General features: G+C 37.7%; 1 protein-coding gene and 2 non-coding genes across 6 annotated transcripts; 1 reads left to right on the forward strand and 2 right to left on the reverse strand.

Moving 5' to 3' along the window:
• Window positions 1-1,482: 1,482 nt before the first annotated feature.
• Window positions 1,483-18,226, reverse strand: LOC141702860 (E3 ubiquitin-protein ligase PRT6). Of its 4 annotated transcripts, none has more exons than XM_074506472.1 (20): window positions 17,875-18,226; window positions 15,993-17,096; window positions 13,915-14,596; window positions 13,395-13,824; window positions 13,147-13,287; window positions 11,925-12,168; window positions 11,087-11,809; window positions 9,588-9,788; window positions 8,768-9,444; window positions 8,192-8,243; window positions 7,450-8,089; window positions 6,404-6,612; window positions 5,762-6,303; window positions 5,580-5,684; window positions 5,399-5,465; window positions 5,202-5,279; window positions 4,415-4,483; window positions 2,879-2,987; window positions 2,646-2,780; window positions 1,483-1,749 (listed from the first exon to the last, which is right to left on the reverse strand). In XM_074506472.1, the coding sequence occupies exons 1-18, from the start codon at window positions 17,938-17,940 to the stop codon at window positions 2,913-2,915; spliced, it is 6,105 nt and encodes a 2,034-aa protein (XP_074362573.1). In that variant the 5' UTR covers window positions 17,941-18,226; the 3' UTR covers window positions 1,483-1,749; window positions 2,646-2,780; window positions 2,879-2,912. The 4 variants fall into 4 exon arrangements, with proteins under 4 accessions (XP_074362573.1, XP_074362572.1, XP_074362571.1 ...); XM_074506471.1 differs by having other exon boundaries at window positions 13,395-13,833; XM_074506470.1 differs by adding an exon at window positions 2,427-2,571 and having other exon boundaries at window positions 13,395-14,596.
• Window positions 18,227-38,018: 19,792 nt separating this feature from the next.
• Window positions 38,019-38,125, reverse strand: LOC141702861 (small nucleolar RNA R71). Its single transcript, XR_012567278.1, has one exon. It is a non-coding gene; the product is annotated as a small nucleolar RNA R71 (small nucleolar RNA).
• A 29,422-nt stretch (window positions 38,126-67,547) lies between these two features.
• On the forward strand, window positions 67,548-67,654 carry LOC141702862 (small nucleolar RNA R71). Its single transcript, XR_012567279.1, has one exon. It is a non-coding gene; the product is annotated as a small nucleolar RNA R71 (small nucleolar RNA).
• The last annotated feature ends 4,435 nt before the right edge of the window (window positions 67,655-72,089 follow it).

Genomic DNA, 72,089 nt, shown 5'->3' on the forward strand with positions numbered 1-72,089 from the left:
TATTCAATATACTAATTTCAAAACAATACAAAAGGATGATAAATAAATAGAAATAGAAATTAAGATTGAGTTTTTACATGATTTTGTATCTCATGAAGTATATCCTAAGATTAATCACATACTCCCTTCGTCACTTGGGGTTCTATACGCTTACTATTTACACATATTTTGAGACTTCTAGTTTAAACATAAAATTTTTATTCATAAAAAAAATTAATAAAATATTATGGACTTATGTTTTAAAGGAGCATTAAAAAACGTGTCAAAAAGTAATGTATAGAATTTAATAGCACAGAGGGGGTAATTTTATTCTCTTATTTCATTGTAACGACTATTAATAATTATGAATATGAATTTTGGTGCATAACACAGGTAAAAAATTAGTTAGTTATTCTGTGTGTGTATATATGTGTTGAATAATATATTTATATAAAATTTGTATAATTGTACAAATACATTATATATCTATATAAATATAATTTGATTTAATCATAAAAAAATATTTTGAAATTATTATCAATACGGTAAGTTCATCAAAAATTCCAAAATATTCATATCCGTCCAAATTATCAGTATTCGTATCCAAGAAAAAATAAATATTATCTGTATTTGAAATAAGCAGATATTATCCGTATTTTAATCCAACAATTACGGATGCAGATTTAGAGATCCGTATCTAAATTATCCGTTTGATATCTTGGCTTATACACACATAAAATAAATTCATTAACGTAAGAGCAAAGTCAAAACAACCCAAGCAAGCGTAAACCAGATTGTCTTAAGATTTTACTACTGAAGAAACATAAATGTCATAGGCATTCACGTTTGACAACATCCAATTCACATTTGACAGTATCCAACTGCATAATTTGTTTTTATAAATTCAGTCGGCACAAAATATTTTTAAAAAAATCAGTACTACATAATATATATTATATTATAATATAATATTCAGAATGGGGTAAATTTGATTCAACAATTATTCCTTAATTTTGGTTATTAAAAAATAAATAAATAGTATTATATATCCGTTAAATTACTAAGTTGTTAAACTACTTCACACGATCTACTTATTCTACTAAACTACGACCACAACTTTATCGCCAAACTACTAAATTATCAAACTACAAAACAGTTACTTATCCTACTAAATTACGACCACACCACAAGTTATCCTATTATTTTTATTATAAATATAAATATTTCAAAATTATAATATCACGGGATAAATAAAAAATTTAAATATTAACATATGCACCGTATTTAAGCTGGTATACATAATATGAAAAATGGCAGAACAATATGCAGACTGCACAATGTTCAGATAACACTGGGGTACTGGTGGCTGTAACAGAGGCTTCTGTGTAAACGCTCTTATATTTTGGTCACAGGCAAGAAAGGTAAATTTAATATAATATATCTTTTCCTACATGTTACTCCTCTTTTTGAATATTTGCCTGACACTAAACTGATAGTTGGAGCTGAACATACATGCATGTATTTGAAGTAAACAAAAGTATATACTTCAAAGCTGCACAACAAGCAATTAGACCTTAATATACATTTACTATTTGCAACAAGTAGAAGCGAGCCACTAAACTTTTTCTACACGAATAGAAGGATACTGTACATTCACATATATTCTCATTTCTCATATTCTGTAGCTAAATCATGGGAAAAAACTTCTTGTGCTAATGAACTTCCCTCTAAGATAGCAACATCTGGATCACCTCCGAAACATGTCTCAAACTATAAGAAAAAATATGAAAACAAAAAACAAAATCAGAATAATATGCACTGGACAAAAATGGCCCCAGCAAACACAACACATAGACAAATCAGTTTCTCTTGAAGACATAAGACTGTGCTGCAGAGTTTTTAATGGAGGAAAAGAAGAGAAAAGAATCTTAAAATGATCTGCAATGAAAATTTTCCCTTTTCTTCTTCCCTCTCATTGAAAAACTTGTGACCACAGCTTGAAAAGATTTTTTTTTCCATAGATTCTATCCCTTTGTCTTCTCTTTACTCACTTAAAAATAATCGCAAGCGCACACACAGCATTCATACTTAATTACTTTTACTAACAAATTTTAGGAATCCCCCCACCAGGGTCTCAAGACTTCAATTCCATTCATAATTTCATATTATTGATTCTTAAACATTACCTTGTTCGACAATAAGTGTCATACTTTCGGGTACTTGATATTTTTAAAGACTTCAACTGGAGAGTTAGAATAGCACTCTAAACATCCTATCATCTAGTACTCTTAAGGCAGCTTTGCCATCTTTCTCACGATTTTATCATCAGTTACGTGTGAAGTCTATAAATAAACTCTTTTACTTTCTAGGGAAAATATAGCTCTTTTAGTTTGTGTTCATTTTGTCAGAGACCAATTCACTCTTTACTATCAGACACACCAACTCACTTTTCAATCGGTACACTGCCCTGAAAACTCGCAAGGTTAACATTTTTCATGCTGTCCTGTAAACTAGCAACTTGTACGTGATTACTGTTCCCGGAAAACAAAAGTTACTTGTAAGAAAATGGAGCATTATTCAACATAGCAGAACCTACAAAAATTAGCCAATATTAAAAGCAAACGCAAGCAGGCACAGATGGAACTAGATTTTATTACAAAACTAACCTGAATGAACTGTAGTACTGTACATCGAAGAAATGAAATCCATGCTTGAAGCTAAAACACCGAAAATTCAATCAAGCAGACAATTAATTTTTTCCTTAGTGCTCTGACATTGACTGTATTACAATGTAGCCCAGCCTGTAAAATTGTCACATGAAAACCAGTAAATTGCATTTAAGCTCATTAAAACATATACTAAAAACACAAAATATAAAAAAAAAAAATTGTCTTAATACCAGAGTTCCACTACATCTTTTACATGTCTTCGAGTTAAAGCATGAAAAATCCACCTACAGTTGTTTGACGTAGAACCTTAGAACTTCGATCAAGGCCATGCGTTGCAACCTAGCACAAATTACAAAGGAAAGGAAAAAAGGATAAAAAAACGTGAAGAAAAATGTAAGAAGATTCTTGTGTGAGGAGAGTGAGAGAGGGAGCGGGAGATTGTTATATCTACTAAAGAGTTAAAATTAATATGCCTTAGAGAGTACATTGGAAGAAAGATGGGTTCCTGGTTTTGATCACCATTAGCTACCAAAGGAAAAGGAAAACGTCCCACAAGTTGATGAAAATATAGGTTTAACAAATTTATATAGTGTGAACATGGCATATCACAAGACTTTTAAAAAACATTCGTTATTATAACATCCAACTGATAAGACTTAAGAAGTAAAAAAGTCAAATATTAATGCTAATTGTTATGGAAGACCAGTCACCTACTCTCTCCCCCTTGTAATAAAAATGTTTCTTACAAAATTTTGCTAGCAAACTGAAAAATCCCCAATAGGGAAAACAAACAAGGAGGGAAAACAATACAGTCGAAAATTATAACCCGAACACAAGCATAAAGGACCGTGTTTTGCTTACACGTTCAGATTGATTACATTGAATCGATTACTTTAAACTTTAAAAAAAGGATAAATCACGCTGGTTTCCCACACAATGCAACGGAATCTCACATGAAAAAGAAAATGCTCAAGCCATGAATATAGTGGGTACGCAGAAATAGCAACGCATGTGCTTAAAACTAGCCATACAAGTAGATATGGAAAATTCAAGTACTGTATTTAGCAACAAAAAAAAAATCAACTACTAAAATCCATAATACTGACCATATATTATTATTATTTTGCATAGAAACAAATGCTCAAACTGTTAAGTTCTATGCTCCATTGTTATCACGAAGACGACTAGTCGAAGACTAGTCAGCGACTAGTCGCTGACTAGTCGTCGACTAGTCAGCGACTAGTCGACACGAAGGTACTCAGGCGCCAAGAGTCTCCAAGCCTGACTTGTCGTCGACTAGTTGACATAAAGGTCACCCAAGAGTCTCGTAGCCCGACTTGGGGGCTTCATAACCATAATTGTGATGTACCATGCTTATTTTGAACTAATTATTCTATTACTTTTGATCTAAATTATAAAATTAACGTGTTCAAATATATTATATATTAAATCTAGTAACTATACGTATAATGAACACTTTGTCGACTTTTTACGACTAGTCGGATGACTTGTCGACTAGTCTTCACGAAGGTACTCAGGCTTCGAGGGTCGACTTGGCGCCGTGATAACCTTGCTATGCTCTAGCTTAAACTCTTCTGTTCAGTGCTACCTTGTAAAAAATTAATCTTCAAGATTTGCAACTCTCAGAATTTAATGTGAAGTTTGATCATACACGACCACGATAATGACTGCTTCATATTTAGTATATATATCCTATTCCGATAGCAAACTGAGAAACCAGATAAACATAAGAAAATGTTTCATACCATATAAGTAAGAGCCGCATAGCGTTCCAGATTTAAAAACAGTGGCTTCCCCCTATGCATTTCAATATCCTGCAAATTTTGAATCGCATCAGATACGGTTAAATTGTGAAACTGCAAATCATATAACCAACTTATCATAAACTGGTAATATACTTGTTTGTACGTGTGTGTTTCGATTTATCTAAAATAACTGTACAAACAACAAAGCATTCAGAAAACACACACGCTAGGACATTCCATCTGAGCTGATTGGGAAAATAATTAATGCACAGCTCTGGATGTGGCAATGCTTCATAATTTTTAGTTATGACTTATGTATGTGATAAATAATAGTAATAATTATATTAATTTGCCAGCAAAGATTTAGCAAACCAACCAGATTAAGTTTGAGTTGAAGTTTATATCTTTTTATGTAAGTTTACTATACATTCTGATTGCTCTACTGAACTAGCATCTAAAAAAGCTAAAAAAATACAGCTGTTCATGTTACCACTCTAGGCACAAGTAGGAACAAAATAGATTTACCATAAAATAACATACTAGTAGCGTGACCTTTTTCTAGAATTTGCAAGAATTCCATGAGACATGGCTTAATTTAAAACACATTCAATATGCTGCCTGCATTATTTTTTATGTTCGAGTAATGCAACACCCATTATCAGGATGATATGCCTTGACCATTCTTCAAGTAAAAAATGTAATTAATCTCACTCCACGTAGATTAAATTGTAACAAGTATTATACAAGATTTATGTAATGAATAAAGAGCAATCAAATGCAAACATACCTCTTCGCCGTACATGTCCAAATAAGGAGATGGCCATGGTGCCTGACGTGCGGATCTTTGTAGCACAATTGTGGTTTTCTAAGTGAGTAATAAGAATTAGAATCGCAGCATATATTATGTGAAAATTGAAAGGAAAAAAAACCGAGATTTTGAAAAAGATTTGTAAACTGGGAATGCAACGAACTACAGTAACATACTCTGATCAATAAGAACACTCCAGTCCCCGCACCACATATCATGGCATGAGCTTGACATCCACTTTTTCTTCAATTAAAGTGATTAGTGTCAGAGTGCATTATAAATAAGTAGCGGAGTAAAATAAGGTCAGCTTTTTTTAGAGATGCATGAAACATTATAGTAAATATTAGAGGTACTAACTTGCAGCATGGTTTCCAGTTAGGTGAGCACAAGTCTCCACAAAGCAGGCACAAAGCAGGATCATCTGGAACTTTTCCACAGAGATGACAGTTCTGCTTAATGTACCTAATGAACATTTCTCTATGAATACTGTTATATAGATAAATGTAAGTAAAGTGCTTTCGATAGGCAAAGATGCTTACCTTTGTAGTAGATCTTGGTAAAGATGCGGCAAAACCATCAACTTGTATGGAACTGCAGGGCTTAATTTCGTTGTACATTGGAGAGAGCGTACATCACGCTCTTGAGTAAAATGATGTAGCCATTTAGAAGCCAATGAACGCAGCATTTTGTCTCTAAGAACCACGTGCACGGGTGGAATTTTAAACATTTTTTCTAGCTCCTCAACCTCAGTAAATTCCTCCAATGTGCAATCAGTTTCATAACCCATAGTAACATCCGTAGCATTGGATGAACTTTCCAACACATGAGCTCCGTGACTAAATGGCACTGGCATTGAAGAATTTATTACTTTCCACAACAATGCACATCTTCGCAGATAGGGAAAGCTTATGCTACGGATAACATTCTTAATATCCGAATAAGTGTCTGTATAGTTGGGAATGAAGGACAGCGGAGGGACTCCAGATTCCCCCATATGTTTGTAGACATCGGAAATCAGACAATCATGATATCCCAGTTCAGTTATATTGCACTGCCTTTTTCCATGATGTGTAAGAATAGCCTTCATATATAGAATGAGAAAGATAATAAAAAATCAGGAAAAAAAAAAACATTTATACATGTGATCGAATGAAAATGAGGTTTGAGGAGTCTTTAACAACCTGAGTGATAGTTACAGCATAGAAGATATGAACTAGAGACAAGAATGATTCTTCGCAGACTAAGGTTGGCCACGGAAGACAAAATAGTATCCACATCAGCGATGAAAAAGCATCACGTGCAAGGATAGGATCAGACGCCCGTGCCCAGAACTGAATGTCAGGATATCTTATTTCTGTTTCCGCATTCTCCAATATGCATAGCATATTACCTAATTAAACATAATATAAAAAATTTATCTTCAGCAAATACTTTTTGCCTGTAGGGAAAGTAGCCCAAATCCTTCTTAAACTGTAATTATACTAAACCAAATACTACTACTCAGCTGTTCAGAAAGCAGAACCAGTCTGTAACAGATATAATAGTTGCCCCGTAGGGAAAGAAGGTCAAATCCTTCTTAAAACTGTAAATGTACTAAACCAAATACTACTATCAGCCGTTCAGAAAGCAGAACCAGTCTATAACATATATAATACTTTTTGCCCGTAGGGAAAGAAGCCGAAATCCTTCTTAAAACTGTAAATATACTAAACCACATACTAGTATCAGCTGTTCAGAAAACTGAACCAGTCTGTAACAGACATAATCACTGAAACACTACAAAAGCTTAACAGACTAGGTCCATTACTAATCAATGAATAATAAGCAAAGTTTTCCTAACAAAGATTTTTTATTTTAGCAATGCTGCTATTTAGACAAAGTCAGACTCACAAAAAGACAGTGAACCATAAATTAGTGGACTCCAAAGAACTAAACTTAAAAAGCTTATCTTCCTCGTTGCTTTATTCACTTCTATCTTCAAGACTCTATCCATCTGAATTCATATTTCGTTGTAAGAACATTATATTAGAAGTACTAGTCTACGTTATAGTGTTACCTAGACTCTTAATTTCACCTCAATTATCCATTTCAGACACTCACGCCACTTCCTACACCGGGTTGAAGGCAAGGATTTGTTTCGGGCCAAAATATGCAAAAATTTCATAATGTTGCCGAGCAGCGGTACAAATAATAAAATAGATCTCAATAAACATACAAGATGCTATACCTCCTTGTCTACATGGGTGACTAGAAAACTTCTCAACAGAAGACCCTGAGCATAAAGATTCAGCAAAGAGCTTAATGCCTTTTAACCTTAAAAGGAAACTTAAGGCGTCCTTTGTCCTCGTTTTCTGTACATTTTTAAGCAATAAGGATAATATAAACCCACTAGAAGATTTAAGTTCCTTCAGTAAAGCAGTTTGGCTATACTCCGGGGACAATGAAGTTCGGTGAGAGCGGGCTGCAATTTCAGTTGACATAATGGAGTACTTAAGTGTGTCCCACATAATCATCGATTGGCTTACTCGACCTGATCCGATAATCTTATCCTTCCCAGGGAAATACATTCCACAGAGTACGCGAAAAACACTTTCAGGGTTTGGTCGTATCTTTCCATTATGCTGCATCGGGGTGGCCTTGATGATTTCATCCCTCCCAGATATTTCAGCCGCACTTAGCACAAGAGCTGAGGCTTGCTGAAGATAAAGGGAATGAACCCCTGCACTACATAAAGTGATATCGTCCGCCGAATCTGGTCGACCAAGAGTTGTTGCCATTGGAAGCCGGCAAAGCTTTTCTGAATCTCTTGGTAATGCTGGCAAGACGGAATTTGCAAGTCCACGGCATACTGGGCACAAAAATTCCCCCTGCAGTTGAAGTTCAGACATTACCAAATAAATTTATTAATACTACACTATAGTTAAAAATAATTAGTCAACCCCGGATCACAAAAAATGAATAATCAATACCTGATCAGGATCCACGATATGCCCTCCTTCAAACACAATTCTTCGGATATATCTGTACAACAAAGTTTGGGATCATTTAGGTATTTCGGCTGGTACTTCAAAAATTTACAATAAAAACATATGCTTTTGCCATAAAGGCAGTTCAAGGTAAAGCCATGTTACTACTGAGGCATGCTTGATAATCACTTAAAAAGTCAACTAGTTCGATGAAAGATATAATGCAGCCCAAATCTCCATACAGTAAAGTCGTATGAATGATAAAATGCAGATGTAATCCTTTGAATATTTAAAAATTATATTAAAAAAAGGAGATAAAGGATTAAATATGAAATTTGTGGGGCCACTTTTCAAAAAATATGTATATTTATATATATACTAGTTTTTTGTTTAACAATCATATACTATTTGGAATTTTTTTAATAAACTTTTCTTCAAAAAATAACAAATAAGACTGGATCTTTATAGGGGACTCAATTCTTCTGACTTCTGAGACTGCACTGTTTCTAAAAAAAGCTACTTAGTATAACTAGCAAAAAAAAGAGAGAGAATGTTATAGCACAACACTAAAGAGCTAACCTATCCTTCAGTGAAGACAAGTATCGATCTAGACATGCTTGATGTACAGCATGTCCACAGGAAGAAAGATATATTCCGTCACAATCTGAGGGGCCAAATCCATCATATGCTTGGGGAGCCATTGTCGATTTTGACTGTGGCTTCTCATTATGTGAAGTTGCACTACTTGAGGGAGAAGGATTATCTAGTGATTCTTTTGAAAATGCAGCAATATATTTCCCAAGCAGAAGAGTTTTTGCTTCTTCATTTCTTGTCATAACATCATCCCTTGCAGCACTACTCTCTGTGTTATCTACAATATCTAGATGCAACAAATTCTCATGCTTTGCAGCCCTAATTAAAACATACATATGTTCCTCCAATGACTCAAGAGAAGGTAAATCCCCTTCCCTCCTAACATCCAGTGAATCAGGAAGCTGAATATTCGTTGCTGGAAACCGCGCCCTGACAAAGTCTAGGAAAGCATCGACTTCCCTAGGCTGCGCGTGAGAAGCAAATTCGTTCACTGCATTCTGAATTAAATGCATCAACTGAGAAGAGGAAAGTTCTGAAATGGTAGAGACATTGCTCCTCGAAGATGCAGCACCCGTTGCATGCATGCTGGTAGTGACATATTTTTTCTCTAACTGATCCCATAAAGGGGGGCCTCTATCCACTAAACCAAGAAGTCTGGATTTCTTGTTACAAGAATAAAAAAAAAAATCAGATATTTTTGAATTTTTATAATTTATATTTATGCAAACATTTTAGTTCATTAAATTAAATGGGTTAAATTATTGAAAAAAACTTTTTACTTTAAGCACAAATGCTAGGAACCAACCTGGAGAAGGATTAAAAAAGATAGAGGGCTTTTAGATTTAGTATCATGGCAAAGAGAGCAAATGATTTGTTCAGAGTCTTCTGGCTCGGGTCCAGCATCAGAAGAAGATACTTCCGGAACTGCCTTATTAGCATCCAAACATTCATCTGCAGAAGATTTAACACTTGCCATAAATTTGGATTGTTGGGCTCTCATTTTTTCCTGCAAATCAAAGCCATCGAGAATGAGACCCAGTTCGTGAATATCCATATTAGTGAATGTGCACTATCGCGGGAAGGATGTCAGTTATGGGACATATGAAACAGGTTTTAGATTACCTTTAATATGAAATACTTAGTTTTAAGTTGGAACTAGAATCATTTAACAACGGCCGCAATCTTCATTCTTGTACTAAAACCTTACATAATATATGGATAAAGAGACAAAACCTAAAACTCAGACCCCCAGCTATACAGCTATATAGTAATGAACTGTTAACATAAACAGAAATCCATTCATTTTGTAAAAGTAGATGTCCTTTCTAAAGTCCCAACAGAAGGCCAACATCACCACAAGCCAAAACAGTACACTCCAATATCCACATATCATGTATGTGGAAGAGAAATCATGGAACTTGCATATTGTTTTTGTAAAACAGATTTTTAATGTGTGCGAGCACATAAGTCATTTACGAATTCTACAGCTCCAGAACAAGCCACCATACGTACACACACACACATACATATTTACATATATATATATATGGCTCAACAAAGTAAATGCAAATTTTTTAACTGGTTTCCATCCCATCATGGACAGTTTTACAACTTGAAGCTCAAACTACGAAATAATTTCAATGTATATATATCAGTAAAAACATATATGCAATACACAAGCAGCAAACAAACGCTAAAAATTTAAATTGCAGAATAATCTAAATCAGTCAAAATAAAGAAACGAAATTCAATATAAATGGAGATGCAAAATAGAGGTAGGGGCTGGAGAGAGAGTAACTTATGCCTGTGTAGTGAATAGATCAGGCCACAAGTTACTAATTTAAATAGGCTGGCCTGCCTACATAGTGAATGGATCATGCCACAAGTTCTTCACTGAAATGGGCAGGCCTATATAACTGGTCTGGTCATATGAGATAATGTTTTCTCCATCACAAAAAGGCTGGCTCAAATATCTTAGGCAGATTGACAAACTTTGCGTAAGATTGAAATTTCTATTCTTATAAGTTTGAAAATTAACTTCTGCAAAATATTATTTTTGAACAAATATTGTCAAATTTGACCTGTTAAAGTCTATTGAACTATCCGATTAATTCGGGATTAGAGAGTCCACTACTAAACAGCTTCAATCTGTTAACCCACTGCAACCATAACCAATCCAACGGGTTCATAATCAAGCTGCAAGATTACTATTCTTGTTTTTCCTTGTTAAACATGTAACATCGTGCCAGTATGACAAAGTTATTGTATGTACAACATATACAATGTTGGTACAGATCAACTCACCAATATCGCAGCTTGCCTCTCTCGAGCTTTTGCCTTGCGCCTATCGCTCTCACTGTCTGAAGCCGTGATACTTTTGTCACTATTTGACTTAGCTTGCAATAGTTGATTAACTACTTCAGGTGCAAACCTTTGCAGTCTGGTCATGCATCCATGATCGAGTTCAGCAAACTTTTTCAGCAAGTTATCAATTAAAGAGGATAGGTTGAGACTGCCAGATTCCACTAAATTTTCTGGATTTTCCAATCTATGAATTCTCATCAATGAAACCAGAAGCGATAAAAGGCTATGACCATTATAACCGGTGCTAGTTCCTGTTCTTATTTCTTCACCAGCCAAGGCTAGAATGGGGACTGAATCAACACTAGTATTTGACCATTCACCAGATTCTTTCCACGCATAACAAATGTCTATTGCCAGTGAAAGTAAGTGCAATGCAATCACGAGGACACCGTCAGGTGCACGTGATGCAACTGACTTATCGGTGAATACTGCATAATACAGTGTTGCACGGATAAGCTCAAGAACCGGCTTACTAGTAGCTATTTGAGCTAGTCCATGAAGGGGTTGATAGATTTTTGTCCATTTGGGAAGCTGAGTTGCCAAAGCAGACACATTACAAAAGCGCAAGTATCTTTCTTCTGCAACTTGCAGGTCCCTTGAGGTCCAACGTGGATGATACAAGTCTAATTCCTTCCAGTATGCCAACCGCAATTTATACATACCCTGTGAAGGTAAAAATCATTATAACAAGAGATATAAAATCATGTCGATCTGGCATATACGTTAAGAATTGCGATCAAATAGGTCTAACGATAAATTGGTACATGGTCACACAGACCTGATTGATTCCAGAAGGATTTGAGTAGACTGCTACTTTATCCAGTATCTCCTGAAGAGTGCCAACTTTGGAAAGATCACGTGGTAGAGATTTCACCAGCTGACTATGTGTTGAATCTCCGGTGGATAATTTATATATTAACTCACGTTGCAAACATTCGGCAGGGGTTAATCCACAAAAACGTCTTTCCTTAACTATTTGTATGATCAGGGAGAGCATTTCTTGCATTAAAATTGGTTCGTACCTAAAAAATAGGTGAATGTTTATTTGTTCAGCTAAGGCTACAGTTTCAGGTATATATCTACTTAATTGATATGCATATAAAAAGTGGTGTCAGGTTGCAAACAAAAACTTTTGAGTGAATAACTCCTGTTTATCATGTCAAAAAGGTCCTGCATTGTAAAGGCTACAAGAACCAGCATCCTTCTTTAAAACCATCTGAACTCTAAGATAAGATGTGAGGTACCTATAGGCGGCACATCAAGTATACTTCACGGACTCTTGGTGTCATCCATTAATATTCTGCTCTAAAATATTACTATGACACTCAGAAGAAATATCATGGCAATTTCATAGAGGCATACTAATCGAAGTACTGATGTGGACTGATGCTTAATTGTGTCCCAGAAGGTTGATACAAGATAAACAGATACAGATCAAGTGTTCAACATATAAATGTTGAAATGGTGAATTTGTATTCAGTATAGAAGCAAGTAGTTCCAGAAATGGGGGAAAATGCAGGCATGTGCACAGTCTAGCACATGAAAAATAGCATCTGCCCACCAACAGCTTACCGATAGCAAGAGTGCTTTACCAGAAGGCTCATATCAATGTTTTTCTAGACATATCTTATAGCTAGTAACAATGAAATGCCAACAGACCTATTGGAGTTTAATCCACAAAAGCTTTGAGTAAATTCATAACTTAGAGGATGAAATTGCAAAGAAAACATCAAACTAGACCAATTGGTCTAAAGCACAGGCCCAAACATATCTTATAACTAGTAACAATGAAATGCTAACAGACATACTGGAGTTCAAGACACAAAAGCTTTGAGTTAATTCATAACTTAGAAGATGAAATTGCAAAGAAAACATCAAACTAGACCTATTGATCTAAAGCACAGGCCCAAATTAACATTTTAAAAAATTAGAGTCATGTCAACACATAAAGAGGTATGCATAAAGTATTTGTAAATAAGCTTCAAGATCGTAACACATACTCGCTAGAACGTTCAAGATCCAAAGATAGATAACTTGATAGCCCAAATCGGTCAATAATTCTATTGACATACAGATCTGACGGAGCTAGTGCGGCACAGCACTGAAGAAGAAATAGATCCAGCTCCAGACCTTGCTCAGACCTGCATCAAGGAACCAAAATAAAAAGCCATTTTAAAAGATGTACTATCAGTAAATTGATTCTTCAGTTGCACCAAGTTTGTAAATATTAACTTCATTTTTGTCGTACCAGCGAACAGAACGATACCACTCACAAGATAAAATGGCAGCATCCCCATTCTTTCGCCACATACCAGCATGAACCTCCGCACAGAATACCCTAATTCGTAATGGATGCTCCATGACAAACGCAGAAAACCCGTGAGGATGGCACCCTCCTAAAACATGACCAAAGAAATCTCGACGGATAACTGCTAATTGATCAGTACCAGCAGTGATCGTAGGAGGGGATTTATCTCCGTAACATCTTCTAAAAGCTATCTGTAAAATTAACGACAGCAATCTGTGTAATGGAATATGAAGAGATATGTCCTGTGAGCTAACATCATACGATATATCAGGCCAATCTGACAAACTCAGAGCACGCAAAGCTTCATTCATATGCTCCCAGTCTATTGCTTTATCACCAACACTTGTAGACCCAGTTTCTTGTTCCATGCCTAGCGCACCTTCCAAGTTAAGACCATTCAGAAAATCACTTTGTAAAGAATTTTGTTTACTTCGAACTTTACCAGTACTTGTTTCATTACCTGTAAGAAAATGAGTATGGTTTGGCCTAAGCTTGCCCTTCTTAATATCAGATAACGTTCTCTTTAATGCAAAGAATTTCTTGCCCGAGTTACTGGTGATCTTGGGAGACAAGATATTAAGAAAAGGAATCGATGTATTATCAACTACCAACCAGTTCTCAATAGCTCGAAGACATTCAAATAATAACAACGAAGCTGATGTTGGAACTGGAAATATATTCGACGTAATCTCGGCAGTCTTGCGTGCATAGTCCACTGTACTGCTCCTGCCGGATACACTACTAACATTGCTTTCATGTGACAGCCTTCCTACTTTAGCATGTCTTTGGCTATCTTGATCATCAAAATCTTGTGAATATGTATCACTAGAAAGTTCACAATCCGCATCCTCAATGCTACTGTCAGAAAAAGCCCCAGCAACTAACAAAGAATGAATATTGGCAATAGAGTGGCCTAAGACAAATGGCAAGTGCATACTATCGTTTTCTTCTTCTATATGAATACCAGTCTCTCTCTTTTCAGGGCTCATTCCTTGTACAAAAGCCAAGAGTTTCATCCAAGTTCTAGAGATATCATGTCGATCACGGGCCACGTACTTTGGTACCACAGAGTGACTCATGATAAATCTAATATCTTCCACTACACGAAGTGTCATTTCATACAAGTTTGCCCACGTAGAAACCTGCAAATAAACCATATTGAATAGATCTAGGATGCATATGGACCAACATACTAAAAATATTGGTTTATTGAACTAAAGCAACTGTTGATGACACTGAAATGAAAATTCATGGAGAACACCAACCAAAACTTTTACCAGTTCTAATGGAAGATACACTTTTCCTATCAAAAGTGTTCATTTTAAAAGGAAAATAAATTGAGATCATTAGTCTGGCGACTAAAACATTAATGAGAAGACGCCTCTGTCATTTTATAAAAGAAAGCTAGTAAAAGACAAACAATCATCTACCATAAAACTGTTGCTTTACATTAACCAAATTTAGTAATGTCCAGGTTATTCATAAATTTATTTGATTTTCAATAAAAGTTAAGGATTATCTATATTAATATGAAGTTATATCAAGCAGCGACATAAATGCAGTACCATAAATAAAGGAGATAACACGAACAATTGGATGATAAGTCGATTACATAGCAACATGTTCCATACACTCACACAAGTTAGCACTACTTCAAATTCAAATGATTTTCCTAAAATGCGAATATAGAGACCTATAATTATAATAAAAAGGCATGCCACTTCTTAGTCACAATAATACGAGTATATACCAAAATAATTAAAGGTTTACTGCGACTATCCATATTTATGCGAGTCTATGAAGTATTTTTGCTCTTTCTAATAAATTCGCCATATGCTCCCAAAAAGATCCCTTAAATTATTAAAATTGAGCCCTTGGGTATAAACCCCAATGATTTGCTTTCTTACTTTATCACAAAGTCCAATGAAAGAAAAACTTTCGTGTACAAGGAAGTAAAGTGATTTTGTGAGAAAGGAAAAAGGGGAAGACCTCATGAAATATATAACTCGAATTCATTTATTTTTTGTAGTAGGCTTCAATAATTATAGTAATTACCCAATTCATTTATTTTCTAGAACAGTTGGGGGCATCCAACATAGGATGAACACAAAGCAGATGACAATAAAGATATAGCATCCCACCCGTAAGGGCAACATTGATAAATGCAACAAATTTGATTGTAAAATGACAAAAATTTAAGGTTGCAAACGAAAATTCAATTTTAGATGGGGAAATGAATATTCCGAAACATAAGTAGGGAAAAAATCAAAATTATACAATAAAAAAGTTCAAAATTAAACGTGACAGAAAACTTCATTAAGATTAAAAAAGTATCACCTCTGTACAGAAACAAAAAAGTATATAAGGTTGATTGTTTTCCTGCAATTACAACCTTCTACAATCATGTAATCATGCCATATACATATTCAAACAGAACAAAAATTAAATGTGGACAAACAAGTAACAGAGTATACTTTATTTAGAAAGTCAACACAAAATGACTATAAAGGAGGGACAGTTAAAATAGTAATAATTTACCTGCAGGCGAAAATCATCTCCTTCACAAGAACGAAAAATTTCACCTAGGCATTCCAGTAATATGGACAAGAGATTCACTTCCTTTACGAGCCGAGGGGTTAAAGTAGGCACTGTAAAAATTTGAACAGAGAATGTGGACAACAGTGGATACTTTTTTAAAATTTTATCATCACACTCTTTCACTACTTCATTCACGACAGTAGGATAATAACTTAAAAAAACTTTTGCAAACTCATATTTAAACAATGGTTCACCCAGCAGTTTCAGAAGTAAATTGTGAAGTTTTTTGGTAGCAGCATCACCCAAGAACCGCTCGGCCCTAACCAATATATCCAACAAACCATCCAAAGAATACACTCTACCAGAAACAAAACAAAGCAAGCTTTCACTATACTGGCAAAAACTCAAAAGCATATCCACTATGGCGCATGTCAACTCATTAGTAATGTTTGAAAACCCTTTAGCAATAGAACTTTGTAAAGACATATTTTCTGTAAACTGTAGCTTCTTTTTCCAACAAAGAAGTAAAGATTCCAAAACAGGCCCCACAGAATCTGCAAACTCCTGCGGAAGAGGTTGTATCTTTTCTGCACCTTTGTGCTTGGAACAAAACCCATCACGCTTCCATGCAGTCACATCTCCACAATCACAACAACCACCACCAGTATATATAATTGAATAGTCGTGATCCTGGTGGTCACCATTCTGAAAGCAGGGAACACAAATTGCACATGTTGGGTCATGCTCACATGTTCTGCAGCGATAAGCTATATCATTGTCCCCCCAGACAGCTCCACAAACACCTCGCTGACCAACATTTAAATTGGCCAAGTAATTTAGCGCAATCCCAGGTTCGCGCTCAAACATCAACCACTGCAACCAAATCATGCTTTCACTAAATTGATCTTGAAGGTTTGGACCCACCCAAGTTTCCGCAGAATCTTGTCGCGCCTCCGCAGCAGCAGTCTCCAATGCCTCATCATCAGTTGGCAATATTGCTGAAACTAATTCTGGAACACGAAATTTATTTTCCTTAACATATGCAACCAAGCCAGGTTGAAGCAGCTCAAAATTTTCTTCAGGAACTCCTTGCAAAGCAAGCCTCTGACATAAAACAAGGTGAAACATAAGCAGCTACAATAAAAGAATTAAATAGAGGACATAAGAGATATGTGCTTAGAATAATCTCGACAAAGTTTAACTTAACTCATAATACTTGCTATTGTTTCAGATATGCAGCAAGAGCTGAAAGTACAATAAGAAAATAAAAACAGAAAAGCGTAATCATTTGCTGCTACTGCTATTTGATGAAAAAGGTAAAACAGAGAACTATATACAACTATAGAACATACTTTTACAAGCGGAATTTTAGTAAGACGAACTACAGGCAAAAATGAAAAATAAGTTGCATCACAGTCACATAACTGAACATAGACTGAGAATACTTGCTACAATTTAATCTGGATAGAAAGAACATTCAGAATAAACTGAGAGTACAAGTATAACTAAAATCAAATAAACAAGTAATTACACAAGGAGCTCAACTATATGATCTCATATAGTTATACAGCAAAAAAATCAAAAGTAAAGGGTCAAATCATAATTCAAATCCATAGAAAAGTTTAGCATCAATTAGCACATAAGTAAACACACAGTGTATGTGGGGAGATAGAGAAATAGAGACAGAGGGGAGGGAGAGAGACCGAGAGAGAGACAAAGGACTGAAATTCCTTGCGTCAGTGGGGAGAGAGGGAGAGGGAGAGCGAGAGGGAGGGAGGGAGAGAGAGAGAGAGAGAGAGAGAGAGAGAGAGAGAGCGAGAGAGAGAGAGAGAGAGAGAGAGAGAGAGAGAGAGAGAGAGATGAGAGAGAGAGAGAGATGTACCCTGACAACACGAAATTGAGGAGAAAGAGAATTAGGTTCAGGAGGAGGAGGCGAGTCAATATCCATTTTGAAAAACTCAAAAAGCCAATCGGCGCAACCGCAGTGCCCTATTTCACTCCCCAGCGCTACCACTACGATGATGACACTCCTTTTCTAATCATACAAGACAATTAATCACAGACGTGTATTATACTATATTATTGTAACTGAATCACGATTGTCTGTGCGTATGTATATATAATTAGGGCATTTAATTGATCTTGGATGTTGAGTACTCGCTGCTCATCTTCAATCGGTTGTGGCTTGGTCTTACTGGATAATTTATTAACAGACTTATTGCGTGCGTATAGGTACTATATATGCTTTGTATGTATATCTCGCATTTAATTCATTAAATGATTTTTTTTATTTTCATCTTCCCAGTTTTATACGGTGAGTTGGTCTCAGCTTTAAGTTACAAGCATGGACCAGCCTGTATTAGATTTAGCCGACTCTTCTAGTTACAGGCCCATCTCTTTACACTTAAACTTTAAAAGCCCAATATCGCAATTATCACATATCTTTCGTTTATCTTTCGTTTAACACGAAAGTGTATTATGTATTCTCAGTTTGGATGTCATGTGCGTCTTACGACAATAAATCAATGAACGAAATTTTTTGTGGTATAGGTAAATCCCGTGTAAAGAAAACCATTGAGTTATTATATCATTTATTATCGTTGCCTCGCTTACTGTTATTTTTATGTATCATTGTTTACCTAGGACACACATATTTGTGCACACACAAACCGGTGGTCTTCTGAGGAAACAACTTCTTCATTCATTGGAATGAGGGTAAGGCTGTGTACTTTATACCCTCCTCAGACAGTGCCCTGGGCGGTATTATTGGGTATGATTAATTGATTGATTGATTGCAGTTTGTGTGTCATGTGATCACGTGGGATACAACTTCGAAAACTATCATCGATAATATTGTCCTTTACTTTTTGTTACGAACCACCTCTTTCTGTTGACTGAGTAACACGTTATCTATTTAGACAGGGGTATAATGGTCTTTTTGATCCTCTAACGGTTATATTGTGTATATATACACAGAATAACCCATTTTCTCGTTACATCTCTACCTTGTAACCTAATTTGCAAATTACATCCCTTCATATAAAAATGGTTGCTGAAGAAAATATCTTAGACCTTATTTGTGATTGTGAGCAAATCAGCGTGGTTAAAACTCGTTGATGGAGCAAAAATACATGTCGGAGGTTTCAAGAATGCATGCAGGACTCGTGTGGCTACTTGAAATGAATTGATCTACCACTTGAAACTTGTGTCGTTGAGGCTATTGAGGAGTTACAACAACAAATTGCTCAAACAGCTCATAAGTACAGGCGCATGATGGATATGTTAAGTACATAAAACTGAGACTACTAATTGAAGAGAAAACAAGCTTTTACGATAGTTGCAATTTTCATTGTCTTATTTGTGATGATGAGTACTGATCTTACTTTTGTGACGCCTGACAATATTACTAAGAAATATGAATCTGATGAATATGTTGAAGATGATTAGGTTGTAGGTGTTATTGCGTATTATATTTTATGGATGAACTAGTTAAGTGTAATGACAATAAGTTGTTGAGTTTAGTTCTTTCTTTGTACCGATGTATATTTGAAATTTTTAATTCCAACTTGTCTGTTATTTCTAATCGAATTAAGAAATGAGGATTACAAAGATAAGATAAGAAATAAAGAGAAGAAAAGGTCCCCACTTTAAACATAAGTTCTTAAAACATCACAAATGGTTCATATTGTACATGTATTCATAACAAATGGACTACTGTATCACAAGTCTACATAATAGATTGTCAGGTCTTCCGCACAATTAACAAAAGGTCCACAACATACATAAGTCTCATAAATAGTTCATTACACAGTTTTTATATTTTCAAACTGAATTTTGCCTTAATTTAGCCAGCATTTTCCTATATTTGCATCGATGTTTTTCCTGTTTGTAGTTATCCCGTATGCTGAAAAGTTTTATGGTTAAATCCTACGTGATGTGTTATGTACCTTTGCATGATCAATTTCTTCATCAAGATCCCATATTGGGTGCCTTCATTTGGGTTATGAAGTTTGGTAGAGTTGATTACCTTTAGTAATGTTATGACATATTCCAACTCTTGCCATGGTTTGTCTCTCATTTGCTCTTGAGAAATCTTCAACCTTTTCCCCGACTTAAAAAAAATACAGTTGTATCATACAAATAAAGAACTATTTGAACTGAAAGAATCTTCTATAAGTCTTCAAGCTTCACATTTTCTCCTACTTCTGTCAGATTTCCTGGCTCTATGAGAATTAAGGCATTATCAATGAAGTTATCAACATTTGGAAGTCCCAAGCCACTTCTTCTGTCAGCCATTCTAGCTTGTGAATTACCACTGTAGAGCATATTAATGGTCTCAGAAGAATCTCTCTTTGATGCAGGTATCTTACTTCCCCATAGTAGCTTCTTCATCTCTTCCAAAGTTAATTCTGGTTTTTCAGAGTTTGAGCCTTTTGAATCAAAGTTTAAGTCTCTTTCAAAAATAGGATGATCAGATTTTGTTTCTTGAGTTATTCTATCAACAACATAATTAGTATTATTGGTTGTGACTGGATGAACTTCAGTATTTAATTCTCCAACTTGAGTAATGTCAGTGGTTGGAATGATTTGTAGTTTTTTCCAGGCCCAATTAAATCTAGGATTCACCTTTCTTCTCTTGTAAACCTGATTGGCTTCTTCTTCGAGTACCTTCCCTCCATCAGCATCATCATGAGCTTGGCTTATTGAATAGACCGGATCTATCAGTGTTTGAGTTTTAGTAGATGTTATTTTTGTCTTTGACTTTGCCTTGGACTTTGAATTTTCACCAACCTTCTCTTTTCCCTTATACCTCCTATCAGTATTTAATATATCTTGAGATCTTAGAACAGGTCTTTCAGCTTCAGTTTGGCTGATTTCTTTCATCACAAAGAAATATCTTCATATGGTGAGACAGTATCCATGTTTACTTATCTCAAAGATTTAAATTCCTCTTCCATCAACCTCAGTTGCTCAAGATCAACTCCTGGATTTTCTCTTTCGAAGATCCTTCTACTCACCTCAGAATCAAAAGCTGTTATTTTAGGGTCCTTGTAGATTAGAGTTGTCTTCTTTCTTTTAAACTTCAGAGTTTGTAAAAACTGACTTGCCTCAGCACCAGCTTCTATCTCCAAGCATTTGTGACGGTCAGAGTTTGCTTTTGTAGTCATAGTCAGTTCTTTTGAAAGCACAGTCTTTGAGACTCGTTGTTTTCTATTTTCCCTCTTTCTCTACCTTTTCCAGATTGGCTAGTTGTTTTAGAAGTACCACTAGAACCAATTAGATCTCCACCATTCTTCCCAAGTAACTTTCTTCCTCCTTTACTCCCACCATCTGGAGCATCATCTTTGTCATCAGCTTTTAGCTGGAGCTGCTTGCATTTAAATTTTGATATTATCCCCCCCCCTTTTTGGCATCATCTCCAAGTAGGAGGGAAATAATCAGCTCCAAAGATTGCTGTACCTCATCAAATTTCCCAGACATCTTTTGTTGAGTTACTTCCAACTTGGCCTGATTGGCTTCAAGTTTGTCATGTCTGTCAAGGATAGGCTTCAATTATTTTTGCATCTCAAGTTCAGATTTGAATTTGACTTCATAAAATGCATCCTTGAGACTTTCAATCTGTTTGCCATCCTTGGCCTGCGTGGAATATATGGATTTTATCATTAAAGCAGAAGCCTTGAGATGAGTGAGCATATCAGGATTTATGATCCGTCTCTTAGTTGTCTCCAAATGTTGAGAAGCATGATTGACAGTAATAGGATAATTAGGATCCTTCCATTTAAATACCCACTCCTCATTTAAGTACTTCTTGGTATTTGCTTTATCCATCTCAGCTATCCCCAGCTTCTTTTCTCTTTCTGACATGCCTTCAGGAAAGATAATTTCATTCAAATCTTCATCAGGATCTATATCAACATTTATCTTGGATACATCAATATCATCTCCATCATTAGACTCACTACCATGAACAAATTCATCATCAATAACTGGTTCTTTGACTATATGTGCTACTTTATCTTCAACATCAGAGTTTAAAATGGAGTCAGGAATAGGAGCAAGATGTAATCCAGCTGCTTCAGAAACTGCCATACCATCAGCATTTAACTCTGCATCTTCAAGAATTGTGGCCATATAAACTGGAGCATCAGTATATAACTCCAGAACTTTAGTGCCAATAGAGTACTGTGGTGATTCAGGAATTATGGCTTCATCATGAGTGGACTGTTCTGCAACTTCATCATGGAAGGGAAATTGCAGTGGAGTGCAAGAAAGTATCAGTATTTAAATCTGCAGGGAAATTATCAGCACTTGATATATCAGAGTTTGACTGAGGGACTACAGGATATGGATCAACAACTATTTCTTTAGGACTCTGAGCACCTGCAAAATATATCAAAGAACCACTTATATCTCTATATTCTTTTAAAGTAGTCTCACTACTTCTCACTCCACTCATCTCATGACTTTTAATAGTCATAGTTTCCTCACAAGGATTTGCTAAATCTTGACTCTCATCTACCCCTCATTTTGCCAAGTAAGGATCATGCCTCTCTTTAATTCTATTTTTCTTTAAATCTTTTCTCTCATTCTCACATGAAAGGCTCAGAAAATTTTGACCTACAGGAATAAGAGGTGGCTGAGAAGAGATGTATTTGGTCACATGACTAGGGGTACCCTTTTGTGAAGGACTAGACATGATCAAAACCATCAGGATTAACTGTAAAGTAAATGCTGATAATATACTATCAGTATTTAAAATAAATGATGATAAAATAGAATCAGTATTTATACCTTGTGTGATTGGAACATCAGCTTCTAGGATAGGTTGGGCATGAAAGAACTTTAGTTGATGTTAGAGTAGGATGAACTCTTCCTTCTGTGTCCAATACCGAGATAACTGCATCAGGAGTCAAGCCTGCACTACCATTTTGAGGTAGTAGTTCTTGTGTGGCTGGAGATGTAGGAGCTGCTAGATTACTTTGAAACCCAGGTTCTTGTGTAATCCTCTCCTCAGAATCAGAATCTGACTCATGTGCATGGCCAAGCTACAACCCAGTTGTCTTCTTTGTAGTATGAAACTCAACAGTCTTGTAGAAAGCTTTGACCTTGGAGACCTCACTTGTGAGTTTAGTTGTGGCTGTATCATGCCACTCTTGGATTGACTTAATAGCAAGAGGTTCAATGTCTGTTACATCACTTTGAGGTTTAGGTTCTTGTGGGACTGGATCAGTTGTAGTAGCTAATACATCCCTTTGAGATGCAGGTTCTTGTGTACTTGATCCATGAAACTTGCCTTGTTTCTGCAACCTCTTGGCTATCTTCTCAACTTGCTCATGAATAACCTCCCTTACTCTTCTCTTTAGCTCCACATGAGAATCAGAGATTATGACAGGTGCATCACTGTTTATGTCATCCTTATTACTCCTTGGCATTGTGGTGAAGTGAATGCATCATGTCCCTCCTCAGCTATTTCTTATTTCAGTTTCAGCTTTTGTTGAGCATGTAAGTTTTGACCAACTTCTTTTTCCTTGGTCTAGGGCTTTGAGAATCAGTATTTACAGCATTAGTGTTTGATGTTCCCTCTTCAGTTGGTAGTACAACTGGAGCTTGAGTAGAATCATGATTTAATTTCTTGAACTTGGATGATAAGGGAGCATTGTCCTCATCATCTGATTCTGACTCAGCTAGTACAAGCTTTCTTTTAACAATTTCTGAAGGTTTAGAAGAATGAGAAGCTTGTACTTTGGATCCACTCTTTGTTATATCAGATTTTCCAGCAATAGCATTAGCAATAGAAATAGCATTGACACTAGCAATAGCATTGACACCGGTGTCCTATACAAACTTCAAGACAGCTCTCTAACCATAAGGCCTAACAGACTAGACAATAATGTCCTATGGGTTTTCTTGAGGAACATCAAATTTTGCTAACTTCTTCCTTTTTACAACATGTGCCTTTTGGGAGACACCTGAGGTGAATTGTGTTTGAGAAAGTGTTTGTGATGTAGATTTTAGGTTAGCTACAGAGGGTTCCCAACTATCATAGCCTATAGTTTAGCTATTTGCACATTTTGTTGTGCATAAGTCTCAAGAAGCCTTGTAATTAGCAAGTTCCTGGAAGGAATTGGCAATCTGAGAGGTGCAAGTACAACCTTCTCTTTATCTTTTGAGATTATATCATAGCTAGAAAGCCCTTTTTGTGAGCTTAAACACTGAAATAATTTGATTAACAGAGATTGGGGTATTTGGGGAAACAATGGTTAAATATAAGCTGACAAATCCAGCATAATATACTATATTGAGATCAGCTTTTAACCTATCTCCCATAAAGCATAAAATAACTCTACCAAAATGATAATTGCAATCATGAATTAGAGAGTACCCAATTTGATGTATCATTATGGGAAGTGCATCAAAATTGGTACACTTATTGTTGAAGGCCTTGGTAATGCAGTCGAAGTAGAAATTCCACTCATTCATAAACTCAGTCCTGTTCAATTGCCCCATTTTGTTGAGATCCTTGTCATAGACAATCTCAGTAAAGAACCTCCTCATCTCAACATCACCAATAAAAGTGGTATAAGATACATGAGTGGTAAGATGCAGAGTTTCTCTTACATTCTATGGCGTAACAACCTTGGTTTCCTCACCAAATTTAAAAGTGATACTTAGAGTACCACTCTCACCACCATCATCATAAAGCCCAGTCCTCCACAGGGCTAGAACTTGTTCCCCAGAAATAACTATAGGGTTTGTGAGAGCATACCCTACCTCACTCACATTTAGCAAATCCTGAAATATGTGATAATCAGGATTAATACCAACGTGGTCTAGAATCGCAGCATAGTTGTCGGTGATAAACTTTGCACCATTATGAGTAAAAGATGTAGAAGTAGCTGGTGAAGACATGATTATCAGTGTGAAAAAGCTTAAAGAATGATGTATTATAAGAGTTTAATTGAGAGAGAAGAAGAATAAGATAGTGAAAAGAGTTTGATTAGAGATAAAGTGATAATTTAAAATCAAAAATGGATTTTATATAACTTTGTACTCTATTACACACAGACGGTTCAACTTAGTGGGACATATGGTAAGTTGTTATGTTAGGTCACATAACACTGTAGAAGGGGGTTGAATACAGTGTAGAATACAATCAAATCGATTTCGAACATAAGTAACAGTAAACAAATATATTCGATATAATAAACCCTGTTACAATGGAACTGTTCTCTCTCAGTGATGAACAAATATCACGAGAACTGCTAGGTTACAATGTATAATCTTCTCGATAATGATAACACATATAGTGTAAACATATGTCTGTGTTTATATAGTATACAGTTATAAGATAACTTCTAATTAATATGGAATATAATTCTGTCTCCTAAAATATATCAATCAGATATCTTATAAAATTCTTTCAGTCCTCCAACTCTTTCCATGCATATCTTCTTTTTGTATTAGTCTTGATCTTATTTCCTGTAAATCAGCTTCCTTCCTTAACTGTTAGTCCTCCAGTACTTAAGTTCTGATATCCATCTTCTGATATTATCTTCTGATAATCTAAGTCCTGATATCCTTAAGTTCTGACTTCCAGTAAGTACTGATTCCAGCAAGTACTGATATTTCCTGTTTGTTAAGATCTGAAAACTAAACATGAAACATATTAGACATGACATCACAAATATATCTAACAATCTCCCCTAACTTGTAAATTATGCAAAATATACAAGTTAATAGATTTGATGATGTAAAAAACATTTTAAGTTCAAATGTAATAAGAGTTTAATAAGACTATTAACTATAACTTACAGTCCTTTTAGCTTTACCAACTTCACTGGATCAATCTGAATCCATAATGATTCTTAACAAAATCTCTTACCAGCTTGTCTTCAGCTTTCTTCAGAATTTCAACTAACTGTGCATTGACCTGCATCAGTTCTTCATCTTTACAATCACCAATCTGATAAATGGCAGTTCTGAGAGCTTTAATTGATGTTATTTCAAGTCTATCACCAAGTCTGATAACTCTAGGATGTGAAGAGTTTTCATTATAACATAAGCATTTTCCTTTCAGAATAACTTCCACCTTAGCAGAATTCTTCAGCATAGGAATTTCTCTTCCATCATCTTCAGTAATCATTGGTATATACTGAGAAGTCTTTTTACCAGAGATTCTGAATAGATCTTTTATAGCCTTCAAAATGTATTCTGACCATCTCCTTGTAACATCAGATTTTACTTCCAGAAGATAGTGAATATGTTGAAGTTCTCTGACAGACTTCTTTAGCACATCAGTATCAGCTAGTCTGTAAGTTAATCCATCATAGAGAAATAAAATCAATTTCTCTTTTAGATTTTCCTTATCATGAGCATCTATCACGATTTGAGCAGACAACACCTTGTCAAGGTGCTTTTGTTTGATTTGTTCATATGGTTTGTCTGTCAACATGAAAGGATCTCTTAGAGTAACCTCTACTCCTATTTGTATCTTCTCTTCATCATAACCTAATCCAGCTTTATCTCTAGATTGCTTGGATCTCAATCCAAATGTTGCCAGTTGATTCATCAAGAGATTGGATTTTGGTTCAACTGGAGTAGCTTTCTTCCATAACAGCTTCTTCTTATCAGTCATTGTCATCTTTTCCAAATTAACTTGATCAAAATTTGTTGTTTCTTCTTTAGCTTGCTGTTCTTCATTATGAACAACTTGAGCAGTGTCAGAGGTTGTTTTAGATTCTTTAATTACCTTTCTTTTCTTCAGAATTTGAACAGTTTCATTTTCTATCAAATCATCATCATGCTTTATAGTTTGATAGACTGGAATGGAAGAACTTATCTTTTTCTCAATCTTTAAAGGTTCACCAACCTTTTCTTTCCCTTTTGACTTAGGATCAATCTCAGTTTGTGATCTAGTCTTGGACTTTGAAATCTCATATTTTGACTTTTCCCTGATCATAATGCCTTTTTCCTTAGGCCTTGGAGGTTTCTTTGCATCAGAAGCTTTAGACTTAAGATTTGTCTTCTCAGTAGTAAATCTAGCTTCTTCCTCCTTGAGAGTTTCCAAATCCATTCCTGGATTTTGTTTCAGAAATAATCTTCTTGCTATCTCCTCATCAAGTGTCTGAATTTTAGGATTTTTGTAATAAACAGTAGTTTGCTTCCCTTTTAGCTTCAGAGTTTGTAAAAACTTCTGAGAGTCTTTAGATCCTGACTGAATCAGAATATCAGAAATTGACATCAGACTTTGCTTATCAGAACTTGACTTCAGTCTTTTAGCATTCACAGCATCAGAACTTGACTTGTTCTGTGTAGAATATTTTCCTTGACCTTTACTCTTATCAGAGTTTCCCTAGTCATCACTTTTATCATCCTTTTTCTTCATTATTTCAGTAGGTGAGCATTTGGACTTAACTTCCTTCTCCCCCTTTTTGGCATCATCAGGAAGTAAGAGAGAAAGAAGAAGTTCAACTGAAGATTGGATTTCTTCCAATTGAGCTTTCTGAGAAACTTGGTTAGCCAGGACCTCATCAATTTGGGTCTGTTGCTTCTCTTGAATCTTCTCAATGGCTTCAATTTTCTCAAGAGTAGGTCTGATATATCTGTTCTTATCAAGCTTTACCTGTAGATCTAGCTTATCAACATGTTCCTTTAGTGTATCAACCTTCTCAAGAGTAGAACTATGTAGACCTTAAAGATGTTTGGTAGATAGAGTACTGATCTTGAGTTGTGTCTTTAAATCAGCATTTGTGAGCAACTCATCAGCTTTAGCAATATGCTCTGTCAGAATGTTAGAACTTGAAATGAAATCAGTGTCATCCCACTTCTTGGTCCACTCTACACCTCTGTGAGTATCCTCCCAAGGAATAGGTATTTCCTTTTCAACAAATTTCTTCACCAATTATTCCTTTCCTAATATAGGAACTAGAGTCTCAGCAGAATCACTGTCTTCAGAACTTGAGGAAGACTCATTATGTTCTGACAACACAACAGTGTGTGAAGTAACTGGAGATTCAGGAACAGCTTCATTTAAATTCTGAACATCAGAATTTATCTCCAGAGCTAGTGTGGTCGATGTAGATGGTATCTCAACATTTAAATTTGGAAAATGAGTTTGAAATTGTTGAGCTTCTATAGATAGAGCTTCCAGATAAAGAACATTTGGTATATTCAAATTATGAATATCTATTTCAAAATTGTCAGTGTGTTCTTCAGCATCATCTGTAGCTTTAATAGGTGAGACATGAGGGGTTACAATTGTATCAGTAGCAGTTTCTTTGGCTTGAGCTAGAAGGGCTTCAATAACAATTGGTTCTTGTGAGATCAGAGATTCCTGATCCCCTTTCTCAGCTTCTTCAGTATCTTTTGATGGAGCCTGAGCCAAATACCTCATAGCCTTCATTTTCTTGAATCTCCTTGCCAATGAAGGAGTTACTTTAGCAGCTTCAGAACTTACAGATTTCTTTTTCAAAGTATTAGAACTTTGAGCTGCAGTTTCTTTCTGAGAAGTAACATTCTCAGCTTCAATTATCATAGGTTCTGATGCATGAACCCGTGCTTCAATTATTTCCTCATCACTATCAGATTCATCTTTGAGAATCATCTTTCTTCTCCTTTATGAAGGTTGAGGAACAGACATTGTCCTCTTTGGCCTGAAAGATGAAGATCTGATGGTATGTGCTGATGATTCAGGTTGAGATGATCGAGTTGATGGTTTGACAGATGTCCTGATGGTAGATTTTGGTTGTGGTTGAGAAGTTTGAGGTGTTTGGGTAGTGGTGGTAGGTGTTGATGGTTGAGGTTCGGATGGTTGAACATCAGGATATAATGTAGTATATGTAACTGGATCATAGGTTATTAAGGCATGTTTGACAGATAAAGGAACTCGGAGGGGTCTTAACACAGCCTTCTTATTATCAGTAGATAATAAGTCATTAAAAGCTCTTTTTGCTAGTCTAAAAGATGGAATTAATTCACTAGCAGATTGGGGTTTATCATCAGAACAAAAACTATAAATAAGCTGACAGAATCTAGCAAAATAGATAGTATTCCTATCTTCTGTCATCCTATCCCCAATAAAACCTAAAACAACACTTGCATAATCAAAATCAGTTTGATTAATGAGAGCATACCCGATTTGTTGACTGAGTATGTGGATTGCATCAAAATTAGAACATTTGTTGGCGAAGGTCTTTGTAATGCAGTCGAAGAAGAAACTCCATTCCCTCTTTATGTTGGATCTCTTCAATTGACCCAGCTTTTCCAATATCTTTTCATACCCCAGACTGGCCATCATATTTTGAAGAACTGGCTCCTCAATAGTTGAATAAATGCAGTTCTCAGGCAGCTGCAGTGCTTGTCGAACCGTGGCCAATGTCACGACATGTTCATCCTCCCCTGTTGTAAAGATAATACTTGGGGACCCTTGAGCACCTCCATCATCATAAATTCCACTTCTCCAAAACTCCAGTACTTGAATTCCAGAGACTGCATCAGGTTGGGTCAGAGCATACCCAATAACAGAATTAGCAAGAAAGTCCTGAATAAAGTGAAGTTCCGATGGAGCTTCAGCCTTGCTAAGAATAGATGAGTAGTTGTTGGGAACAAAATTAGCTCCATTGAAAATCACGTCTTTTGGTGCCATCAAACTGTAAGAAATTAAGTGAGAAAATATGTTATGCGAAAGGTGTTTGTGAAAATGCCTGTAAGAGAACGCTTCAAAGAATATTAGAGAGAGAGAGAGAATAAAAGAGATTAAGAATAAAAAAGTGAGTAAAAGATTAGAAAATCTTTTAACCCCTATATATATACTCTCTCCACTCAACAGTTATAATTTTGAAGCATGGGATACACTTTACACCTGGCAACATGTGAACATTCAAGAAACAGTTAAAACAGGAGTTAATGGGCACATAAAATAAGCAATAATTACCGTGCACATGCAGTTTTTCAGGACAAACACGTTAACCACTAACCCATAATGATTATGACTGTTTTTATCTTACCCAAATATATTCTGATTTAAATATGACTGTTTCAGATTTTACCACAAATAAGTCAAGTAAAGAATAATGCCACGTAAGCATCAAGGATTCCATCAAGATTTAATATCAGAACTTAACTTATATCAGATTCTACCAGTCATCAGAATATGGCTTCTGAACTCAAAAAGTGAATATCTTTTTCTGTGATTCTTCATACAAATACTGACTTGTTTTCTTCAGAGTTTAATCATCAGAACTTCCATCAGAACTTGTCCTCAAAATTTACGCAAATGACACTTAACTGTTTATCAAAAATAACTTAATCACCATAGTAATTTTCATCATTCATATGGAGTGAAAGTGTGTGCATTTAGCAAAATATCAGATAAAGATTAAAGTCTGATAAACTTCAGTACATCTTAGAAATTAGGCATAACTAAGAAAAGTGCTTAAAATCTGTCATCAATCATGAAGTCTACTATAGAACAAATTTATGCAAGAGTCCACCTCAACTGTTTGTGCTAATTTTATGCATCTTTTGAAATTCCTTTTTACAGTGGCTTCTCAGTGTAAGTGAGTCACGACTGCTTATCAAAATTTATGCTGTTGTCAGAGTATTTCTCTAGTAATCAGAGAATGTGAAAAGTCACCAAGAAAATTTAATTGCTTTTCTAATGCATATTACTTAATACCAGCAATGCACTTGCGTCTTCCCTTCCACATACTTACACTAGATCTCAAAGGAGTACCTGACTTTTCTTTTCTTTTCTTTTGATAAGTGAGGCTTATCAGCATTTAGTTCATCCTTAAGATTTACTGACTTCAGAATCTAACAGATAAGAAGCAATAATCTAGTTTGTGACTTAGTAATAAGATACACAAAGTAAACTTGACTAAGCTCAAAATCAGAATTTGCTTGTGTTAATGAGTTTCCACATAAACAACTAATTCAAACATGGGATTTCTAATATGTTAAAGACTACTAGGTCAGCATCTAGCACAGTTATCCTCATTGGATTGAATAGTCACCGAACATTCAAAACACTATCAGAGTTTAAAGATCCCCATCAGATAACAATCAGCATTTAATGAATTTCAATTTTAAGCACAGATTATATGAAAGTAAAACAATCTGTAAACACTGATCATAAAGTCTGATGCATGAGAACAAAAACTAAGCAGATTTAGAGAAAGAACCTGAAACCATTCCAAGTTCATTTACCAGTCTTGTAAAAGTAGCTTCACATAGTGGTTTTATGAAGATATCTGCTAGTTGTTGATCTGTTGGAACAAAGTGCAATTCCACTGTACCTTCCATCACATGTTCCCTTATGAAATGGTACCTAATGCTGATGTGCTTTGTCATTGAGTGTTGAACTGGATTACCTGTCATATCAATAACACTTTGATTATCACAGTAAATAGGGATTTTAGAAAATTCTAACCCATAATCCAGTAACCGATTCTTCATCCAAAGAATCTGTGCACAACAGCTTCCTGCAACAATATATTCTACTTCTGCGGTTGATGTGAAAATTGACTTCTGTTTCTTGCTAAACCAAGAAACCAATCTTCCTCCAAGAAATTGGCAGCTTCCACTAGTGCTTTTCCTATCTATTTTACATCCTGCAAAATCTGCATCTCAGTAACTATTAGCTTAAAATCTGATTCTCTAGGATACCACAATCCCAGATCAGTTGTACCCTTAAGGTACTTGAAGATTCTTTTCACAGCTATTAAGTGAGGTTCTCTTGGATCAGCCTGAAATCTTGCACAAAGACAGGTAGCATACATGATATCAGGTCTACTTGTAGTTAAATAGAGTAAAGAGCCAATCATACCTCTGTAGTTAGTAATATCTACTGATGAACCAGTATCTTTATCTGTTGTGTATATGTTGTGTACTTGATGATTTCATTAACAAAACACCTTGGTAGATTGTACTTAATGAAAAATGTAGCACTCGACGGATAAGGATTATAGTCCCGACGGATAACCCAATATAGTCCCAACGGATGATAATTTATTATCCATCGAGTGAGTAGCTTATGTAACAATAAGTCTGTAGCACATTTCTGCATACACATTGTTTAGATTCTGTAGCAGTACTCCAGTCATGTTGACTTTAACTAGATATGCAGAATAGGTTGATTAATTGTACATAGATGATGTCTTGTAATTCTGCATAAATGAAATGAAGTCAGGTGTCAGATTGCTACCCGACGGATAAACAACAATGCCATTCGACGGATGATCAACAAGACAACCCAACGGATGATCATGAACTCGACAAATGATCATGAACCCGACGGATAAAGAATTCAAACATCTGTTGACAGTGACAACACAGTCACATGCGTCGAGTGTATGCAAATGGAATGTGGTAGCCTATTCAACTGAGTTTTAGAGAACAAAGAAGCATTGCCATTTCCATGCTATTATGAAGATATTCAAAGATACTGGAATAGAGTAATGAAGTAGCATAGTATTAGACTTGATAGTTTTTGTTTTATTATCTTGTCTTATTACTTTGTAATCTTGGTGATATATAAACCAAGAAGTAGCAAATAGAACAACTATATAAGCAACCAAGAGAGAAACATTTGTAAGTTGTATTCTTAGCATTTCTCTACAATCTTAGTTGTTGACAATTTGTAAGCAGCTGTGAGCTAATTTCTATACAGAGTTCTCTTGATATATTATATATCTCTGGTGGATACATTCAAATCCACCAGAAACTTTTTCAAGACTTGTGTTTTTAATTACTTGTGTTTTGATTCATTTCAAGTTATTATTCCGCACTCTGCAAATCAATTCACACTGATATATATATATATTTAAGTTAGAACAATTTTATTTGTGAAAAATTTTCAAGAATTCCATTCAACCCCCCTTCTGTAATTCTTGTTGTATTGTTAAGGGACTAACAATTGGTATCAGAGCAAGCTCTTGATAAACAAAGAGTTTAAAGATCAACAAAACAACAAGATGAACAAGAAGGATGTTGGAGTCAAGATTCCTTTTCAGGATAAAGATAATTACCATCACTAGAAGGTAAAGATGCATCTTCATTTACTTTCAAGATAAGGCCTATGTAGATTGCATAGAAATAGGCCCTCATGTACCAATGAGAGCTGCAACTGAAAATGAGCCATATGTCCCCAAGCTAATGCATGAATGGTCTGATCCTGATATTGAACAAGTCAGGAAAGATAAGAAGGCCATGAATATCATGTTCAATGGAGTTGATGGTGATATGTTTGACAACATCATCAATTGCAAAACTGCCAAGGATGTTTGGGATACAATACAGATTATCTGTGATGGCACTTGGCAAGTTAGAGAAAACAATATGCAGGTACTAATTCAGTAATATGAGCATTTTCATAGTGAAGAAAGTGAGTCTCTCACTGACATCTTTAGTAGGTTTCAAAAACTACTAAATGCTCTGAAGTTACATGGAAGGGTCTATCAGACAAAAGACTCCAATTTGAAGTTCCTTAGATCTTTTCCAAAGGAATGGAAACCTATGACAGTCTCATTGAGAAACTCTCAAGATTACAAGGAGTTTACTTTGGAGAGACTGTATGGCATCCTGAAAACTTATGAGCTTGAAATAGAGTAAGATGATAGGATGGAGAGAGGAAAGAAGAAATGAGGATCCATTGCACTAGTTGCTGAGTTAGAAAAAGAGAAGGAGATGAAGATGGAAGCTGTTGAATCAACTTCAAAGGTCTGTGAAAACAAGGGCAAGGGGATGGCAGCAGAAAATGAAGATTGTTTGAGCCAAGATGAAATGGAAGATATTGATGAACATCTAGAATTTCTTTCCAGAAGATTTTCCAAGCTCAAGTTCAAGAAGAACTTTGGAGCAGCTAAGCCAAATAGAAACATGGTGGATTAATCAAAATTCAAATGTTTCAAATATGGCTTGGCAGGGCACTTTGCCAGTGAGTGTAGAAAGTCAGATTCCAACAAAAAGAAGTTTGAGCATGTGGATTATAAACAGAAATACTTTGAGCTACTCAAACAAAAGGAAAGGGCTTTCATCACACAAGAAAATGACTGGGCTGCAGATGGTCTGGATGAGGATGAGGATGTCAGCTATGTCAATCTAGCCCTAATGACCAAGCCTGATGAAACAGAGACAAGTTTGTCAAGTAATCAGGTAATCACCACTCACCTTGCACATTTATCTAAAGCTGAGTATAATGATGCTATAAATGACATGTCTACATAATTATATCATTTGCGTGTTACACTTAAGTCTCTTACTAAAGAAAATGCTAAAATCAAAGAAAATAATTTATTTTTAAGTGAGAGGAATAATGTGTTAGAGTCTCAGTTCACTGAATTTGAAAAATTAAGAATTGAGTACAAAATTGCTAAGGATGAATTAACTGAGTCCTTGAAGAAAGAAGAGATCTTGAAGAAGCAGCTTGAACATGAACAGGAGGTGATTAAGGCATGGAAAACATCTAGATATGTTCATGCTCAAATCACCAAAGTTCAAGGGATTGAGTCCTTTTGTGATGCAGCCTGGAAGAAGAACAAGGAGAAGCTGGAATCCAATTTTGTGGAAGGATTGCTAATAGATGTAGACTCGACGGATGATGAGGGTCATCCGTCGGACTACAAAAAGGGTTATCTATCGAGTGACATAAATCCTCATCCGTCGACTGTGAGCAAGCCTGTGAGTAAAGCCAAGCTTGTCATGTTAAATGAGAGATATTGATCAGTTTCCAAGAATTTTGTTCCAGGAGAATCTGGTCAAGTGAAGAAGGAGAAGAAGGCTAATGTTGGTCATATGACTGTCAAGCAATTGAGTGACAGACTTGAAAAGATTGAGGTTAAAATAGAGGCTAAAAGGAAAAATAATAGAAATGGTAAAGTGGGGATTAACAAACACAATAACTACACACCTGATAAATATGCTCCTAGAAAAATCTGTGTCAAGTGTGGTAGTGTAAATCATTTGTCTGTTAATTACAAATCTGTCATGCCTACTTCCATATCTGTGCCACCTCACTTTCCCAACTTGAATGTCATGCCTCCTATGCCTATGAATGTTATGTCTACACAAAATATGAATGCACGGTTTGCTAATATGCCATTTGCACCTAATCCTTATTATGCTGCATTTAGTATGCCACAAATTCCATTTAGCATGCCTTATTGGAATAACATGTTCACTAATAGCATGCCATTCCCTGTTAATCATAATATGCATAATAATTCTACTGTAATGAATGGTTTCAAAGGTTCAACTCAAATGACTAAGGATGAATCTAATATCCCCAAGTCAAATGAGATCAAACCTAAGAAACAGAAAAAGAAAGCTAACAAGGCAGGACCCAAGGAAACTTGGGTACCAAAATCAACTTGATTTGATTTTGATGTGTGCAGGGAAACAAAAAGAATCTATGGTACTTGGATAGTGGTTGTTCAAGACACATGACTGGTGATTCTACCCTGCTCACAGAGTTCAAGGAGAGAGCTGCCCTAGTATTACTTTTGGAGATGACAGCAAGGGTTATACTGTGGGATATGGCTTGATTTCAAAAGACAATGTCATCATTGAGGAAGTTGCCTTAGTGGATGGTCTCAAGCATAATTTGCTGAGTATCAGCCAGCTTTGTGATAAAGGCAATTCAGTAACCTTCAACTCAGAAGCCTGTGTTGTGACTAACAAGAGGAGCAACAAAGTGGTTCTCACTGATGTGAGAAAAGGAAATATGTACCTAGCTGACTTCAACTCATCACATGCAGAATCTGTTACTTGCCTTCTCAGCAAAGCAAGTCAGGATGAAAGTTGGTTTTGGCACAAGAAGCTATCCCATTTAAACTTCAAGACCATGAATGAACTAGTAAAGAAAAAACTGGTTAGAGGCATTCCTCAAGTGGAGTTTTCTAGGGATGGATTATGTGATGCTGATAAGTGGCATTTTATACCACTTAGAACGTCTTAAAATGGCTTAAATTGGTGTCTTGAAATCAAGTATTTTGTGTATTTGATGCGTTTTTCTAGTGTTTATGCATTTCAGGGTATTAGTTGCATTTCGGGGGAGTAATCATCAAGAATAGGCCTTGGCATGTGTTCATCATTGAGAGAGGGAAGAAATGGGCAGATTACGGCAAAGAAACGAAGCGAACTCAGGAATTTTCCAGAAGGGTCCTGAGCGCCCGCTCAGCTATGCTGAGCGGCCGCGCAGAAAGCTGAGCGCCCGCTCAGCTATGCTGAGCGGCCGCGCAGGGTCGGGGAAAAAAATAATTTATTTTAGGACTTCTATTTCTGTTTGGCTTCCACTTCTATGTAATCTGAGTTTTATGGGACTATTATATAAGTAGATTTGGAGACGTTTTCAAGAGAGAGGATCGTGGTATTACGCAAGGAGCGAAAGAGATAAGGAAGAAGACCGTTTAGAGCACAGCAACGAAGAAGAAGCATATTTTCTTGTGATTCTTGTTTCGTTGTAACGTTGGATGCTAGTTTTCTTACCTTGAACCTATTTACTCTTGTGACGTACTCTGATTTAATATAATTAGTTTAGTTATATTTTCTTGTGTTTGTTTATCATGATTTCATATGAACCCATGATGACGATAAGTGCTATTATGGGCTAATCGTGATCATGGGGTTGCAACGGATTTATTATGGAATTCTTTAGTTAATTATTTAATACTTTAGTGTGTGATGATTGTATGATATCTAGTTTTGGTTGTGCGTATTCGTCTTATGTGCGTCGCGAACATATAAGATAGGGTGTTAATCTCTTGTGAAGCGACGGTGGATCTTTAGATTTAGAACTTGCTATGCTAGCATAGGTTCATGTACGTTGTGCATGATTAGTGGGTAACTCTAACAGTTTTATTTGCCCTATGTAATCAAAAGGAATAACTTGTGCTTAAATCGTTGTGTTGTCAATTTCTGTAGACATATAGGAACTCAACATAATTGATGACTATTCAACTTCTATCTTGATTGTGGATGTTGGTAGAATGGTATTAGTACAATGAAAGTTGGCTTTTATCAGTTTTGTGTTATTCGATTAATATCATCACTGTCACATGCTAAAGGTAATAACAATGACTATTGAAGGAAGAAGTAATGAAGTTGTGATCTCATGAGTGTTTTATTATTGATAATTTGAAGTGTTAATTAAGTGATTAATTAAGTAGATAATTGTAGTTAATATTTAGTCAATAATTCTAAGTGTTAGTGTCTTAACATTGAGAAGTAATCATACATTGGTGAGTGAGTTTAATTAGACAATAAATTAGTCTGAGTCTCTGTGGGAACGAACTAGAAAGTATTCTATATTACTTGCGAACGCGTATACTTGCATGAATATTAGCGTGTGTTTTCGCTCTAACAAGTTTTTGGCGCCGCTGCCGGGGACTCGGCGTATTTGTTTAGTTTATGTACTTACCAACATTGGTCATTAGGACTCAGTGATTAGGACGTAGTAGTTACTTATTGTTTCTGGTTGTGTTTCAGGTACTTTAGCAAGCATTTATGCAAACTCGTTCTCGTACTCGCAAGAGGACTTTAGATACAGCTGAGGAGACAGACGAAGTTATTGATATTCCGGAGAAGTTAGATTTTGAAGATTCGGATTCAGGAACTGAGCGGAAAGAACCAGTAAACATGGGTGATCGTATTGTTCAAGCTGATCCAGCTCTTATGGATTTTTCTCGGCCAAAAATTGATGACATTCAGTCAAGCATTCTTCATCCGGCTATTCAAGCTAACACCTTTGAAATCAAGCCGGGCACTATTCAGATGGTGCAGAATTCTGTTTCTTTTGGAGGAGCGGCGACTGAAGACCCTAACATGCATATAAGGAATTTTGTCGAGATCTGCAGCACTTTTAAGTATAATGGCGTGACCGATGAGGCTATCAAGTTGAGGCTTTTCCCATTCTCACTGAGGGACAAGGCTAAAGACTGGTTACATTCTGAACCAGCTGGGTCCATCACTACGTGGCAAGATCTTGCGCAAAAGTTTCTGGTGAAGTTTTATCCGATGGCAAAGACTGCTGCTATGAGGAGTGCTCTTACTCAGTTTGCGCAGCAACCTACAGAATCTATGTGCGAGGCTTGGGAACGCTACAAGGAAATGTTGAGAAAATGTCCACATCATGGAATGCCTGATTGGATGGTGATCACTGGTTTCTATAATGGTTTGGGGGCCCAATCTCGGCCCATGCTCGATGCAGCAGCTGGAGGCGCCTTATGGGCTAAAAGCTATACTGAAGCGTATAATCTTATAGAGACTATGGCTGCAAATGAGCATCAAAACCCAACTCAGAGGATGACGTCAGGTAAGGTAGCAGGTATTCTGGAAGTTGATGCAGCCACCGCTATTGCAGCCCAGCTTCAAGCGCTATCAATGAAGGTTGATTCTATGGCTACATATGGAGTTAATCAAATAGCTATGGTTTGTGAGCTTTGTGCAGGTTCTCATACTACGGATCAGTGTTCTCTTATCAACGAATCTGTTCAGTATATGAATAATTATCAGCGACAACAGCAGCCTGTGCCAGCGACCTATCATCCTAATAACAGAAATCATCCAAATTTCAGCTGGGGGAATAATCAGAATGCTATTCAGCCACCATATCAGCAAGGAGTGAGTAAACAGTTTAACCCACCTGGATTCCAGCAACCACAGCAGTATGCTACAAGGCAATCATACCCTCAACAGGGAAGTACAGCTACACCTACTAGTGCTGATTTTGAGGAACTTAAGCTGTTATGCAAGAGTCAGGCGGTTTCTATCAAGACCTTGGAAAATCAAATCGGTCAATTAGCCAATGCAGTGCTCAATCGTCAACCTGGCACTCTTCCCAGTGACACGGAAGTACCAGGCAGGAAGGAAGCTAAAGAGCAAGTCAAGGCTATTACCTTAAGGTCTGGAAAAGTTGCTGATGCTGAAAAGGCAAAAGAAGGAGAAGCTGAAATTAGAGATGAAGAAGCTAAGCAAAAGGAGAAAGCGGCGGAACCAAGGAAGACTACTGTTGAACACACTCTGCCTGAGGCTAATACAGGGGAGAAACAGCTCTATCCTCCACCACCTTTTCCTAAGAGATTGCAGCAACAAAAGCTGGATAGACAGTTCGGTAAGTTTCTGGAGGTGTTCAAGAAACTTCACATCAATATACCTTTCGCTGAGGCTCTGGAGCAAATGCCTAGTTATGCGAAGTTTATGAAGAGTATTCTTTCTGTTGGATTTTTAAACGCAGCGGGGGCATGGAAAAACACTTTTACACACACAAAATCCAAATAAAAGCATATAAATCGTGAATAAAAATTCGAGGGATCGAATCTAACCTTTTAAAATAATTCGGAGACAACGATCAGAGATCCTTAGCAGTTGCTCCTCAAGTGTGAAGCACTCCACCGGTATCCACCAAGAAAATGACGTTTAGGAGGAGGAGGAGGTGGAGAGAATTTGGTTTTCTGAAACTTTTGGGTTTCCGGGGTTCAAATAAAATAGGGTCTATAATATGTATTTATAGGCAAAATTTTCAGCTGAAATTTTCCCATAAATATTATTATTATTATCCCATTTATTATTCTCATTAATAATTAAAACACCTTTTAATCATTAATCCTTTTTCTAAACACTTTAGAAATAATTCTCTCTCTTGATTTAATTTCCAAAAATTAAATCCTTAATTAATAATATTAAGAACTTTTCTTAATTAATTTATAATCAATTAAATCTCATTTAATCAATTATTAAATTTGCCAATTAATTATTTATTTTACAAATAAATAATTATTAGCCATTATTAATTAATTCCTCCACCATAAAATTATTCTCTTTTCATGGTGTGACCCTGTAGGTTCAATATTAAGCCGGTAGTAGAAATAAATAATAATAAAACTATTTTATCATTATTTATATAAATTCTCTAATTTATTAAATATGATTAATTAATTAATCACATTTATTCTACATCGTGAGTGATGCTTCTCAACATATCGCGACTATCCGGATAATATGAATTCACTGCTTAGAATACCAAGAACTTGTCAGTGAATAGTTACCGTACAATAAACTCCTTCTACCCTACAATGTACCGATTAAATATAAGGCATGGATCTTGTGTCAAGCCTATCAAATTCAATCACTTGCTTACCATTTATTATGCGTAGTTCTATGCAAATTAGAAACTCCTTTCTAATTTCATTCACTCTGGCCAGAGATTCCTGAACTAGCATAAGTGGATCAGCCTTGAACATTCGCTTCCTTCACTGGAAGGGGTAGATCCTTTATTGATCATACACTATCTTCGTGTATAAATTCCTATACCCAGAAGAGCCCTAATAATTGTCCCTGGAGACTAAGAACTAAACCAAAGCATAGTTCAGTGTACACAAGATGACTATGATGACCTCAAGTCTAAGGATACTTGTACAACTATCACTAAGCGAACAACTGCTGACACGTGAGTGAACTCCATCAGTTATTCAGCTGGGCGAGTCATGTTTAGTGAACTTATTCTATAATAAGCACCTACATACTAGCTATAGTGTCACCACACAAATGTCTATGAGAACAGACATCCTTCATAATGAAGCAAGCATAGTATGTACCGATCTTTGCGGATTATTAATTACCAGTTAGTAATCCTATGACCAGGAACTATTTAAGTTTAGAGTTATCATCTTTTTAGGTCTCACTATTATGATCTCATCATAATCCATAAAAAGCTTTACTCTAAACTATGGTATATCTTATTTAAACACTTAAATAGATAAAGCCCGTAATAAAAACAAAACAAGTCTTTATTAATATCAATGAAATCAAAACAGATTACATAAAAGTTATTCCTAAATCCTAATACATGATTGGACTTAGGACATATTCCTTTCAATCTCCCACTTGTACTAAAGCCAATCACTCTGGTATCTAATACCCATCTCATCTTTATTACGATCAAAGTGACTTTCAAAAAGTAGTTTTGTGAGTGGGTCTGCTATGTTGTTGTGTGTGTCAACTCTAATTCAATACAATATAAGAAATGTTACCGCGCTCCCACTAACCCTTTTGTAGACGCATGGTTCATCTACGTTTTTGATAAAATCAAACTCTTTGATTATCTCATCAAAACGAATGTTCCATCTTTCGAGAAGCTTGCTTTAAACCACATTCATCACAAGCAAAATCCGAACTGATTTTAACAGGGCTTCATGTAAAAAGTTTCATCAAAGTCAATCCATTTCCTTTGTTTGAATCCTTTTCCCAAAAGCCTGGCCTTATAGGTCTCCACCTGGCCATCTGCTATAATCTATCTTTTGTATACCGTATACATAGATTCCATTCTGGATTTCATGGCACGATGCCATTTCTCTGAGTCAACACTACTCATAGCCTCATTATAGGTCACAGGGTCGTCATCATCAAATGATTGACAACTCATTGTCATTCTCAATGACAAGGCCATATTACCTCTCAGGTTGGCGAGACACTCTCCCTGACCTATGAATGGGCTGTTCCACAAAAGGTTGTTTAGTCAGAGCAGGTGTTTCCACTCGATCTGTAGTAGTTTGTGCTTCTTGAACTTCATTAAGTTCAATTTTGCTCCCACTGTTTCCTTCAAGGATAAACTCCTTTTCCAAGAAGGTAGCATGTCTGGAGACAAACACCCGATGATCGGTGTAAAAGTGATACCCTAAAATCTCTTTAGGATATCCCATAAAACTACATTTTACGGATCGATATTCCAGCTTATCTGGGTCAACTTACTTGACATAAGCTGGACATCCCCAAATCTTAACGTGTTTAAGACTCAGTTTCCTTTCTTTCCATATCTCATACGAAGTTTGAGGAACAGATTTTGGAAATCACCTTATTCAGTAAATACGCTGAGGTTTCCAATGCATAACCCCATAGGAATACTGGAAGATTTGCATAGCTCATAATGGACCGAACTATGTCTAACAAAGTTCGATTTCTCCTTTCAGATACCAATCTGGAGGCGTCCACTGGGAGACTATACCATTTACTTTGAGATAATCTAGAAACACTCCATTAAAGTATTCACCACCTCGATCTAATCGAAGAATTATAATACTATGTTTGGTTTGTTTCTCCACTTCATACTTATATTCTTTGAACTTTTCAAAGGCCTCAAACTTGTGTTTCATCAAACACATATCCGAATCCAGATCTATCATCTATGAAAGTAATGAAGTATGAAAATCCACCCATGGCTTGCGTAGACATTGGTCCACATACATCTGTGTGTACCATTCCTAGCAAATCTGCAGCCCTCTCTCCATGTCCACTAAATGGAGACTGCAGTGCCACTATAAAGTGAGATTTTCATCATCCCTTTTCTTTTATTAGTTTGTTCAATCTGAAGTAAATTATGTCACATATATTCAGACCATTATTTGAAGTACCACGTCCATAAAGAATATTATCTCTAAGAATAGAACATTCATTATTCTCAATAATAAATGAAAAATCCACCCAAGTCTAACATGGGAATAATATTCCTTACAATCGAGGGAAAAAAATAACAATTATTTCAAACAATAGTCTTGCCCTTAGGCCTATCAAATTAAACGATTCTACATCTTCAGCAGCAACTCTTGCTCCATTTCCATCAGTAGAATCACCTCCTCTTCCTCAAGAGTCCTACTTCTCCTTGGTCCCTGCAACAATTGCAGATATGAGAACCACAGGCGGTATCTAATACCCAAGTAGAAATGACATATTCACTTCTATCATGAACATACCTGAATCAGAAGCGGTAGTCTCACTACCCTTCTTCTTCAATTCTGCAAGGTAAACCTTGCAGTTCCTCTTCCAGTGCCCCACCTTGTTACAGTGAAAGCAAACAACTTTGCTCTTGGGGTCTTCAGCTTTTGGTGGAACCGGCGTTTTCTCACCTACTTTCTTCTTCTTGGAAGAGTTCCTCTTCCTTTTCTTTGGATTGGAACCTTCACCAATTAGAAGAACAGAACTCTTCTTAGGGGAAAAATTCGATTCCGCAGTCTTCAACATGTTGTGGAGTTCAGGCAGGCTGACATCCAACTTATTCAAGTGAAAGTTCACAACAAACTGCGAGAACGAACTCGGAAGCGATTGCAAGACCAAGTCTTGGCTCAGCTCCCCATCCATGGCAAAACCAAGTTATCCAAGACGTTCAATCAAATTGATCATCTTAAGTACATGGTCATTCACAGATGATCCCTCAGACATCCTACAACCGAACAACTCCTTCGATATCTCATATCGAGCTGTCCTCCCCGCCACATCATACAACTCTTGTAGATGCATGAGGATAGTGTGAGCATCCATATGCTCATGTTTCTTCTGTAGCTCAATGTTCATGGAAGCTAGCATGATGCATTGAGCAACATTTGCATCATCTATCCACTTACGATACACAATATGTTCATCATTATGTGCATCACTAGCAGGTTCAGTAGGCTTAGGTGAGTCAATCACGTATTCCAGCTTCTCAATCCTGAGAACAATTCTCAAGTTTCGAAGCCAGTCAGCATAATTAGGACCAGTCAATTTGTGAGCATCCAGTATGCTCCTGAGTGATAGTGCAGAAGACATAACGTACAAAGTAAATCTGTAAATGATAAACACATAACAACACTTAGCAAATATTCGATTTCATTTCAAAACATTATATGAATCGGGTCTTTATTCATAAGTGGCTCCCACTAGTTTTCCTAATTTATTCAACCCCCTATGTGAAAAATTAAGCATTCATAATGCTAGTGGGAATAGGGATCCTACATTCCATTACACGACCCCGGCTGTAGCACGAACCGCCATGTAATGTTCAATAGGCAGACAACTCTTGTCAATTACATCTCATGTTATTCCCTAATCAAACTTTAGCCTCTTGAATAATTGAGTCTCGGCTGTAGCACGACAAACTCAATATTCTAAGTCAAGTCTAACCCAACATTCCGTACAGTTGAATCAGTCCCCAAAGGCCCACGGCTGTAGCACGTACCGACCTTTAGATTCTTATTCAATGTACACATCTCTATGTAATAGACAAGTATTTCTTATTTCAAAATCAAAGCCCTCGGCTGTAGCACGAACCGACAATGATTCAAAAATAAGAATTACTTTTCTATCATGTTGGAAGGCTATGACCGACACAAGCCCGTTGTATCATTGGCCAATTACTACTTGATATTATTTAATTTTAGAGGGATTATATTATGTTACAATCATAATCATATTATAAAGAAATTCTTCCTTTTAAATTAAATATTTCAAATCAATAATCAATAATCAGATAATTCCCAGATCGGGTGGAGCATTGTCAAGAAGCGTCACTTAATAACCCTTTCTTACAGATAGAAATCTGTTGTTGACAGAATCATCCTTTCTCTCATATCGAAAATTCATATTCAATTACGTGTTTCATAAACACAAGAATCTCATGATTGTATTCATAATATTATTATTAAGGTTATGAAACAATTTCACTATACTAGGTTGTCTAACAAACGCCTTATGTTCATTCAAGTTCACCTAAATTTATCATCGCATGATAAACTAAGCATATATCACATATATAAACATGAATAAACATCAAGGTAGGCATGTTACATCATTTAGCACATTCGTCTAAGCAATATACATCTCTATGTATCACATGAAGTATTTAAAAGTAATTTAAACAACTAAAAACAGCTTAAAAACACTTCTGTTAGCTATAAACAGTTCGAAACAATTTCATAAAATATCATATAATATACCATTAGAAGCGTCTCGAAAAGACGAATCCAATGGCACCAAAATCACCCAATTCTGAGCTCCCACGCGCTCTCACGCGCCCCGAGAAGGTGTCCCACGCGCCACCACGCGCACACGCGCTGTCAGGCGCATGTCAGACCTCCCCACGCGCGCCCACGCGCCCACGCGCCCCTAACCCCTATGCTGACGTCAGCATGACGTCATCTGATGACATAAGCATGACGTCACCAGCGCGTGTCTTCCACGCGCCGCGCGTGGCACGCCAGCGCGTGAGCCCCACGCGCGCGTGGTCGACGCGCGGTCCTTTGACCTGTTATCAGTCGCCGCCTTTTCCTCGATCGCCGTGCTGTCAGACCTGTCTTTCTGTGCCGCAGCACATCACATGTGCTTTGTCTCCTTTAAACTTTACTGCAGCAGAGCAGAAGTAGTACAGATGATACAAATATATATATATACTATATATACATATAATTATACTTATTAAATTACGAATTTTAATTTTAAGAACTTCAAAAATTCACAATAAAAAATCTATACATCCTAAAATTATGGAAAAAATACCCAGACGATCTACAACACTTGTAGAACCCAGATTAACATTCAAAATTATTCTGAGAAACGATTTCTCAACAGGCAAAATTAATCCATAATATAACTTGTAAAAATCATAATTAATTCATACAAGCACATAAAATTCTGAAATTTTTACCACAGATCTATATGCATACAACCTATGCTCTGATACCATTGTTGGATTTTTAAACGCAGCGGGGGCATGACAAAACACATTTACACACACAAAATCCAAATAAAAGCATATAAATCGTGAATAAAAATTCGAGGGATCGTATCTAACCTTTTAAAATAATTCGGAGACAACGATCAGAGATCCTTAGCAGTTGCTCCTCAAGTGTGAAGCACTCCACCGGTATCCACCAAGAAAACGACTTTTAGGAGGAGGAGGAGGTGGAGAGAATTTGGTTTTCAGAAACTTTTGGGTTTCTGGGGTTCAAATAAAATAGGGTCTATAATAGTGTATTTATAGGCAAAATTTTCAGCTGAAATTTTCCCATAAATATTATTATTATTATCCCATTTTTTATTCTCATTAATAATTAAAACACCTTTTAATCATTAATCCTTTTTCTAAACACTTTAGAAATAATTCTCTCTCCTGATTTAATTTCCAAAAATTAAATCCTTAATTAATAATATTAAGAACTTTTCTTAATTAATTTATAATCAATTAAATATCATTTAATCAATTATTAAATTTGCCAATTAATTATTTATTTCATAAATAAATAATTATTAGCCATTATTAATTAATTCCTCCACCATAAAATTATTCTCTTTTTATGGTGTGACCCTATAGGTTCAATATTAAGCCGGTAGTAGAAATAAATAATAATAAAACTATTTTATCATTATTTATATAAATTCTCTAATTTATTAAATATGATTAATTAATTAATCACATTTATTCTACATCGTGAGTGATGCTTCTCAACATATCGCGACTATCCGGATAATATGAATTCACTGCTTAGAATACCAAGAACCTGTCAGTGAATAGTTACCGTACAATAAACTCCTTCTACCCTACAATGTCCCGATTAAATACAAGGCATGGATCTCGTGTCAAGCCTATCAAATTTAATCACTTGCTTACCATTTATTATGCGTAGTTCTATGCAAATTAGAAACTCCTTTCTAATTTCATTCACTCTGGCCAGAGATTCCTGAACTAGCATAATTGGATCAGCCTTGAACATTCGCTTCCTTCACTGGAAGGGGTAGATCCTTTATTGATCATACACTATCTTCGTGTACAAATTCCTATACCCAGAAGAGCCCTAATAATTGTCCCTGGAGACTAAGAACTAAACCAAAGCATAGTTCAGTGTACACAAGATGACTATGATGACCTCAAGTCGAAGGATACTTGTACAACTATCACTAAGCAAATAACTGCTGACACGTGAGTGAACTCCATCAGTTATTCAGCTAGGCGAGTCATGTTCAGTGAACTTATTCTATAATAAGCACCTACATACTAGCTATAGTGTCACCACACAAATGTCTATGAGAACAGACATCCTTCATAATGAAGCAAGTATAGTATGTACCGATCTTTGCGGATTATTAATTACCAGTTAGTAATCCTATGACCAAGAACTATTTAAGTTTAGAGTTATCATCTTTTTAGGTCTCACTATTATGATCTCATCATAATCCATAAAAAGCTTTACTCTAAATTATGGTATATCTTATTTAAACACTTAAATAGATAAAGCCCGTAATAAAAACAAAACAAGTCTTTATTAATATCAATAAAATCAAAACAGATTACATAAAAGTTATTCCTAAATCCTAATACATGATTGGACTTAGGACATATTCCTTTCACTTTCAAGGAAGGTAAAACTGGATGACCTTGAGACCGTTGCTCTCACGGAAGAATGCAGCGCTGTTCTGCAGCAAAAGTTACCACCGAAACTGAAAGATCCAGGTAGCTTCACCATTCCTTGCATTATTGGCAATTTGACTTTTGACAAGTGCCTTTGTGATTTGGCAGCAAGCATTAATCTGATGCCGTTGTCGATCTTTAAAAAGCTGGATCTGCCTGATCCAAAACCCACATACATGTCTCTACAGTTGGCTGATCGTTCCATTACTTACCCAAGGGGCATAGTGGAGGATGTGCTCGTCAAGGTGGATAAGCTCTTCTTTCCTGCAGATTTTGTTATTCTGGATTTTGAGGAAGATAAGAAGATTCTCATAATCTTGGGAAGACCTTTCTTGGCTACTGGCCGTACCTTGATAGATGTACAAAAAGGTGAACTTACTATGCGGGTACAAGATCAGGATGTGACCTTCAACGTATTTAAGGCAATGAAATTCCCTACAGAAGATGAGGAGTGCTTTAAAGTGGATGTGATTGATTATGCGGTTACTTCGGAACTCGATCGCATGCTAATGTCTGATGCATTGGAAAAGGCCTTAGTGGGGGATTTTGACAGCGACGATGAAGATGGCAATGAGCAATTATAATATCTGAACGCTTCTCCCTGGAAGCGAAAGTTGGACATGCCGTTTGAATCTCTTGGTACTTCTGACCTCAAGAATGCTGAAGGAAAGCTCAAACCATCAATAGAGGAAGCACCTGCCTTGGAGCTCAAGCCATTACCTGAACACTTGAGGTATGCTTTTTTAGGTGATGCATCTACTTTACCTGTTATTATTTCATCTGACCTTTCAGGTAGTGAGGAAGACAAGCTCTTAAGGATTTTGAGAGAATTCAAATCGGCTATTGGATGGACCATAGCAGACATCAAGGGGATAAGTCCTTCATATTGTATGCATAAAATTCTGCTAGAGGAAGGTAGTAAGCCGACTGTGGAACAGCAGCGAAGACTAAATCCTATCATGAAGGAGGTGGTGAAGAAAGAAATTCTGAAATGGCTGGATACAGGCATCATTTATCCTATTTTTGACAGCTCGTGGGTAAGCCCCGTACAATGTGTACCTAAGAAAGGAGGCATCACTGTGGTAGCAAATGAAAAGAATGAGCTCATCCCCACTCGAACAGTTACAGGATGGAGAGTATGCATGGATTATAGAAAATTGAACAAAGCCACAAGGAAGGATCACTTCCCTCTTCCATTTATTGATCAGATGCTTGACAAGTTGGCGGGTCATGAGTATTTTTGTCTTCTGGATGGTTATTCAGGGTATAATCAGATTTGTATTGCACCAGAGGATCAGGAAAAGACTACCTTCACTTGTCCATTTGGCACGTTTGCTTTTCGCAGAGTTTTGTTTGGGTTATGTGGCGCCCCAGCCACTTTTCAGAGATGTATGATGGCTATATTCTCTGACATGATTGGAAATAATGTCGAAGTGTTCATGGATGACTTCTCCGTCTTCAAACATTCATATGATGAATGTTTGAATAATATGCGCGCCGTACTCAAAAGGTGCGTGGAAACTAATTTGGTGCTCAATTGGGAGAAATGTCATTTTATGGTGCGTGAAGGCATTATTCTTGGGCATAAGTTCTCTAACAAGGGTCTGGAGGTGGACAAGGCCAAGGTGGGAGTCATTGAAAATCTTCCACCACCTAATTCTGTGAAAGGAATCCGTAGTTTTCTTGGCATGCGGGTTTTTATCGGCGATTCATCAAGGACTTTTCAAAGATATCTAAGCCGTTGTGCAATTTGCTTGAGAAAGATATGCCTTTCAAATTTGATGAGGAATGTTTGGCAGCATTTGAGACTCTCAAGAAGAGTTTGATCACTGTACCAGTTATTACAGCACCAGATTGGAAAGAACCATTTGAGATGATGTGTGATGCGAGTGATTATGCGGTAGGTGCAGTTCTGGGACAGCGCAAGAAAAATCTCTTCCATGTGATCTACTATGCGAGTAATACTTTAAATGGGGCCCAAATGAACTACACCACTACTAAGAAGGAGTTATTGGCTATAGTCTTTGGTTTCGAGAAATTTCGATCTTATCTACTTGGTATAAAAGTAACAGTATTCACTGATCATGCGGCTATTCGCTATCTGGTTTCCAAGAAGGATTCAAAGCCGAGACTCATTCGTTGGGTGCTTTTACTTCAGGAATTTGAGTTAGAGATCAAGGATAGAAAAGGTACTGAGAATCAAGTAGCTGACCATCTCTCTAGGTTGGAGAATCCCGATTCTACTTCACAAGATAGGACACTAATCAATGAATCTTTTCCGGATGAGCAGTTGTTTGCAGTTCAGGAGGAAGAACCATGGTTTGCAGATATTGTAAACTATCTCGTCAGCAATGTAATGCCTCCTAATTTGACCTCCGCTCAAAAGAAGAAGTTTCTGCATGAGGTGAAGTGGTATATGTGGGATGAACCATACTTTTTTAGACAGGGAGCTGACCAGATCATCAGGAGATGTATCCCGTTCTGTGAGATGGAGGGGATATTACGAGACTGCCACTCCACGGTTTATGGTGGACACTATGATGGTGAGAAGACGGCAGCTCGTATTCTGCAAGCAGGTTTTTTTTGGCCCACTTTGTTCAAGGATGCTCATCAGTTTGTTTTAAGGTGTGATCGTTGCCAAAGAGTGGGAAATTTGACAAGAAAGGATGAGATGCCATTAAATGTGATGCTTGAAGTCGAGGTCTTTGATGTTTGGGGAATCGATTTCATGGGGCCTTTTATCTTGTCTTGCAATAATCAGTACATCTTGCTGGCAGTTGATTATGTCTCAAAATGGGTAGAAGTTAAAGCTTTACCGACAAATGATGCAAAGGCAGTGCTAAATTTTCTTCATAAGCAAATTTTCACAAGGTTTGGAACACCTCGGGTAATCATAAGTGATGAAGGGTCGCATTTCTGCAACCATAAGTTCACTTCTATGATGCAGCGTTATAATGTGAATCATCGAGTGGCTACTGCCTATCATCCGCAAACAAATGGTCAAGCGGAAGTGTCTAACAGAGAGATAAAGTGCCTTCTAGAGAAGGTTGTTTGTCCGTCAAGGAAGGATTGGTCTTTAAAGCTCGATGAAGCTGTTTGGGCTTACAGAACAGCATACAAAACTCCACTTGGTATGTCCCCGTTTCAGTTGGTGTACGGTAAGGGATGTCATCTACCTGCGGAGCTTGAGCATAAGGCCTACTGGGCATTGAAAAAGTTGAACCTGGATTTAGATGCAGCTGGTAAGAAAAGAATGCTTCAGCTTAATGAACTTGATGAATTTCGACTTCAAGCGTACGAGAATAACAAAATGTATAAGGAAAAGGTGAAGAGGTGGCACGATAGGAAGCTATATCCAAAGTTATTTGTGCCGGGGCAACAAGTTCTCTTATTCAACTCTCGGCTCCGACTTTTTCCTGGGAAGTTGAAATCGAGGTGGTCGGGACCTTTTATTATCAAAACTGTGTTTCCACATGGAGCGGTGGAAATTTTTGAGAATGATCCGGACCAAGCATTCAAGGTTAACGGTCAGCGTTTGAAGCACTACTATGGGGACATGGCAAACCGAGAAGTGGCTAGCGCCATTTTGTTGACTACTTGAGAACGGTAGACAACGTCAAGCTAATGACAAAAAAGAAGCGCTGCATGGGAGGCAACCCATGAATTGTTGTTACAGGAACCCTTAGAAGTTAATAACCTATCCAAAAACACAAAAAAATCAGAAAATCGGGGCTGAAATTTTTTTTTTCCAGTGACCCCCTGAGCGCCCGCTCAGCTTTGCTGAGCGACCGCTCAGGGGTCGACTGCCAGAAATTTTTTTAAGTTCAGAAAAAAAAAACCAATTGTAGCCCATAAACCCACGATTTGTTCCCACTACCCCATCATTTTAACCCTTAATCCCCAAACCCTAATCTAATTTAACCTATTCCACACCCTATATATACATACACATATCCTACATATCTCCCACAAACTTCCTACACTTAAACTCTCTCCCAAGCACCAAAACTCAGTTCTTAAACACTTTTATTGGAGAATCAATGGCACCCAAGAGAGCACGCACTATCGATAGCAGCAGTACAGTCCCTACTGCTGATTCATCAAGGGGTACTGCTGCAAGGCCTCGGTTGACTGACAGAGCTGCGGAGGAGGAGTACACTAGGCTTTTCGGGAAGCCGATTCTGAAGGAGAGAGAGTTTTTACCATCAGTGAGGGATGGTGAGTTGCTACCCATGATTGCAGAAAAGGGGTGGATAGCTTTTTGTGAGTCGCCCGAAGCAGTACCGATGAGCGTGGTTCGCGAGTTCTATGCGAACGCGAAGGCCGAAAAGAATGGGTTTTCTGTGGTCCGAGGGTTGACGGTTGATTATCACCCTGCAGCGATTCGCCAAGTGATTGGACAGCGAGAGAGGAAGCCCGAGGAGGAGAACTGGAATGAGAAGACTACTGAGGATTTTGACTTGGATTTGATTTGTGCGACTCTATGTAGGCCAGGCACAGTGTGGACCTTCAAGACCGGCACTAGTGAGTATCGTCACTTCCCGACGATCGCTATGAACAGGTATGCCCGTGCATGGAATGCATTTATTTGTGCTAATATTTTACCTTCTTCGCATGCACACGAGGTCACAGTTGAGAGAGCACAGTTGTTGTGGGGAATTCTTCATGAGGAGTACTATGTGGACCTTGGTGAGTTTATCTACCAAGGAATTCTGAAGTTTTTGAGGGGAGCTAAGCATATGAACATCCCTTAAGCATCCACGGTTACGAAGCTGTGCCGAGCAGTAGGAGTGAACTGGCCGGCTCATGAGCAGTTACAGTTGCCGGCAGCTCCGATTGATTCTGGAACTCTGAATGGGATGCAGGAGTGGACCGGTGGTGAGCCTGAGGAGCATGGGCTGGGTTATCGTCTTCCAGGAGGGCGTCCAGCACGAGGTGCTACTATGGCTAGGCCTGGGCATGATGAGGCTGGTTCTTCGAGAGCTCAGGAGGGTGCTGGGATGGCTGATACCCAGTATAGGAGGCTTTCACGGCGGATGGATGCCATGTACGAGACGCAGAGCAGGTTTGCTCAGGAGCTCACCCTTGCGTTAGGGACTGCTTTTCGGGGCCTTGGAGCTGATATCCGATGGCCAGTTTTTGGTGAGGACTCTGCATACCCGCCGCCTGATACTCCACCCACTGAGGGTGATGATGATGATGACTCCGAGTAGGTATACCTTGTGTTCCTTTCTGCTACCTTCACTGAGGACAGTGAAGATTTTAAGTTTGGGGGTGGTAGTTAAGGATTACTGTGTGTGTGTCATATAGCTGCATATTCATGATAGTTTAGTTCATATAGTTGCATAATTTATGCCATATAGTTTTTTTTATATAGCTTTAATTGTTTATCATGTCATGTAGCTCATGCATTTACCATGATCCCTTTTGCGATGATTTATCGACTGAATTATGATATTGATGCGAGTGTAGTGATAGCATTAAAGTGATATTAAGTCGTGTAGGTTGATATGCATGCTAGAAGCACTTGTAATTCCACTAAGTCTTAGAGAATGCGTAAGGGCTAGATTGTTGTTATGATTTGATTGTTTTCGAGGTCATTCTATTTATTATGCTTAGAATTCGATAATAGGCTCTTAGTGATAAAGGCATGAAAAAAAGAAAAAAAAATTGGAGTAAAAAAATGGAATTTGTTGCTAGTTGTGGCTAGGCGTCAAATGGCTAGTAGCCGGCTCGCATGTTGTGTGAGTAGTCTAGGGTTGAGCAAGATGGAGCGAAACGCACTTGCTCAGAAATTTTATAAAAAAAAAAATTGTGGTGTTTATGCATAATTGATCAAGAGTGGGCTATTTGGTATTCGAGTTATTAAGTTCTTAGGGGACTTTATGCCTAGTGACCTAAGGCTTTTAGAGTCTGGGATCCGCTAACCTAACGCTCGTTACATGGATACCATTGTATAAGTCTTTTGTGGACCTCACTCATTGCACGGTCAAATAAGCATTTGTGTTGTGAATAAAAAGCATGATTCCGTAATAAGCTCCAGAATTTTTGTAGTGTTGTATATCACTTTGTGCCTAGAATTTTTATTCTTTGTATGATTATGTGATTGTCTTGAGGATAGTCGAGTCATAATAATTGGTCTAGTTCCGAAGCATATCTGTTAAGCATTTGCACACACCACGTTTCTGGCTGTATGTCTGTTGGCATGAGTTTATTGATCTTTAGTTGTCTAACTGCATTTGTTGAGATGTTGCAATTTGGTTGGTTTATTCGTAGTAAGGGGGATCGCTGCATTTTCATATAAATTGCATTCATGCATGTTTTTTTATTTGTTTTTGAGTCTGTGACGCTTGAGGACAAGTATCGATTTAAGTTTGGGGGTGTGATAAGTGGCATTTTATACCACTTAGAACGTCTTAAAATGGCTTAAATTGGTGTCTTAAAATCAAGTATTTTGTGTATTTGATGCGTTTTTCTAGTGTTTATGCATTTCAGGGTATTAGTTGCATTTCGGGGGAGTAATCATCAAGAATAAGCCTTGGCATGTGTTCATCATTGAGAGAGGGAAGAAATGGGCAGATTACGGCGAAGGAACGAAGCGAACTCAGGAATTTTCCAGAAGGGTCCTGAGCGCCCGCTCAGCTATACTGAGTGGCCGCGCAGAAAGCTGAGCGCCCGCTCAGCTATGCTGAGTGGCCGCGCAGGGTCGGGGAAAAAAATAATTTATTTTAGGACTTCTATTTATGTTTGGCTTCCACTTCTATGTAATCTGAGTTTAATGGGACTATTATATAAGTAGATTTGGAGACGTTTTCAAGAGAGAGGATCGTGGTATTATGCAAGGAGCGAAGGAGATAAGGAAGAAGACCGTTTAGTGCACAGCAACGAAGAAGAAGCATATTTTCTTGTGATTCTTGTTTCGTTGTAACGTTGGATGCTAGTTTTCTTACCTTGAACCTATTTACTCTTGTGACGTACTCTGATTTAATATAATTAGTTTAGTTATATTTTCTTGTGTTTGTTTATCATGATTTCATATGAACCCATGATGACGATAAGTGCTATTATGGGCTAATCGTGATCATGGGGTTGCAACGGATTTATTATGGAATTCTTTAGTTAATTATTTAATACTTTAGTATGTGATGATTGTATGATATCTAGTTTTGATTGTGCGTATTCGTCTTATGTGCGTCGCGAACATATAAGATAGGGTGTTAATCTCTTGTGAAGTGACGGTGGACTTGAGATTTAGAACTTGTCATGCTAGCATAGGTTCATGTACGTTGTGCATGATTAGTGGGTAACTCTAATAGTTTTATTTGCCCTATGTAATCAAAAGGAATAACTTGTGCTTAAATCGTTGTGTTGTCAATTTCTGTAGACATATAGGAACTCAACATAATTGATGACTATTCAACTTCTATCTTGATTGTGGATGTTGGTAGAATGGTATTAGTACAATGAAAGTTGGCTTTTATCAGTTTTGTGTTATTCGATTAATATCATCACTGTCACATGCTAAAGGTAATAACAATGACTATTGAAGGAAGTAGTAATGAAGTTGTGATCTCATGAGTGTTTTATTATTGATAATTTGAAGTGTTAATTAAGTGATTAATTAAGTAGATAATTGTAGTTAATATTTAGTCAACAATTCTAAGTGTTAGTGTCTTAACATTGAGAATTAATCATACATTGGTGAGTGAGTTTAATTAGATAATAAATTAGTCTGAGTCTCTGTGGGAACAAACTAGAAAGTATTCTATATTACTTGCGAACGCGTATACTTGTGTGAATATTAGCGTGTGTTTTCGCTTTAACAGATGCCTGTCAAAAAGGAAAGCAGATCAAAGAATTATTCAGAAAGAAGCTTGATTCAACAATTGAGGAACCTTTGCAACTGCTACACATGGATTTGTTTGGACCAGTCAATGTGTTGTCCATTTCAAGGAAAAGATTTTTCCTAGTAATTGTAGATGATTTCTCAAAGTTCTCTTGGACATATTTCCTAAAGTCTAAAGATGAGGCTAGTGAAATCATCATCAATCATATAAGGCAAGTCAATAATCATCCTGATTTCAAAGTGAGAAGAATCAGGAGTGACAATGGAACTGAGTTCAAGAATTCTGTCATGAGAGCATTTTATGAAAAAAATGGAATCTTGCATGAGTTTTCAGCAGCAAGAACTCCACAACCGAATGGAGTAGTGGAAAGGAAGAACAGATCACTTATTGAAGCTGCCAGGACAATGCTTGAAGAATCTAAACTACCAACATATTTCTGGGCCAAAGCTGTAAATACTGCATGCTACACTCAGAATATTTCTCTGATTGATCAAGCACGATGCATGACTCCCTATCAATTGTTCAAGAACAAGAAGCCAACCCTAAATTTTCTTCATGTCTTTGGCTGTAAATGTTATATCTTGAGAAATCAAACTAATCAGAATGAGAAGTTTGATGCTAAAGCAGATGAAGGAATTTTTGTTGGATATGCTGTTGGTAAAGCATATAGAGTCTACAATCTAAGAACCAACATTGTTGTGGAATCAATACATGTTGTGTTTGATGATAAAAAGATTGAAGGACTGCAAGATGGAGACTACCATGAGAGCCTCAAATTTGACAATGTGGAGATGGTTAGTGATGACCGTGATGATGAAAGTGATCAAGAAACAGTATCAAAGGATAATGCAGAAAAATCTACTACCAATGAAGCACAAAATTCAACATCTGTCGAGTTGCATAATACTTCATCCGTCGGGAGACAATCTGCCTTATCCGTCGGAAGGCAACCTACTTCATCCGTCGGTACTCAAAATTCACCATCCGTCGGGTTATCAAAAGGAGCTGGGAGTCAGGATAGATCACTTACAGAAAGCTCCCCTTTCTCAAATTAAAGATCCATTAACTCAGGGGGAGTTTCTAAAAATCAAATCTCAATCACACATCAAGACAACAATGAGGCCTCTTCATCTAGAGCTAATCTACCTCAACAAAGAAAATGGACAAAAGATCACCCCTTTGAGCTCATAATTGGTGATGTATCTTCTAGAGTTCAAACAAGGAGAGCAACTCAAGAAGAATGTATGTACAACAGATTTCTTTATAAGGAAGAACCAAAGAAGGTAGAAGAAGCTTTGTTGGATCCTGATTGGATTTTAGCTATGCAGGAGGAGCTAAATCAATTTGAGAGGAATAAGGTATGGAAGCTGGTGCCCAATCCTAGAGGAAAGAATCCAATTGACACCAAATGGGTATTCAGAAACAAGATGGATGAAAATGGCATAGTAGTCAGGAACAAAGCTAGATTGGTTGCTAAGGGCTATTGTCAATAAGAAGAAAAAGATTTTGATGAAACATTTGCTCATGTTGCAAGACTTAAAGCTATCAGAATCTTCTTAGCCTATGCAGCCCATGCCAATTTCAAGGTCTATCAAATGGATGTCAAAAGTGCCTTTATGAATGGAGACTTAGAGGAGGAAGCCTATGTTAGTCAGCCTCCTGGTTTTGAAGATCCAAATTTTCCTGATTATGTCTACTATCTTTTAAAAGCACTTTATGGATTGAAGCAAGCACCTAGAGCCTGGTATGACACTTTATCAAAGTTTCTTTTGGAAAATCACTTCACAAGAGGTACTGCAGATAAAACTTTATTCTTTAGAAATGTTAATGGTTCTAGTATACTTGTTCAAATTTATGTATATGACATTATTTTTGGCTCTACAGATGAAAAACTTTGCAAAAAGTTTGCCAAATTGATGCAAAGTAAGTATGAAATGAGTATGATGGGAGAACTAACTTACTTTCTTGGTTTGCAAGTTAAGCAAGTTAGTGATGGAATATTCATTAGTCAAACTAAATACATTTATGATCTTTTAAAGAAGTTTGATCTAATGGATTGCACATCTGCAAAAACTCCCATGGCCACTGCAACTAAGCTTGAATTGAACACTACTGAAAAGTCTGTGGATATTTCAAGTTATAGGGGCATGGTTGGCTCACTTCTGTACTTAACAGCTAGTAGGCCAGATATACTGTTTGCTACATGTTTGTGTACTAGATTTCAGGCTGATCATAGAGAATCTCACTTAGTAGCTATTAAGAGAATCTTCAGATATCTCAAAGGAACACCAAAACTTGACATTTGGTATCCTCTGGTTTTGATCTAACTGGTTATTCAGATGTAGATTATGCAGGTTATAGAATTGATAGAAAAAGTACAACAGGAACCTGTCAATTTCTAGGAAATAAGCTTGTGTCCTGGTTCAGTAAAAAGCAAAATTCAGTTTCTACCTCTACAGCTGAAGCTGAATATATTGCTGCTGGCAGTTGCTGTGCACAGATTTTGTAGATGAAAAATCAATTGCTAGACTATGGTCTGCAAGTTGAGAGGATTTCTATTTTCTATGATGACACAAGTGCAATTGCCATCATTGAAAATCCAGTACAGCATTCAAGGACAAAGCACATAGACATCAAGTACCACTTCATAAGGGAACATGTAATGAATGGTACCGTGGAACTACATTTTGTTCCAAGTGAAAAGCAGCTTGCAGATATTTTTACCAAGCCACTGGATGAATCCACCTTCTCAAGGTTGATAAGTGAGTTAGGTATGCTTAATTATTCTTAAATCTTTTCAGATAATTTGCAGGTTGTTATGCAGCCAGAAATTTAATTGATTTTTCAGTCTAAGATGGAATTTTGGCTAAGTCAAAATTTACATCTCGACGGATGATCTTTATCCATCGAGTTTGATCATCCGTCGGAATATTGCTTGTAAATAAAAATCAATTATTTTTCTGGAATATTTTATAACTCGACGGATAACAGTTTATCTTCATCCGTCGAATTGTCTTAATCTTAGCCGTTAATTTCCTGAACATTATCCATCGAGTATACTTACAGTTTGTAAGCATAACACGACGGATAATTGATGGAATTTTTACAGTTTATTTTTTAAACGGCTATTTTAGGCAATTTTCATTGGTTACTTTATTTTACTTTATTATTTTTTACAGTCATTTTTGAGATAGTATAAAAGCTTATTTCATTTCCATTGCTTTTCTTTTATCATTCCCAAATTATCTGCTCTAAATTCTCTATTTCTCAAAAGTAATTAGCATCTCTATCTCTACAATTTCCACTCTCTAACAATGGCACCGGTAGTCAAGATCATGTCACAAACTGGATACATCTATGAGAAGAACAACTTCACGGCTCTAGTAAACAAGGGGATTCAACATTCAATTGACTACCATAAAATGATGGATTTTGTGAAGAACTGCAAACTCAGTTATGCAATGCTGGAATCACCCACCATCTTTGTTAGGGCGGAAACACGCGCTAATATTTATGCAAGTATACGCGTTCGCAAGTAATATAGAATACTTTCTAGTTCGTTCCCACAGAGACTCAGACTAATTATTGTTTAATTAAACTCTTGCACCAATGTATGATTACTTCTCAATGTTAAGACACTAGCACTTAGAATTGTTGACTAAATATTAACTATAATTAATTACTTAATTAATCACTTAATTAACACTTCAATTAATCAATATTAAAACACTCATGAGATCACAACTTCATTACTACTTCCTTCAATAGTTATTTTTATTACCTTTAGCATGTGACAGTGATGATATTAATCGAATAACACGAAACTGATAAAAGCCAACTTTCATTGTACTAATACCATTCTACCAAGCATCCACAATTAAGATAGAAGTTGAATATGCATCAATTATGTTGAGTTCCTATATGTCTACAGAAATTGACAACACAACGATTTAAGCACAAGTTATTCCTTTTGATTACACAGGGCGAATAAAACTGTTAGAGTTACCCACTAATCGTGCACATCATACATGAACTTATGCTAGCATGGCAAGTTCTAAATCTCAAGATCCACCGTCGCTTCACAAGAGATTAACACCCTATCTTATATGTTCGCGACGCACATAAGACGAATACGCACAACCAATATTAGATATCATACAATCATCACACACTAAAGTATTAAACAATTATCTAAAGAATTCTTTAGTAAATCCGTTGCGACCCTATGATCACGATTAGCCCATTATAACACTTATCGTCATCATGGGTTCATATGAAATTATGATAAACAAACACAAGAAAATAATAACTAAACTAATTATATTAAACCAGAGTACGTCACAAGAGTAAATAGGTTCAAAGTAAGAAAACTAGCATCCAACGTTACAACGAAATAAGAATCACAAGAAAATATGCATCCTCTTCGTTGCTGTGTGCTAAAACGGTCTTCTTCCTTATCTCCTTCGCTCCTTGCTTAATACCACGATCCTCCTTCGTGAAAACGTCTTCAAATCTACTTATATAATAGTCCCATAAAACTCAGATTACATAAAAGTTGGAAGCCAAACATAAGTAGAAGTCTTAAAATAATTATTTAATTTCCCGACCCTGCGCGGCCACTCAGCATAGCTGAGCGGGCGCTCAGCTTTCTGCGTGGCCGCTCAGCATAGCTGAGCGGGCACTCAGGACCCTACTGGATTTTTCCTGAGTTTGCTCCGTTTCTTCGCCGTAATCTGCCCCTTTCTTTCCTCTCTCAATGGTGAACACATGCCAAGGCTTATTCTTGATGATTACTCCTCCGAAATGCAACTAATACCCTGAAATGCATAAACACTAGAAAAACGCATCAAATACACAAAATACTTGATTTCAAGGCACCAATTTAAGCCATTTTAAGATGTTCTAAGTGGTATAAAATGCCACTTATCATACCCCCAAACTTAAATTAATGCTTGTCCTCAAGCGTCGCAGACTCAAAAACAAATAAAAACATGCATGAATGCAATCTATATAAAATGCAGCGATCCCCCTTACTACGAACAAACCAACCAAATTGCAACATCTCAACAAATGCAGTTATGCGACTAAAGATCAATAAACTCATGCAAACGAACATACAGCCAAAAACGTGGTGGGTGCAGATGCTTAACAGATATGCTTCGAAACTAGACCAGTTATTATGACTCAACTATCATCAAGGCAATCACATGATTATACAAAGAATAAAAATTCTAGGCACAAAGTGACATATAACACTACAAGAATTCTGGAGCTTATTACGGAATCATGCTTTTTATTCACAACAACAATGCTTATTTGACCGTGTAATGAGTGAGGTCCACAAAAGACTTATACAATGGTATCCATGTAACGAGCGTTAGGTTAGCGGATCCCAGACTCTAAAAGCCTTAGGTCACTAGGCACAAAGTCCCCTAAGAACTTAATAACTCGAATACCAAAGTGCCCACTCATGATCAATTATGCATAAACACAAATTTTTTTTCTTTCTTTCTTTCTTTTCTTTTTTTATTCAAAATTTCTGAGCAAGTGCGTTTCGCTCCATCTTGCTCAACCCTAGACTACTCGTATAACATGCGAGCCGGCTACTAGCCATTTGACGCCTAGCCACAACTAGCAACAAATTCCATTTTTACTCCATTTTTTTTCTTTTTCATGCCTTTATCACTAAGAACCTATTATCGAATTCTAAGCATAATAAATAGATTAACCTCGAAAACAATCAAATCATAACAACAATCTAGCCCTTAAGCACTCTCTAAGACTTAGTGAAAATACAAGTGCTTCTAGCATGCATATCAACCTACACAACTCAATATCACTTTAATGCTATCACTATACTCGCATCAATATCACAATTCAGTCGATAAATCATCGCAAAAGGGATCATGGTATATGCATGAGCTATATGACATGATAAACAAATAAAGCTATAAATAAATATAAAAAAACTATATGGCAAAAATTATGCAACTATATGAACTAAACTATCATGAATATGCAGCTACATGACACACATAAAATATTCCTTAACTACCACCCCCAAACGTAAAATCTTCACTGTCCCCAGTAAAGGTAGTAGAAAGGAACACAGGGTATACCTACTCGGAGTCATCATCATCATCACCCTCAGTGGGTGGAGTATCAGGCGGCGGGTATGCAGAGTCCTCACCAAAAACTGGCCACTAGATATCGGCTCCAAGGCCCCGAAAAGCAGTCCCTAACGCAAGGGTGAGCTCCTGAGCAAACCTGCTCTGTGTCTCGTACATGGCATCCATCCGCCGTGAAAGCCTCCTATACTGGGTATCAGCCATCCCAGCACCCTCCTGAGCTCTCGAAGAACCAGCCTCATCACGCCTAGGCCTAGCCATAGTAGCACCTCGTGCTGGACGCCCTCCTGGAAGATGATAACCCAGCCCATGCTCCTCGGGCTCACCACCGGTCCACTCCTGCATCCCATTCAGAGTCCCAGAATCAATTGGAGCGGCCAGCAACTGCAACTGCTCATGAGCCGGCCAGTTCACTCCCACTGCTCGGTAAAGCTTCGTGACCGTGGATGCATAAGGGATGTTCATATGCTTAGCTCCCCTCAAAAACTTCAGAATTCCTTGGTAGATAAACTCACCAAGGTCCACATAGTACTCCTCATTAAGAATTCCCCACAACAACTGTGCTCTTTCAACTGTGACCTCGTGTGCATGCGAAGAAGGCAAAATATTAGCACAAATAAATGCATCCCATGCACGGGCATACCTGTTCATAGCGATCGCCGGGAAGTGACGATACTCATTAGTGCCGGTCTTGAAGGTCCAAACTGTGCCCGGCCTATAGAGAGTAGCACAAATCAAATCCAAGTCGAAATCCTCAGCAGTCTTCTCATTCCAGTTCTCCTCCTCGGGCTTCCTCTCTCGCTGTCCAATCACACGGCAAATCGCCGCTGGGTGATAATCAACCGTCAGCCCTCGGACCACAGAAAACCCATTCTTCTCGGCCTTCGCGTTCGCATAGAACTCGCGAACCACTCTCATCGGCACTGCTTCGGGCGACTCATAAAAAGCTATCCACCCCTTCTCTGCAATCATAGGTAGCAACTCACCATCCCTCCCCGATGGTAAAAACCCTCTCTCCTTCAGAATCGGTTTCCCCAAAAGCCTAGTGTACTCCTCCTCCACAGCTCTGTCATTCAACCGAGGCCTTGCAGCAGTACCCCTCGATGAATCAACAGTAGGGACTGTGCTGCTGCTATCAATAGTTCGTGCTCTCTTGGGTGCCATTGAATCTTGAATAAAAGTGTTTAAGAACTGAGTTTTTGTGTGTGGGAGAGAGTTTGAGTGTAGAAGTTTTGTGGGAGATATGTAGGATAGGTGTATGTATATATAGGGTGTGAATTAGGTTAAAATTAGATTAGGAGTGGGGTTGAGGGATGAAATCATGGGGTATTAGGAAAAGAAGTCGTGGGTTTATGGGCTGTGTTTGGGTTTTTTAATTTTCTGATTTTTTTTCTCTGAACTTAAAAAAAATTCTGGCAGTTGACACCTGAGCGGTCGCTCAGCAAAGCTGAGCGGGCGCTCAGCAGAGCTGAGCGGGCGCTCAGGGGGTCACTGGGAAAAAAAATTCAGTCCCGTTTTTCTGATTTTTTTGTGTTTTTGGATAGGTTATTAACTTCTAAGGGTTCCTGTAACAACAAATCATGGGTTGCCTCCCACGCAACACTTCTTTTTCGTCATTAGCTTGACGTTGCGTACCTTTCTCAAGTAGTCAATAAAATGGCACTAACCACTTCTCGGTTTGCCATGTCCCCATAGTAGTGCTTCAACCGCTGACCATTAATCTTGAATGCTTGGTCCGGATCATTCTCAAAAATTTCCACCGCTCCATGTGGAAACACAGTTTTGACAATAAAAGGTCCAGACCACCTTGATTTCAACTTCCCAGGAAAAAGTCGGAGACGAGAGTTGAATAAGAGAACTTGTTGCCCCGGCACGAATAACTTAGGATGTAGCTTCCTATCGTGCCACCTCTCCACCTTTTCCTTGTACATTTTGTTATTCTCGTACGCTTGAAGTCGGAATTCATCAAGTTCATTAAGCTGAAGCATTCTTTTCTTACCAGCTGCATCTAAATCCAGGTTCAACTTTTTCAACGCCCAGTAGGCCTTATGCTCAACTCCGCAGGTAAATGACATCCCTTACCGTACACCAACTGAAACGGGGACATACCAAGTGGAGTTTTGTATGTTGTTCTGTAAGCTCAAACAGCTTCATCGAGCTTTAAGGACCAATCCTTCCTTGACGGACAAACAACCTTCTCTAGAATGCGCTTGATCTCTCTGTTAGACACTTCCGCTTGACCATTTATTTGCGGATGATAGGCAGTAGCAACTCGATGATTCACATTATAACGCTGCATCATAGAAGTGAACTTACGGTTGCAGAAATGCGACCCTTCATCACTTATGATTACCCGAGGTGTTCCAAACCTTGTGAAAATCTGCTTATGAAGAAAATTCAGCACTGCCTTTGCATCATTTGTCGGTAGAGCTTTTACTTCTACCCATTTTGAGACATAATCGACTGCCAGCAAGATGTACTGATTATTGCAGGACGAGACAAAAGGCCCCATGAAATCGATTCCCCAAACATCAAAGACCTCGACTTCAAGCATCACATTTAACGGCATCTCATCCTTTCTCATCAAATTTCCCACTCTTTGGCAACGATCACACCTTAAAACAAACTGATGAGCATCCTTAAACAAAGTAGGCCAGAAAAAACCTGCTTGCAGAATACGAGCAGCCGTCTTCTCACCACCATAGTGTCCACCATAAACTGTGGAGTGGCAGTCTCGTAATATCCCCCCCGTCTTACAGAACGGGATACATCTCCTGATGATCTGGTCAGCTCCCTGTCTAAACAAATATGGTTCATCCCACATATACCACTTCACCTCATACAGAAACTTCTTCTTTTGAGCTGAGGTCAAATTATGAGGCATTATATTGCTGACAAGATAGTTTACAATATCTGCAAACCATGGCTCTTCATCCTGAACTGCGAACAACTGCTCATCCGGAAAAGATTCATTGATTAATGTCCTATCTTGTGAAGTAGACTCGGGATTCTCCAACCTAGAGAGATGGTCAGCTACTTGATTCTCAGTACCTTTTCGATCCTTGATCTCTAACTCAAATTCCTGAAGTAAGAACACCTAACGAATGAGTCTCGGCTTCGAATCCTTCTTGGAAACCAAATAGCGAATGGCCGCATGATCAGTGAATACTGTCACTTTAGTCCCAAGCAGATAAGATCGAAATTTCTCGAAACCAAAGACTATAGCCAAGAGCTCATTCTCCATAGTGGTGTAGTTCATTTGAGCCCCATTTAAGGTCTTACTCGCATAGTAGACCACATGAAAGAGATTATTCTTGCAGTGCCCCAGAACTGCACCTACCACATAATCACTCGCATCACACATCAACTCAAACGGCTCTGTTCAATCTGGTGTTGTAATAACTGGTGCAGTGATCAAACTCTTCTTGAGAGTCTCGAATGCCGCCAAATATTCATCATCAAATTTAAAAGGCACATCTTTCTCAAGCAAATTGCATAACGGCTTAGATATCTTTGAAAAGTCCTTGATGAACCGCCGATAAAAACCCGCATGACCAAGAAAACTACGGATTCCTTTCACAGAAATAGGTGATGGAAGATTTTCAATGACTCCCACCTTGGCCTTGTCCACCTCCAGACCCTTACTAAAGACCTTATGCCCAAGAATAATGCCTTCACGCACCATAAATTGACATTTCTCCCAATTGAGCACCAAATTAGTTTCCACGCACCTTTTGAGTACGGCACAAAGATTATTCAAACATTCATCATACGAATGTCCAAAGACGGAGAAGTCGTCCATGAACATCTCGACATTATTTCCAATCATGTCAGAGAATATAGCCATCATACATCTCTGAAAAGTGGCTGGGGCGCCACATAACCCAAACGAAACTCTGCGAAAAGCAAACGTGCCAAATGGACAAGTGAATGTAGTTTTTTCCTGATCCTCTGGTGCAATACAAATCTGATTATACCCTGAATAGCCATCCAGAAGATAATAATACTCATGACCAGCCAACCTGTCAAGCATCTGATCAATGAATGGAAGAGGGAAGTGATCCTTCCTCGTGGCTTTGTTCAACTTTCGATAATCCATGCATACTCTCCATCCTGTAACTGTTCGAGTGGGGATGAGCTCATTCTTCTCATTTGCTACAACAGTGATACCTCCTTTCTTAGGTACACATTGTATGGGGCTCACCCAAGAACTGTCAGAAATAGGATAAATGATGCCTGCATCTAGCCATTTTAGATTTTCTTTCTTCACCGCCTCCTTCATGATAGGATTAAGTCTGCGCTGTTGTTCAACAGTCGGCTTACTACCTTCCTCTAGCAGAATTTTATGCATACAATATGAAGGGCTGATCCCCTTGATGTCTGCTATGGTCCATCCAATAGCCGATTTGAATTCTCTCAAAATCCTTAAGAGCTTGTCTTCCTCACTACCTGAAAGGTCAGATGCAATAATAACAGGTAAAGTAGATGCATCACCTAAAAAAACATACCTCAAGTGTTCAGGTAATGGCTTGAGCTCAAAGGTAGGTGCTTCCTCTATTGATGGTTTGAGCTTTCCTTCAGCATTCTTGAGGTCAGAAGTACCAAGAGATTCAAATGGCATGTCCAGCTTTCGCTTCCAGGGAGAAGCATTCAGATATTGTAATTGCTCATTGCCATCTTCATCATCACTGTCAAAATTCCCCACTAAGGCCTTTTCCAATGCACCAGACATTAGCATGCGATCGAGTTCCGAAGTAACCGCAGAATCAATCACATCCACTTTTAAGCACTCCTCATCTTCTGTATGGAATTTCATTATCTTGAATACGTTGAAGGTCACATCCTGATCTTGTACCCGCATAGTAAGTTCACCTTTCTCCACATCTATCAAGGTACGGCTAGTAGCCAGAAAGGTCTTCCCAAGATTATGGGAATCTTCTTATCTTCCTCAAAATCCAGAATATCAAAATCTGCAGGAAAGAAGAGCTTATCCACCTTGACTAGCACATCCTCCACTATGCCCCTTGGGTAAGTAATAGAACGATCAGCCAATTGTAGAGACATGTATGTGGGTTTTGGATCAGGCAAATCCAACTTTTTAAAGATCGACAACGGCATCAGATTGATGCTTGCTCCCAAATCACAAAGGCATTTGTCAAAAGCCAACTTGCCAATGGTGCAAGGAATGGTGAAGCTACCTGGATCTTTAAGCTTTAGAGGTAACTTTTGCTGCAGAACAGCGCTGCATTCTTCCGTGAGAGCAACGGTCTCAAGGTCATCCAGTTTCACCTTCCTTGAAAGAATACTCTTCATAAACTTCGCATAACTAGGCATTTGCTCCAAAGCCTCAGCGAAAGGTATATTGATGTGAAGTTTCTTGAACACCTCCAGAAACTTACCGAACTGTCTATCCAGCTTTTGTTGCTGCAATCTCTTAGGAAAATGTGGCGGAGGATAGAGCTGTTTCTCCCCTGTATTACCCTCAGGCAGAGTGTGTTCAACAGTAGTCTTCCTTGGTTCCGCCGCTTTCTCCTTTTGCTTAGCTTCTTCATCTCTAATTTCAGCTTCTCCTTCTTTTGGCTTTTCAGCATCAGCAACTTTCCCAGACCTTAAGGTAATAGCCTTGACTTGCTCTTTAGCTTCCTTCCTGCCTGGTACTTCCGTCTCACTAGGGAGTGTTCCAGGTTGACGATTGAGCACTGCATTGGCTATTTGACCGATTTGATTTTCCAAGGTCTTGATAGCAACCGCCTGACTCTTGCATAATAACTTAAGTTCATCAAAATCAGCACTAGTAGGTGCAACTGCACTTCCCTGTTGAGGGTATGATTGCCTTTGAGCATACTGCTGTGGTTGCTGGAATCCAGGTGGATTAAACTGTTTACTCACACCTTGCTGATATGGTGGCTGAATAACATTCTGATTATTACCCCAGCTGAAATTTGGAAGATTTCTGTTGTTAGGATGATAAGTAGCTGGCACAGGCTGCTGTTGTCGCTGATAATTATTCACATACTGAACAGATTCGTTGACAAGAGAACACTGATCCGTAGCATGAGAACCTGCACAAAGCTCACAAACCATAGCTATTTGATTAACTCCATATGTAGCTAGAGAATCAACCTTCATTGATAGCGCTTGGAGCTGCGCTGCAATAGCGGTGGCTGCATCGACTTCCAGAATACCTGCTACCTTCCCAGGCATCATCCTCTGAGTTGGGTTTTGATGCTCATTTGCAGCCATAGTCTCGATAAGATTATAAGCCTCAGTATAGCTTTTAGCCCATAAGGCGCCTCCAGCTGCTGCATCGAGCATGGGCCGAGATTGGGCCCCCAAAACATTATAGAAACCAGTGATCAGCATCCAATCGGGCATTCCATAATGTGGACACTTCCTCAACATTTCCTTGTAGCGTTCCCAAGCTTCGCACATAGATTCTGTAGGTTGCTGCGTAAACTGAGTAAGAGCACTCCTCATAGCAGCAGTCTTTGCCATCGGATAAAACTTCACCAGAAACTTTTGCGCAAGATCTTGCCAAGTAGTGATGGACCCAGTTGGTTCAGAATGTAACCAGTCCTTAGCTTTGTCCCTCAGTGAGAATGGGAAAAGCCTCAGCTTGATATCCTCATCAGTCACGCCATTATACTTGAAAGTGTTGCAGATCTCGATAAAATTCCTTATGTGCATGTTGGGGTCTTCAGTCGCAGCTCCTCCAAAAGAAACAGAATTCTGCACCATCTGAATAGTGCCCGGCTTGATTTTAAAGGTGTTAGCTTGAATAGCCGGATGAAGAATGCTTGACTGAATGTCATCAATTTTTGGCCGAGAAAAGTCCATAAGAGCTGGATCAGCCTGAACAATACGATCACCCATGATTACTGGTTCTTTCTGCTCAGTTCCTGAATCCAAATTTTCAAAATCTATCTTCTCCGGAATATCAAGAACTTCGTCTGTCTCCTCAGCTGTATCAAAAGTCCTCTTGCGAGTACGAGAACGAGTTTGCATAAACGCTTGTTTAAGTACCTGAAACACAACCAGAAATAATAAGTAACAACTACGTCCTAATCACTGAGTCCTAATGACCAATGATGGTAAGTACATAAACTAAACAAATACGCCGAGTCCCCGGCAGCGGTGCCAAAAATTTGTTAGGGCGGAAACACGCGCTAATATTCACGCAAGTATACGCGTTCACAAGTAATATAGAATACTTTCTAGTTCGTTCCCACATAGACTCAAACTAATTATTGTTTAATTAAACTCACGCACCAATGTATGATTATTTCTCAATGTTAAGACACTAACACTTAGAATTGTTGGCTAAATATTAACTACAATTAATTACTTAATTAATCACTTAATTAACACTTCAATTAATCAATATTAAAACACTCATGAGATCACAACTTCATTACTACTTCCTTCAATAGTTATTGTTATTACCTTTAGCATGTGATAGTGATGATATTAATCGAATAACACGAAACTGATAAAAGCCAACTTTCATTGTACTAATACCATTCTACCAAGCATCCACAATTAAGATAGAAGTTAAATAGGCATCAATTATGTTGAGTTCCTATATGTCTACAGAAATTGACAACACAAAGATTTAAGCACAAGTTATTCCTTTTGATTACACAGGGCGAATAAAACTGTTAGAGTTACCCACTAATCATGCACATCATACATGAACCTATGCTAGCATGGCAAGTTCTAAATCTCAAGATCCACCGTCGCTTCACAAGAGATTAACACCCTATCTTATATGTTCGCGGTGCACATAAGACGAATACGCACAACCAATACTAGATATCATACAATCATCACACACTAAAGTATTAAACAATTAACTAAAGAATTCCATAGTAAATCCGTTGCAACCCCATGATCACGATTAGCCCATAATAACACTTATCGTCATCATGGGTTCATATAAAATCATGATAAACAAACACAAGAAAATAATAACTAAACTAATTATATTAAACCAGAGTACGTCACAAGAGTAAATAGGTTCAAAGTAAGAAAACTAGCATCCAACGTTACAACGAAATAAGAATCACAAGGAAATATGCTTCCTCTTCGTTGCTGTGTGCTAAAACAGTCTTCTTCCTTATCTCCTTTGCTCCTTGCTTAATACCACGATCCTCCTTCGTGAAAACGTCTCCAAATCTACTTATATAATAGTCCCATAAAACTCAGATTACATAGAAGTTGGAAGCCAAACAGAAGTAGAAGTCTTAAAATAATTATTTAATTTCCCGACCCTACGCGGCCGCTCAGCATAGCTGAGCGGGCGCTCAGCTTTCTACACGGCCGCTCAGCATAGCTGAGCGGGCGCTCAGGACCCTACTGGATTTTTCCTGAGTTTGCTCCATTTCTTCGCCGTAATCTGCCCCTTTCTTTCCTCTCTCAATGGTGAACACATGCCAAGGCTTATTCTTGATGATTACTCCTCCGAAATACAACTAATACCCTGAAATGCATAAACACTAGAAAAATGCATCAAATACACAAAATACTTGATTTTAAGGCACCAATTTAAGCCATTTTAAGATGTTCTAAGTGGTATAAAATGCCACTTATCATGGACCACTTCGGGTCCGAGCATCTTCCGCTCTCCTACTTCATCCCATTATAAGGGAGATCGACACCTTCTTCCGTACAGGGCCTCATAAGGCGGCATTCCGATGCTAGCATGAAAGCTATTGTTATAAGAAAACTCGATCAACGGCAAGTGATCATCCCAACTTCCTTTAAAGTCTATTGCACAGACTCTCAACATATCCTCTAGTGTCTGGATGGTCCTTTCACTCTGCCCATCCGTCTGGGGATGGTACGCGGTACTCATATTTAACTTGGTCCCCGCACATTCTTGAAAGCTCCTCCAAAATCTGGAGTTGAACCTGGGGTCTCGGTCTGAGACAATGGACGTTGGGACTCCATGTCGCGTCACTATTTCCTTAAGGTAAATGTCCACCAGTCTATTGACTGTGTATCTCTCATTGATAGGAATGAAATGAGCTGACTTTGTCAGTCGGTCTATAATCACCCATATGGCATCATGGTTGGCTTTCATCCTTGGTAAACCGACAACAAAATCCATGGATATCTGTTCCCATTTCCATTTGGGAATCTCCACGGGTCGTAAAAGTCCACTGGGTCTCTGGTGCTCTGCCTTTACTCTTTGGCAAGTCAAACATTTGCATACCCATTCTGCTACGTCCCTCTTCATGTTGGGCCACCAGTAATATTCCTTCAAATCCCTATACATCTTGGCGCTTGCCGGGTGAATGGAATACCTTGAACTATGGCTTTCATCCAAAATCTCATCTTTAAGCTCTTGAACATTCGGAACCCAAATCCGGTAGGAGTACCTCATTATCCCTTTATCATCTTTCTCAGTATGGATCTCTTCTCCAGTCATTGACTCCCTGCCTTCATTCATTATTTTCTCTTGGCACAATCTGATCTTTTCCAATAACTCTGGCTGCATTGAGATCTCAAACAGCTTTTCAGTTCCAGTTCCGGTTCCGGTTACCTTTACTTCAATTTCCATTCTCTCAAAATCCTTTATCAATTCTTCCGAAGTCATTATCATTCTGAGTCTTTCCTTTCTACTAAGGGCATCAGCCACCACATTGGCTTTCCCCGGATGATAGAGAATCTCATAATCATAGTCCTTGATTAGCTCTAACCATCTCCTCTGGCGCATGTTGAGCTCTTTCTGCGTAAATATGTACTTGAGGCTCTTATGGTCTGTGAAAATCTCGCACTTCTCTCCATAAAAGTAGTGCCTCCAAATTTTTAGGGCAAAAACTATTGCCGGGAGCTCAAGGTCATGAGTAGGATATCTAATCTCGTATTTCTTCAGTTGTCTCGACACATACGCAATCACCTTACTGTGCTGCATAAGCACACACCCTAATCCTTTGTGCGACACGTCACTATATATCACAAAATCTCCTTTTCCGTCGGGCAATGCCAACACCGGGGCCGTTACCAACCTTTTCTTTAATTCCTGAAAACTGTTCTCGCATTTCTCCGTCCATTCAAACTTCTCTGTCTTACGAGTAAGTCGTGTCAAAGGGGCTGCGATCTTCGCAAAGTCCTGTACAAATCTACGATAGTAGCCGGCCAATCCTATGAAACTCCTTACCTCTGTGGGTGTGGTTGGCCTTTCCCAATTTGAGACCGCCTCTATCTTGAAGGGGTCGACCAATACTCCTTTATTGATCACATGTCCTAAAAACTGTACTTCATTCCGCCAGAATTCACACTTCGAGAATTTGGCATATAACTGTTCCTCTCTGAGTATTCCTAGAGCTATCCTCAAATGCTCTGCATGTTCTGCCTCAGTCCTTGAGTAGATTAAAATATCATCAATAAAAACTATCACACACTTGTCCAAGTACTTCTTAAATACTCTGTTCATTAAATCCATGAAAGCCGCTGGGGCGTTGGTTAATCCAAAGGACATTACCAAAAACTCATAGTGCACATACCTGGTATGGAACGCTGTCTTGGGAATATCTTCGGGTTTAATCTTTATTTGGTGATATCCAGTTCTCAGGTCAATCTTGAAAAAATAAATAGCATCCTTTAGCTGGTCGAACAGATTGTCTATTCTAGGTAACGGGTACTTGTTCTTTATGGTTAGCTTGTTCAACTCTCGATAGTCGATGCACAGCCTCATGCTCCCATCCTTCTTCTTAACATATAACACTGGTGCTCCCCACGGAGACACACTGGGTCTTATCATACCCTTATCCAAAAGTTCCTGCAATTGGGTAGCTAATTCCTTCATTTCTAATGGGGCTAATCGGTAAGGTGCTTTTGAAACTGGCGCCGTCCCTGGGGCCAGCTCAATAGCAAATTCAATCACTCTATCGGGTGGTAATCCCGGAAGGTC

This window comes from Apium graveolens, unplaced genomic scaffold (genome assembly GCF_009905375.1).
Source record: "Apium graveolens cultivar Ventura unplaced genomic scaffold, ASM990537v1 ctg5809, whole genome shotgun sequence".
Taxonomy (NCBI): domain Eukaryota; kingdom Viridiplantae; phylum Streptophyta; class Magnoliopsida; order Apiales; family Apiaceae; genus Apium; species Apium graveolens.

What these genes read in the sequence shown, in the direction of transcription:
- LOC141702860 (XM_074506469.1), bottom strand. Translation starts at nt 17,940, where the DNA reads ATGGATATTGACTCGCCTCCTCCTCCTGAACCTAATTCTCTTTCTCCT. An exon ending in TGGTATCGTTCTGTTCGCTG is followed by an intron (nt 13,288 to 13,394) that starts GTACGACAAAAA and finishes TCCTTGATGCAG; the next exon opens with GTCTGAGCAAGGTCTGGAGC. An exon ending in TACCAAGATCTACTACAAAG is followed by an intron (nt 5,685 to 5,761) that starts GTAAGCATCTTT and finishes AATGTTCATTAG; the next exon opens with GTACATTAAGCAGAACTGTC.